The 71,324-nt window shown below is 45.8% G+C and overlaps 4 protein-coding genes and 1 long non-coding RNA gene across 5 annotated transcripts in view; 4 read left to right on the top strand and 1 right to left on the bottom strand.

Annotated features, from left to right (window-relative positions):
• LOC134018305 (uncharacterized) overlaps positions 1-2,712 on the bottom strand; it is a 3,095-nt gene extending 383 nt beyond the window's left edge. The window contains exons 1-3 of the long non-coding RNA XR_009929913.1: positions 2,431-2,712; positions 681-811; positions 1-504 (exon numbers count right to left, since the gene is read on the bottom strand). The exon at positions 1-504 is cut by the window's left edge and continues 383 nt beyond it. This is a non-coding gene — a long non-coding RNA (uncharacterized LOC134018305). The remainder of the gene's footprint in view (positions 505-680; positions 812-2,430) is intronic.
• An 18,367-nt stretch (positions 2,713-21,079) lies between these two features.
• Positions 21,080-23,308, top strand: foxl2l (forkhead box L2-like). The gene has a single exon (XM_062460338.1). The coding sequence runs from the start codon at positions 21,615-21,617 to the stop codon at positions 22,551-22,553; it is 939 nt and encodes a 312-aa protein (XP_062316322.1). The 5' UTR covers positions 21,080-21,614; the 3' UTR covers positions 22,554-23,308.
• A 236-nt stretch (positions 23,309-23,544) lies between these two features.
• On the top strand, positions 23,545-33,690 carry tmem201 (transmembrane protein 201). The gene is made up of 11 exons (XM_062460307.1): positions 23,545-23,774; positions 24,194-24,314; positions 24,435-24,635; positions 24,853-25,032; positions 25,211-25,608; positions 26,061-26,264; positions 30,378-30,601; positions 30,805-30,867; positions 31,128-31,409; positions 31,637-31,768; positions 31,956-33,690. The coding sequence occupies exons 1-11, from the start codon at positions 23,665-23,667 to the stop codon at positions 32,051-32,053; spliced, it is 2,013 nt and encodes a 670-aa protein (XP_062316291.1). The 5' UTR covers positions 23,545-23,664; the 3' UTR covers positions 32,054-33,690.
• Positions 33,691-38,033: 4,343 nt separating this feature from the next.
• pik3cd (phosphatidylinositol-4,5-bisphosphate 3-kinase, catalytic subunit delta) lies at positions 38,034-63,250 on the top strand. The gene is given in 24 exon segments (XM_062460293.1): positions 38,034-38,277; positions 38,795-38,961; positions 40,209-40,437; positions 41,280-41,512; positions 43,246-43,422; positions 44,234-44,389; positions 45,260-45,317; positions 45,320-45,348; positions 48,196-48,417; positions 50,377-50,473; positions 50,964-51,094; positions 51,650-51,700; positions 52,126-52,293; positions 53,163-53,284; positions 53,787-53,930; positions 54,356-54,455; positions 55,004-55,182; positions 55,906-56,015; positions 56,772-56,850; positions 57,147-57,314; positions 58,045-58,168; positions 58,796-58,941; positions 59,046-59,178; positions 60,069-63,250. Coding segments are annotated over 23 exon segments (3,135 nt in total). The 5' UTR covers positions 38,034-38,277; positions 38,795-38,820; the 3' UTR covers positions 60,207-63,250.
• A 675-nt stretch (positions 63,251-63,925) lies between these two features.
• The window catches only part of ctnnbip1 (catenin, beta interacting protein 1), a 25,281-nt gene continuing 17,882 nt past the window's right edge, over positions 63,926-71,324 (top strand). Inside the window, exon 1 of the mRNA XM_062460291.1 lies at positions 63,926-64,085. The gene's annotated coding sequence lies outside the window, so the exon portion shown is untranslated. The remainder of the gene's footprint in view (positions 64,086-71,324) is intronic.

Raw genomic sequence — 71,324 nt, 5'->3', positions numbered from 1 at the left:
GGTGTCACGTGATTTTCTCTGAGGGTGTCTTTGTGAGATTGTTTATCTGCGTACGGAGAAGTTGTTTCAAGGAAAAGATGATATTGATAATGGTGATGCTGGTGATGATGATGGAGACAATTATGACGATACAGATTATGCTAATGATGAAGGATAGTGATGGTGGTGATGATGGTGATGTTGAAGACAGTAACTATACAGATCGCCTTGACGATGAGAATGGAAGACAGTTACGTCAGTGACTTCTGGTTGCCGTGAGACCATGAATCCATCCCTCACATCTGGATAATGAGCCTGTTCCAGTCAACGCCTGGAGTAAACCTGGGTCCAGAGCCTGCCGTGACCTCTGACCTCTAAGCTGACCTGTAGGAGTAGTAACAGGGACAGGAACAATCGCCTCATTGGCAGACAACAGCGGCTTCGCCCCACAGGGTTACTTCATCACCGTCACTTCTGCCAAGCCTAGTTAATGTTTCACCACCCCTCCATTTTGTTTCCTTAGACCTGGGGGAGGGGGGGAGGGGGGGAGGAGAAAAGGAGTAGAGGCTTGGTTAATCACCAGGATGAAATGGAAGGTGATCGATTGAGCGGTAAGCAAACAGGGTGAACAATGCAGTAAAGCAGAAAGGGGCTTTGGGGACTGAGGGTGGAGGCAGGATAGCTACCGCCTAATCTGCTACCTGCGACAGGGCAATCCATCAAGGCTCATTACTGTCGGTGCCAAACCCAGAATAGGTATCCATTGGCTCTCTGTCCTTATCCATGGTGTCTTATAACAGCATTGTTTCTTGGCTGGATCACCTGGACCAAGCTGAAAGCAGGATGTCAAATTCACACGATAAAGCAAAGCAGAGCATCATTGATTACTGAGGGAAAAATATTCTGTTATAGCAGCACTGACTCCAAAATGCACACGATACAAAACATAATACAAAAAATACAGATGAGAGTCTTATAAAAACGGCAATTATGTACATTAGCGCAAGCAAAATGTGTTTATATTAAGTTAATTGTCCTTATGCTTAGTAAGTGCAAAACATGCTCAAGGTGTGCAACACCTACTGTTTACGTCCTAGCACCCTTTGTGAAGATTTGGGTTCATACAATTGATGTGCTATACAGTTGGCCTTTGCTGATCGGTGGTGTTTCCCAGGGTGTTAGGATAGGAGACAACTAGCAGTGCTATTTTATTTAATCTGAGTGATTTATGAGTGTAGTAAACATTATGCAGCCGGTGATTAAGATTAGTTAGTCGGTTAGTTGATTCGGTGACACGTGCCTTAGGCCTGCACAACAGATTCCTGGATATGTGCCCGCCCCGTAGTGGCTGTCGCTTTTTAAAAATCAGTCCTTAGTGGAGCATTGCATTGTTTTGTTTATTAACTTCACTGCAAGTTCTCGAGTACTGAGCAAAACACCTGCTACTTCACTGAAGTCTTCAGTGTCCGGTATGCGAGATAATTGACACATCACACATACACAGATTCCTAGCATTATAGTACCTATATAATAGCACAACTTGTAAGTATCACTAGCCTGCATAAAATATCTGCTAACTAGCGCGGTTAATTATTTACATTAACGCCTAGCTAGCTATCAGGAACTATAAAACAGGCCGGAACAACTTCACTTGTCAAGCTCAGCGGTGGAACGTTGAAATACAGTAGCTACTTAAAATCACAACACAAAAAACTTTTTTGTGAGAAAACTGCTAGAGTCAATTAAAATCTGACTGCGGGGTTGTTTAAGTCAGGTTAAGTTACATATACGTATTGGGGGGGAAAAAACGGAGCTAAACTGTCTGTCCAGCCTACTGTAGCTAGAATCACCACAGATTTCGCCACATCTCCGATGCTAGCCAGCTAACGTTAGCTGTTACTGGGGAGATCTAACGTTCTGCTTTAAATATTATCACAAAATAGAAAGTTCCAAACTTCACCAAACGTAAGGCTATGTAATGTGTCGTTCGTGAACGATTCGAATCATTAGTATGACTCGGGAGTAACGTAGTCTCAGAGAGTGATTCGTTCATTTTCTCGTGGTCGAGATAAAAATGTAAAATAAAATAAAAAACCTGTAATTATCTCTGGTAAACAACTCCTCTGTTTCCTCTTCTGAGCCTGTGCAGGTCACGTGAAAAATGATCCAAAGACTCGTACCGAAGACCCAGTCGGCAAAGGAACGAATCATTTCTATTTCCTCTAGCTACCAGTAGTGAGCCTATGTAGGTCACGTGAAAAATGATTTGAAAAATGACCAAGGCATGTTCAACCCAACCATGTTCAATGAGGCCCAACCGTCTTGAACACAACCGTGTTCAATCGCAATACCTCATATTCCAGCTCATCATGGATCCAGGACGTCTCCTGTTCCGTGTTACTATGGATACAGGACACCTCTGTAGCATTGTTGCCGTGGCACCCTGCCTACCTGGTCCTGGTGGAGCCTGTTCTCTGGGTAGTGGGGCTAGGTGTCACGGTGTCCAGCTGGTGGCGACCAAGCGGGCGCTGGCCAGGGCGCACGCTGCCGTGGGAAACTACAGGAGCCACAAGGAGGTGTTTCACGCCTGTTGGAGGAGCCACGAGAAGGTGTTCCTAGCTTGGTGAAGGAGCCGCGAGGAGGTGTTCCATGCCTGTTGGAGGAGCCACAAGGAGGTGTTCCACGCCTGGTGAAGGAGCCACGAGGAGGTGTTCCTAGCCTGGTGAAGGAGCCACAAGGAGGTGTTTCACACCTGTTGGAGGAGCCACAAGGAGGTGTTCCACGCCTGGTGAAGGAGCCACGAGGAGGTGTTCCTAGCCTGGTGAAGGAGCCACAAGGAGGTGTTTCACACCTGTTGGAGGAGCCACAAGGAGGTGTTCCACGCCTGTTGGAGGAGCCACAAGGAGGTGTTCCTAGCCTGGTGAAGGAGCCACAAGGAGGTGTTCCACGCCTGTTGGAGGAGCCACAAGGAGGTGTTTCACACCTGTTGGAGGAGCCACAAGGAGGTGTTCCACGCCTGTTGGAGGAGCCACGAGGAGGTGTTCCACGCCTGTTGGAGGAGCCACGAGGAGGTGTTCCTAGCCTGGTGAAGGAGCCGCGAGGAGGACAACGGAACGCTGAGAAAACGTCAACGCTTCCTCCGCATCGCGGCAGTCCTGGAAGGGAAAACGCTGCCTCCGCCGACAGCTGGAAGAAAACCGCAAAACCCTGAGAGACACAGAGTCGTCCACTGCAAGGAAGGATCACAAGATTAAGGTGAGCTTGATTCAATATATATATATTTATCACTTTAAGTGTCAGTAGTGTGACACCTTTCTCTGTGTAGCTTACCAGTAACAAGCTGTATCTCTTTCTCTGTCTCATGAAGGATTCAAAATCTTTGTGTCTATTCCAATATGTAATGATGGTATTCAATGACACAAATCTGTGTTCTAGAAAGAGTGGTCTGGAGTCGCAGAGGTCCGATAATATCAGCTTTAATGCAGCAGTTGGAAATCAACAAGTACAGAGCTCTGGGGTTGTCTAAGTTTCCCTACCCGCAACAGAGTTTGGCCTGGTTCACGAAGTCCAACTGGCTATCTTTCCCTGCCCCAGCATATAATATACAGTGTAATTAAAACACAAAGAGGAAAAAAGGGTTGAGCTTGTTCTCTCGTGCATCAGGGAGTTGTTCTTGCCGACGCGTCCCACCTGCTCGGGTGCCGTCTCCACCCGTTTTCAAGGTTGTTTCTGAAAATGAAGAGATAGAGACACAAAGAACAGCCTGCTTCCCACACCCAGTGTGAGACCCAATGTTTAAGCCTGAGCACACTTCTAAGTTCATAACTTTAATAAGCACAATGCATAACTTTAATAAGCACAATATATTCTTTACTCACTCTCTCCGTCCAGGTTCTTTCTCACCTCTTGGTTGACCTCGAGATGAACTTCGACCTCCAGATAGCTGACGTCAGAGACGAGGTCGCCGCGGTAACGGACCGGGCTGTTGCCCCGAGAGGCAGCGTGAAGCAGCTGAGGGTGAGCGTCTGCCGGGTTCAGACCAAGCTCTCCGTCGCCAATCGGCAGCAAGACAGGTACCGGGTCAGGTACCTCCAGGGCTCGCGAGGTCCTGGAGGGAAAATGGCGGCGCCTGATTTTATTCTCTTTTGGGCACTGAAGGCTCTTTCGCAGTTGACAGAGCTGATTAGTATAGCATGAATAATCTGAACAAGGAACGGTAATCTTAAATTGTCTTGATAACAAAAAAATTATTAAGCGTTTTTTTTCTCCTCAAACTGGAATTTTACCTTTTTTGCATCCATCTCTTTGTGCGTGACGAGTGCCGTAAAAAACAAGTCGATCTTTTTGTGAGAAAAAGTGACGGAGGCAGTGTAGCATTTTACTTTCCCTTACGACAAAAAATCTTATCTAGCGACAGGCGACAAATCTAGCGACTTTCCGTTACTTTGGTACGTCTGTTACAATCAAAGCAATCCAGTTTATATAATTGTACATTCTATAAATTCTATTAAATTATTAGTTTTTCATACTGACATCTACATGAATATGTATTAATTTAGCGGATGTTTTCTCCAAAACAATGTACAAAGATACACACAGTACATCAAAGTGCAGCAGATAGCCAGGATTAAAAGTGTCCAGTCCTAACAGTTTTCAGAACTTAACGCTAGAAGGAACAGTTCATGCATACAGAGTAACAACGACATCTCAAATACGACCTCCAACATCAACCAGAAACATCTTTCCTACCGATCCCCTAAAACAACTGTAAAACAAAACTAAAATTACAGTGAGGAACAGGTGCAGTGTACAGGGGCGTCACAAATCTGCATCGCCACAGCGATGAGTGGGGGGGAGGGGGGGGGCTACACTGAGTTAGGGGTCAGGGAGTGAATGTACAGCCCTCAGATACGTACCGATGTGTCACGACCATACATTCTCCCCGCTGCCTTTGTGCCATTCATCTCGCATAGGCAATGGCAAGTACATTACCATGTATTAGAGTGGGCGAGGTTGAGGGGTTAGCGGGCAATTGTTGAGGAGGTAAGGTCTGCATATTAAGAAAACACTGGAGGAGGACAAGGACCGCTGACAAGAGCCCTGAATGGGAATCAATTAATTTTCATTTACGTCCATTATCACCGAGCACGGATTAGCATGTGTGTGCCTCATACCAAACTGGCAAAGGCCCTATTGAGTTGAGTGAGAGGCTGAGAGAAAGCGACAGAGAGATAGAGAGTGAGGGAAGAGGGAGAGGACCACATTAAGGTAATGACGGGGGGCAGAGACAGAGACAATAAGAGGGAGAGGCAGGCCCGGCCTCTGGCCTCATTAGCACCATACAGCCCTGTGCCAGCTAGCGTCGCACAGCTAGCATTCAGAGGCTAATGATTAACTAGTTCTCCATCAGCCATGCTAAACACGGGGGCAGCTAACGGATCAGAGGGGAGCTGAGCACAGCCCACATGCATAAACAAAATAAAAATTGTGGAAATAAAAACTGACGTGTGTGGCTAACATGCCATGCCATAAATTGCCTTTCATCCAAAGCAATTTATAAGGGGGATTTGAACCTGCCACCTCTTGATCGGCCATCAAATGGCCTCTAACCACTGAGCTATATCCAACTGTAGAATATTAGTAAGCAATTGTTGTTCTATCTGTTCAGTATTGTAATAATGGTACACCCCAAAGAGCTGGGAAGTATTTGTAACAATAGAAAAGAAAGCTAAAGAACTAAACTGAGAAGTATTTTCCGTATGATACAAGATTTTCAGCAAAGTAAGGTGCTGTTTGGATTTTTTTTTTTTTACCTGAACGCTCTGTGTCTTCATGAGGGTTTACATTGGGTTAGCTTTATAATGTTCTTAAAAATTTGTTATTTCAAGCCATTAACCGTGAGCTAACCGTTTTATCTTACATTCAGTGTCCATCTTCGTCGCAACTTTTTTCCATTCAAAAGTTTCCACGATAAGTGTAGAGAACAGTCAAATTAAAACAGGATTAGACCAAAAGGTCGATGTGGAGGGGAGGGGGCTCCTTATGAGCCAGGATGCAGGACCTGGGTTCAACGCCCAGGACGTCGCCCAGACAGTGTGACACGGGGCGGAGGGTATGAGCGGAGAGAAGAGGAGGGAAAGAGAATGAAAGAGAGAGATGGGGAGCAGACAGAGTCACAGATGTGACATCAGGGAGACAAAGGAGGCGTCGGGGGTTAAAGTGTCCAGACATCCCATCTTGGCCAAAGCTGTCTCCCAGCTGTTTGGCTCACCTGTCTATTAAAGGGGCGTGTATTTCACTGCACACACAGAAGAACAGACAGCTTTATAGGGCCGACAAGAGAGGGGGGCTTTAAGAGCTTCGATTATTACTCTGGAGACAATAAATCACCGATCATCTGGACAAGCTTGTTAGTCCAAGAGACACAGAAACAGAGGTTGTGGGAAAGCTTGAGCCGTTGCTTGGATTGTTTACGCAGCACACTGTAGCCCCGTGTGTGAATACACACAATGAGAAGGCTAGTGGTTAAGAACAGGTTTCAGTCAGGCGGTTCCAGCATTTAGGCCTTAAGGACCACTTCCTGTGAGGCCTTCAGTGATGCGAGACCACACGGGGAGGGTGTTTCATTGAGCCAGAGACAGATAGGGGGCTGACCTCTTTTTTTTCCTGTACTCCAGCGACACCACCTTAAAACAAAGGCCGAGAGACAGAAAGAGGAGGCGGGGGAGGGGGGGGGATCAGATGGCTTAATTGTTCTCCCACAATTAGACCATCACTCAGGAGAACGCTGGAGCGGTCTGGCCAAAGTGGCGGAGGGAGGCGGCACGGGGAGAAAGGGATGAAAGGAGAGGACACTAAAACCCCTGCCGAGCCAGGAGGAGAGAGAGAGAGAGTGGAGAGAGAGAGAGAGTGGAGAGAGGGAGAGAGAGAGAGTGGAGAGAGAGGGCCTTGCTATTGAGGCTGAGGGAGGACAGAGAGCAGAGTTTACAATACTGTACAATGCTGTTCTTCACCATTAAGTGGGATGGAGGGCAGGCCAGGGGACAATGGGCCTGTGTCCCCTGGGAGAGGCTGCAGCTCCTGAGGTCTCCTCCCCCTCCTTGTCCCCCCTTCTCCTCCCCCCTCTCCTCTCCCCCTGTCTCCTCTCTTTCTCCTCTCCCCCTCTCCTCCCTATCTCCGCTCCCTCTTTCCCTCTCTCCCTCTTTCCTCACCCTCTCCTGTCTTCCCTCCCTCCGACAGCCCATATGCTTACGGCCGACTCACAGGACGTTGGCTCTGCTGATGACGCTTGCTCAGCATCTGGACACATGGGCTTCCCTCGTCACCTCGACGACCATGGAACACCAGGGGGTGGTGGGGGGAGGGGGGGGGGGTCTTGCTTGCTAACAGCGATGGTACTCTATGATTCAGTCCCCAGCTCTGGGAGATTAAGAGAAGGGATAAGTACTTAATGAAGATCTCTTACATTTTGATTGGAGTCAGAATAGAGTTACAAAGAATCATTCAGAATCATTGAAACATTTGATCCTGTTTAGCATATTATCACAGTTTTACCACTGTTACCTTAGACATTATAGCATTAACAGAACATTTGGTCCTTAAAATCTTTGGTATTTAACAAAGAAAGGCCCATAATCTGAATGTGATAGAAGTTTCAGTACACACTATGAATCTACATGGGCAAATCGGAGTAGCCGAATGTTTCATCCTGAATGAAGAAATAAGCAATGTTAACATTTTGCTGCATTACAGCCAGATGCCTTTGAGCACACATTGATAAGCTTGGAACTCCATAGCCTTCACACTGTTAGTGTGTGTGTGTTTTGGGGATTTTGTGTGTGTGTGGGAGTGTGTCAGTGTGTTAATAGGAGGGTGTGTCTCTGTATTTATGTGTGTGTTTGTGAGTGTGTGTGTGTGTGTGCAGCTCACAGTAACCGTGTATCCCGTCCCTTCTGGACGAGCGACAGAGATCTGTCAGAATGATGGACTGTGGAGCTGCTGCCTGCATTCCCAAACAAGCAAGCAGACCTGCCTTAACCACGGCACGCCCTTAACAAACAAACCCCCAAAAACAGAGAAGAAGAAAAAAGAAGGATGAACAGAAAAGCAGGCTGGAGGGTTGAAGCCCCTGCAGAAGAAGAAGAATCACCTCTTTAACAAGTGTTTATTCTGTTGCCGAGCTGCGAGGGCAATAACCTACCGTAGCTGATCCAGGAAGAAAGACCTGTGTCCCAGGGGTCAGGGGTCACTGCCTCAGGCTTTGTCTCCGGCAGGGCAAGCACACTCCAGCTTTTCTCCAGCTTTCAAAGAGCCTGTGCTTGGGGGTGGAAATATAGGTCCGGGAGGACACTGGGTTGGGACTGGGGCCTTTTACGGAGGCTCTGGAAGAAAGAAACGGTCCCAAAAGGTTAAATGAAGAGCGAAAGGACCCTTCTGTTCCTATTACCGAGGGGACAAATGCTCGGTGTGACCCGCGGAGGTCAGAGTTCAGCGGCGCCTTTGGCGGCGGCACACTCTGTGTCTTTGTGGTACAGATGAGATGAACCTCTGCAGTGTTTGTCTAAGTGACTCCCTCACCAATAGGAAGGGTATAAATATTTTGGAAGGGTGGGTGGAATGCTGCCACTTAACAGAATTAATTTATAGGCCTGGGCCCTGGCGGGTCAGAGTATTTAACTGGAGCCCAAACTCTGCCTCTGCTGATACGCAGAGGCAGAGTTTGGGGAACACGTTTTGTGATACTTTACCCTGTGAGGGAGAAAATAGGTCTGATGAGTTTCAATCTGGGTCGATAAACTTGCATAAAGTCTTGAGGAGAAAGGGAACCCTTTCCAGATTATATGAACCATTACTGCTATGAGGGAACCTTCTACAGTTTAATAAACAGTTACAGACAGGTGTAAAACTTTCAAACGTTTACTTTTAGTGTGATTAGCTCTGACTCCTCACTTCTCCATTACACCCCCCCCCCCCCCCAGTCCCCCCTTGCCCCCCCCTGTCCCCTGTCCCCCCTCTCTCCCTCCATCCTCTCAGGCTTGCCGGGGGCCTCTACCAATCCCGTGCCCATCGATGTCTCCGGCGGCACTTGTGGTGCTAAGACCCACTCACAACAAAGGCCAGGGTGGAGTGGTGTGGTGAGTGTCCCATGCCAGGACCCCGGCCGTGCATGGATTAAGCTGCCGGAACTACTTCCTCCCCCGCTGCCTGTATGGGCCGCCAGGGATTAACTCCCAGGATTAATCATCTACTTGTTAAGTTAACAACCAAGGTGCAATCATATTACTACCGCCATCCATCCTCTGTTTCCCACTCCTGTCCGCTCAGTTCTGCTACTCGCTGAGTTCCGGAAGCTGTTCCGGAATCCCCCGGGTCAGAGTGTTCTAGAATGTGTGAATGGTGACCATGGTGACTGTGGAAGGGATCTTGGGAAGGTCTTAGGTTGTATCTCGGTTAACTACGTGAAGGTTTGGACAACGTACTTATGTCACCACAGAATGCATGGAGCTGTTACCCATAGTAACAGAACCATCTTGGTTAGCTGAAAGCGGATGATAGCTGACTGTCTCTCCTTAAATTACAAACAAAATTTGCAATCTATTGTGAAAACAAGTTATTGACATAACTTGTGTAAATGTATTTAATCCAGAAGACTTCTACAAAACCATGACGGATTTACAATGCATTCAGTCTTGTATCTTTCTCCCATAGTGGCTAGCTTCCCCAAAATCTCAAATAATTATGGGTAGTGAGTTCAGTCGGCTGAACCTTGACATGTTCGACCTCTCTCCTGGTGAATGTGATTGAGGACGACAGGAAATGGAGGACCTCATAACGCTCGTGATGTTGGACGGCTTAAAGGTTTCAGCCTTGGTGACTTACTCTGTTTTTCACTGAATATGGAAAACACATTTTATCCCTACTCGTTAGCAAGTATTGGCACAATGAAAGAAAGTTGAAGAAGTTTGTTGAGTGGCCTGCTTAAGAAGGTTAAGATCTTAGGGCAAAGGTCACGCATGATTTCCTAACAGAGCTTGAGGTTCTTATTTTCTTTTCAGGTCGTTAGAATCCAAACATCACCTCAAAAACTCTCTCCAAGTAAACTACAAAATCACATCATAAAGTAGAAATCAAATCGTTACCCGATCCCCTTAACCGATAACAGACCAAAGCTCCAGATCTGGGTGGGTTACCAGCGAGAAAACAAAACCAGACGAGGAATCCACAAATGAACCCGGAGAACAATCCATCAAAGCTTTCTGGCCTTCGAGGTGCTCTGACACCCAGCAGGCTGGAACAAACCAGAGAGCTATGAAAGCCTTAAATCTCTTCCTCTGTGGAATCCATTTAGCATGCGTCTGCCCCAGAGCAGAGCTGGGGGGGGGGGGGGGGGTCTAACTGGGCACCGAGCGTGCTGCTGTAGGGGCTCTGGTGTTGGGGGGCGAGGGGTGGTGGGCAGGGGGGGGTGAGGGGCAGGAGAAGGCGAGGAGAAGGGTGGGCAACGAGGAGGGCGGGGAGAAGTGGGTCACGGGGGGATGAGGAGGAGTGGAGGGGGCGAGGAAGGCAGGGAGTGGGGGAGCGAGGAGAAAGGGGCAAAGAGTCCGGTCGGTCGGAGTGGTTGTAGAGGATTGTCCTCTCACTGGGGCGCCTTCTCCACGGGTGCCCCTCCGGCCCTCATGAGCCGGGCTAAGCCTGTTGGACACACATCAGGGTGGGAGAAGGGAGGGAGAAGGGCGCTCTCCGGGAGCGGGTCGGCCTCGCCAGAGCTTACAGGCCCTTAGAGGGACCAGGATGACCTTTAATCAGGGATCAGGAGCCCGGGGCCCGGGTCCTGCAGCTGGAGGTCCCAGGGGTCCTAGGGGAGCACAGGCCCCAACGCCAGGCTAAGATGAAGCGGTCAAGGCTGGCACGCGATGTGCGACCTTTAAAATGGAGGGAAAGGAGAGGGGAGGGGGAAAGAGGAGAGGAGAAAGGAGGGAAGGGGAACAGAGAGGAGAGGACTCTAGAATCCTGAGGCTGACTCTAGAATCCTGAGGCTGACTCTAGAATCCTGAGGCTGACACAAGCTCCCTCTCAGTCACAGCGGGAACCCTTGTGCAAGATGGCACGGCTCTCCTCTTTCAGCGCCCGGGGGCACCTCCTCTGAGAGGCTTACTGGTTCCTGCCTTCCCACCCACGCACTCCTCACACACACACACACACACACACACACACACTCCTCACACACACAAGCAGACATACACACACACACACAGACACGATCATCATCCCAGAGAATGTGGTCCTCCGCCCCCCCACTCAACCACCTCAACAGTGAGGATTAGCCCCCCCCTTCACCATCATTATTATCATATCTGATCCAACCTCCACCCCACACAGCCCCCCTCCACCTCTTCTCCTTCACTCTCTCCCCCTCTCCTCCCTCCCTCTCTCACTTCTCCCTCCCTTCTCCTTCACTCTCTCCCCCTCTTCTCCCTCCCACCCGCACCACCAGCAAGGCATGGCCCTCCATTCTTCCTGGGCTCTCAGGGAGGAGAGGAGGAGGATGGGGTGCCTGGGGCTTTTCACTGGGGGAACAATCTGCCAGGCGGAGGAAGAATGAGCGGGCACTCAATTAAGGGCTGCCCATTGAGCCGGTGGAGTGACACCCAGTGTGGGCCCCTCCAAAGGAATGGAGTCCCATGAATAGATTGTGGGCCTTCATGAAATATTAAAGAGAGGACGGATTTCCCACAATATTTGTACACCTCCCTTTGTGAGGATTTCTCCCTCCATTGAGCCTGAAACTGTTAACACATCCGCTCTGGAGGCCCGGGCCACAGAGCGCAGGCTAAAGAGCCCCACAGTCTGGGCATCAAACGCCAGGATCGCTGACCCCCTCCTACCCCTGCCCTCCCTCCTCTCTCTCTCTCTCTCTCTCTCTCTCTCTCTCTCTCTCTCTCTCTCTCTCTCTCTCTCTCTCTCTCTCTCTCTCTCTCTCTCTCTCGCCCTGTCCTTTTTCTCTTCTTTTTTCTCTTCCTCTCTCTCCTCTCTCCTTCCTGATTCTTTTTTCTCTCTATTTCTCTGTCTCTCTCTCCCCCTCTCCCTCCTCCTGGTCCTGGTCAGGGCTCACAGGGTGAGAGAAGGCCTGAGCTATTCATTGAGGGGATTACAGCGGTTTTAATGACCACCTGCCCTTTCTCCTTCACTGTATTGTGCGGGCCGAGCCGGCCAGCTATGGGTCCCTCCAGTCTTCAAGGTTCACCCCCCTCACCCCCACCCAATACTGACCCTTCTCCACCAGCCACTCCCCGAGGGGCAATGCCCGCCAGGAATGTTCTGCCACCCACAACCACGAAGCAAGAGAACACCTCTTTTAAATCACAACCTCACATGCCAGGAGCTAAATCTTAATATTTTAAGCTATGGATCAGCTTCTACTCTATAGCTTACTTAATCTACTTAATTTCTACAACATAGAAATTAAACTTAATTTGGTTTGGATTTATGTGAAACTCTTTGATGAAATCGACACGGCTAACAGTGGCTGACGCCACGGTAACCGGTTGTTACTTTTCACGTTAGCCCGTTTTCCTTCCGCGCGTCTGTGTCTTTCACGCGCTGATCTGCGCTGCACGTTTTCTGTCCTGCGTCCGTCTGACGGCAGGAAGTCCAGCGTCCGTCTGACGGCAGGAAGTCCAGCGTCCGTCTGACGGCAGGAAGTCCAGCGTCCGTCTGACGGCAGGAAGTCCTGCGTCCGTCTGACGGCAGGAAGTCCAGCGTCCGTCTGACGGCAGGAAGTCCTGCGTCCGTCTGACGGCAGGAAGTCCTGCGTCCGTCTGACGGCAGGAATTCCAGCGTCCGTCTGACGGCAGGAAGTCCTGCGTCCGTCTGACGGCAGGAAGTCCTGCGTCCGTCTGACGGCAGGAAGTCCTGCGTCCGTCTGACGGCAGGAAGTCCTGCGTCCGTCTGACGGCAGGAATTCCAGCGTCCGTCTGACGGCAGGAAGTCCTGCGTCCGTCTGACGGCAGGAAGTCCAGCGTCCGTCTGACGGCATGAAGTCCAGCGTCCGTCTGATGGCAGGAAGTCCGAGCCGGAAGCAGAACCGACTTCCTGTCGGACAGAGAAGAGAGGGCTTGCAGCCATCAAAAGCGAACAAGTGCTCTTTAACACAACTTCCTTTCTCCTTCGTCCCATTTTCCCTCTCTTTATCTCCCCCTGCCCCCCTCCATCCCTCCCCCCCTCTCTCTTATTCCACAGCTCCGTAGACTGGCGCTGTGTAAAGGCCTCAGTGGGTAAAGAGCTTTAAGAAGGCCATTAGCATCAGAATGGCTACATATTCCTGCAGTGAGTCAACATTAGTTCATGTCACAATCGAGAGGTTGAGGGTAGGCCAGCAACCATAGCCCCTCTCCAACTCTGACTACAGACGCTTAAAACTAAACTTAAAACTTATCTATTCTCCTTGGCTTTTAACATTCCTTTACCTTATTTTTTCTCCGTAAATGTATCGATTATTGTTGTTGCATGTCTTGACATATATTGTGCAGCACTTTGATCAACCTTGTTTTTTTAGAGTTTTTATTTTAAAAGTGCTATATTTACATTTAGCAGACGCTCTTATCCAGAGCGACTTACAGTAAGTACAAGGACATCCCCCCGAGGCAAGTAGGGTGAAGTGCCTTGCCCAAGGACACAACGTCATTATGCACTGCCGGGGAATCGAACCGTCAACCTTCTGATTACTAGCCCGATTCCCTAACTGCTCAGCCACCTGACTCCCTATATATATTGATTGATTGAAGCTGTGGCTCTTGGGTGGTGAGTGAGGACAGACTCTTAAATATCAAGGGTCAATGAAGTGAATTAAATTGAACACTCGTTGCCCCAGGTTACATGAGTGTGTTGGTTCCTCAGCTTAAGGCTGTATGGAGACTGAAAGGTTCTCTGTGTCAGAACGGAGATAGGGCCTCTGTTCTCAATGTTCTGAAGCATACGCAATCTCAATGTCTGGAGAAATAGATGTTTGATGCTCGATGGAGGCGTACTGAGTATGTGAAAGACGTGTTTCTTAATGTGTGAAGGCAGATTCTATCTCAGTGTAAGGACATAGATATGTTCAATGTTTTGAGCCAGACATATTCTCAATGTACTGTATTCAAGGAAGATACGATCTCGACGCATGGAGAGAAATATGTTTCTCTGTTCTCAATGTTCTAAGCCAAGACACGTTCTCAGTGCATGAAGGCAGATTGTCCAGGCTCCAGAGAGACAGTGAAGGTACAGTACGAAAGGTCCTCTCAGTTCACAGTGGAACAGCCGCTATATACGGAGAAGAGTTTTACAATGAGAAAGTTGGATCTGTTGTTACTGACTCATGCACATTTGGGAATCATGGAACCGTAACTCTTCAAGTCCCCATCACATCATGTGACTTCATGTGGAATTTGTAGTGGGAAAAGCAGTTTGTGTGTGAGTGTGAGAGAGAGACATAGAGAGAGAATGTGACTGTGTGTGTGGGTGCATGTTTGTTTGTGTGTGTGTGTGTGTGTGTGTGTGTGTGTGTGTGTGTGTGTGTGTGTGTGAGAGAGAGAGAGAGAGAGAGAGAGAGAGAGAGAGAGAGAGAGAGAGAGAGAGATGGAAGATGGAGATAAAGTACAGAACCAGAGGAGGGTGTGTACGCCGCTCCTCTGCCCCTTCCCCAGGACCCCCAGCTGGGGTCCACACGGCCCGCTGCCCCCTCGGCCTGCCCTCCATATGCTGGGTCTCTGGACCCAGGCTGCCGGCATAGGCCCAGCGCATGGAGGCCAGGCGGGAGTGGCAGGGGGTCCGGCCACCCCCCTAGCTTTGTACAGAGGGGGACGAGAGGGGGGCGGGACTCAGCAGGGGAGAAGAGGACTTTTCTAAAGAGCAGGCCAACTGGAGGCTCCTTTTCTCACAGGCTGCTCTCTATCCCTCCCTCTCTCTATCCATCCCTCCCTTCACATCTGAAAACCCTCTCTCTCTCTTCCTCTTTCTCTCATTCACCCTTTCCCTCCTTCCCTCCCTTCCTCTTTCTTCTCGGCCCTGGCAGATTGATACACTAGCTGAAATGTGATTTGTTTTTTGTTCTCCTGTTCTCTGTGAATTGACTTTCCTATGAAACTTCCCCCCTGTCCCTCCCTCCCCCCCCCCCTTCTCCCTCTCCATCCCTCCCCTCTTTCCTACTAACCTATTCTCCACCAAATTGAACCAGTACACGCTTCTCTGTTTTTCAATCATCTTGTCCACATCAAAGTCGCTGGTGAGAGGATGTTAAAAGAGGAAGGGGCCAGAGACCAGACAAATCCCTGTACCCCCCCCCCCCTCGACTCCCCCAACTCACACACACATACAATGCTGCTCATTTGAATGGGCCCATATATTGCCGATCAACGCGTCTCCGCGGCGTTTCTGATGAAGTGTTGTTTTTGTGTTCCGAAGTGCTGAATTCCAAAGCGCCCAGGGATACATTTTCCTTTTGTCTTTAACATCAAAGTTATTCCGGACGGAATGTTTGTGTCGGAATGAAGGAATCACACGGTTTGGGGGGGGGGAGTTCGGGGGTCACCAGGTCCAATGAGTGTTGTTTACCCAGTAGTCCTGGCCAATAACTGACTTCTAAACCATGCAATCACCATGGGAAGGAACTTGGAACGTTCTTCCAAGACTTGTGTTTTGCATGTGTGTGTTTGTTTGAGATGTCACCTACCAAGGGCCTGAGTGATAGTGAGGCTCCCTGTATAGATGCTCAACAGGACCAAGACCTGATGTGTTCTACTGACGCCACACTGGCTACAGTCAGTCAGTTACTGATGTGACAGTTTAATGTCATTTCACTTGCCATGTTGTGTAATATTTATATACCTTGTCTGTGTATTTCGATTCTAGATATTTCTAGCTTTATATATAACTTGTTGGCAAGTGAAATGACATATTGATCTGTTACTGAGGTGGACTAGTCTGAGTTTTCAAACTGCTCAGTTTCATGGGATAGCTCTGACTTGAATCCACAAACACGTGGATTTATGTGTTTTAATTCACTTCTAATTTTACGTTCAACGTGAAATGTGTTGCTTTATCTGATTGGAATTAGTGTTCTATGATAGAGAGTTGCACCCACAACGACAATGGCCGGGTTTCCCAGATTCGTTAAGAAGCTCTTAACGCTAAGAGCTTCTTAGGAGCGTTCTAAGAACGCTCCTAAGAAGCTCATATATATATATATATATATATATATATATATATATATATATATATATATATATATATATATATATATATATATATATATATACATACATATATGTACATACAATGTCAATATTCCACGGTGACTACAGTAAATAAATTGGATATTTAACAAATTACTCTGTGAAGGATCTGTTTAGAATCCTACGTTCATCTTTATGACTCAAATCAGTTCTGTGACATAATCTAACAAACATGGTTCTGGAATTTTGATCCGATTTAAGAACATTCTTTTTGCGTCACAAGTGGTCAGTATTTGGTTCTGCAGGCTATCAATGAATACAGATAATGACTTCAAGTGTAGAAACCTAAGGGTTTAATCTGAAATGACTTGATAGCAGTTTCATATTTACCGAGACACAGTAAATGGACGGCATGGGAAGTTTTACTTCTGTTTTACAACTGTGATGGTTTTCTTCGCTGTCGCACGCTGCAGTGTTCCTTTGCTGCCCTCTATAGTATTCTGTTATAACTATTCAATAACGGACGGACGATTTATTTACAACATAGCCTAATTATTTATCATTGAAAAATAAAATAGAAAAATGAAAAATGCTACCTTATCAATGTGTTGTTTGAAGCTGAGAGTTAATGTTGTTTTAGGTTATGGTAAGTGGGCAGTTTTGTGACCGTTGAAGTTAGACTTTAGGGAAACAAAATTAGTTGGTACTGTAACAATGCTATTTGTGAACTTCTGAAATAGTTTCCAAACAGAACTCTTTTTTAAGTTTTATACAGCTTAATTTAGAACCCTAGCTCTATAGGTTTCCTAGATCTCCGAACCTGTATGGCATTTCTACTTCTCCACGAGGGGGCGGAATAGTATAAACTGTAATCTTGATAGAGTAATTGTCATTTATTCAAACTTTTATATAGTGTAAAGTTGAAATGCCCTCATATTTGGTAGCTAAGTTGTTGGTATAACCGCTTGATCTGGAAGTTATGTGAACACAGATTTCATTAGCTAGGCTACTTTTACGTTTAGGTGGTTTAGAATGTATCTGCTTGTCAATAGTCACTGAACTTGAGTTGACCCCCTCCCGTCCATCATCGAGCGCATTGTGCTTCTCTGTTCTGTAGCATCGAGGAGAAAGAAAATCACTGAAGGAAGATGCATGTGACTTCGAGCCCTAGTGATAAAGCGCGTGAATGTCACTGCATGATCTACGCGTGTCAATGAAAATATTCCACGGAAACCTTTTCTTGGCAGGAATTGCTGACAAAAACTCCGGCGTCATTTTTTAAGATTGCGCCATTCAGTTCAGGCATCTGATTAAATACATTTACTGTCTTATAATATTAAAACAATCTTTAATTAGGCTACTGTAGCCTAATTAAAGAGATAGCCTAATATTGGCAACGCAGATCAAAAAGTGCATAGGCTACGGCATTTTAATAAGACTGTTAGTGGTCTACACGTAGGCTAGTCGAAATAAATATAACATGATAGCTCAAACAAACATTTACAGACTGGTTCTCAGCCGCAGGCTTGTTTGCGGCGGCGTCGGTAGCGGGATGCGGGGAAAGGTGAGTTCCAGAACAGCGGGCTGCGGGCCAGACTGGCATAGGACCGGCTCGAGCGCTGTCATGTGGAACCTCCACACGGATGCTTTGTGGGAAACGGTACGGGTCAGGTACTCAGTGAACTGAAAGGGGAACTTAGGTGTCTCATCACAAGAGACAAGGCCGCACCCCGCAAAGGAATCCAGCCAAGGAACAGTCACAGAAACGGCTCCCGGGCTCTGTTGAAACACAAGATCTCATTTAGCTGACTTAAGCTAAAACATTTCTGATCCGCAAGATTCCTTGTATGTACTTAGTTATATTTACATTGAAGATGATGATCTAGGACTTAAAGGCTGTGTGTGCCTGAGACGTTGCCCAATTCTCCACTCGCAGCGTCAGAACTGAACGTGCATGATTCTGGTATACAGCCTACTCGTTTATCAGTTCTCGATGGAAGAGTCTCTCTTGAACTGAGCGGTAAAGAAACAGGAAAGCCGTAGTTGTTCAGCTCTTGGATTAGAGGAGTTTGGGAGTGGTTCTTAAATTATTACTGTATGCCCAGGGGGAATCATAGTCGTCTCTGCTGCGGCTGTATTTCATATAAAACCCACAACACACAATCCATGTGCTTTCATCACGCGGCCCAGCTTGACAGCTGTCTCATTAAAGACACATTTCTCATCTTTAAGTTTGTACAACCCCCTGTGTCACTAATCCACCTTCTCATTTGGGGGTCCTATACTTTGATAACATGGTAAAATTACTAAATATAGGCTAATATATGTAATAAAATACTGTTTACTACTTTCATACTTGTATAACTACTTATATGTTTACTACTTTCATACTTATATCCAGGTTATAGCCTACTCGTAGGCCTATATATAGCACACTCATACTGGCGTATGTTAAACTTAGTTTTACATTCCAAAATTATTTATTTTAAATAATTAAATCAATTCAATAAGTAAATAAATACGCTGGTTATGAGGCACAATAGACGCGGTAAGGATGATAGGCCTTTTCTGGTATTGTTGATGCTAAACGTGTTAATGGATCAGTTGGTGTCCAAAGCGGTGACATTCTAAAGAAGATCCAAACAATGTCGGCAGCTGGACGTCAGTCATCTCACTCCCCAACTTCCGGGTTTTACATTACTGACTCTCCTCTCCAGGGCATCGACCTGTCCACGGTCTCCAACCTCCTTCACCGTCCAACCCAGGAGAAGGAGGACGGGAGAAAGGGAGGGGAAGGAGGAACTTATAAGTTGCCAGTTTACCTGAGGTGTTGAAAGCAACTGGGGTTTGGAAGGTTTTCTTGGAATGGCAGCGTATAGGGAATTTAAAGTTCCTTGTGGATAGTTGGAAGTTGGAAGCACTTGTGCTAAATTATTTTATACTGTACTTTCGATATGCACTATCTGTCGCTTTGGATAAAAGCTAAATTGGTCAACCGTCTGCTAAATGAACCTAATAAAATGTTAAAATGCTACGATTTTAGATTCTTCCAGACAGGACCTTCCCCTCAGCTAGCCTACTGAAAGATCTAGCTATGGGTACATTTATGTTTCCAAAGCATCATTCTTACAGCTGGGTTTGACAAACGACTGCAAGTCACGGGGGTCATGGAAACCTTTGAACAGACAAAGCCTTTGATGTTCATCTCTTTAAAGGTGGGGCTTGGAGGCCTTAATTGAGGTGGGAACGAGGGCGATCTTCCGATGGATGTCATCAGTAGAATGAGCTTATTCCACCCATCAAAATAGTGTAGCTCTATTGAGCAAAGCATAATTCTGTCATTCTGATTCTACCCTCAAGAAAACATTTATTATATTCCAGGCCATGAGAATTGTCAAAATTCACACGTAACTTTCGAATTGAAAATGAATGTATGAATGTGAAATATGAGTTGATTAAACTTCATATGATTGTACCGTTCTTTGTACTGAACCAGTGTTTGGTTTTGGCACTTGAACACATTTTTCTCTGGTCTCAGATGGCTTGGGCCGAACAGATTGGGTTTTACCGGGCGCCTTGTTTCGCTCGCATACCATCAGAAAGTCAATCTAGCTCTTGAGATTTCCTCAGCTCTGCACTGTATAACAGTAGGCCTATCTCCAAGAACGGTATGTAGAGATAGCAGACAGGCCGCATGTCAGTGTGCATTTGACTTCCGATAAAAAAAAAAAAGTATTTTCTGGCTTCTTTTGTCCTTTTACGAAGAGACAGTAGGCCTAAAGAATGGACCCAAACGCTCTTCAAGCCACGATGATTTTATCCCCATTCCTAAATACACAGGGAGCATGAAACAGTTCATCTTGATCCTAAAAGCCAATGCCTTCAATCCCATAACCCCCCGACACACACACACACACACACACACACACACACACACACACACACACACACACCACACCCTCTCCACAACAGACCAGCCTTCTGAGTTGGGTTTCCCTATCACTCAGTCCGGTAGACGTGGTGTCTCCTGGGAGCAGGTGATTGCTATCTGTCAGCTCATGTAGACAGGGCTGCTGTTCATTCCTCTGTGTGTGGGCGGATGCCAGCCGCTAAGCCTGGCCAGGGACACCAGGGTTTGACCTGGAACTACTGGGAAAAACGAAAATCCTCCTAAGGGAGCCTTATATTTCCGTGATATTTGTATGTAATATATACATACTTTAGTTATTGTAATATTTATGACATAAATGTCGCTATTATAATTATTTCTAAAACATACATAAGAAACCATATATTCCTTCCTTGAGGGTTTAGGTTGGTTAAGGTGCAGTTATGGATGTCTGTGATGTCTCTTACGCTGCTTGTGAAAAAGGGCTGTACAAATACTTTTTTTGATTTGATTTGATATATGTTATTGCATACACACAATATCAGTGATGACCACATCAGCCGTATCCATCCAGCTGTTTCCATGCCCCAGATGCAGAAATCACAGACCTCTTTTCTATCACACCCCTGAGGCAATCTGCCCTCTGTCGCTTCGCTACCAGACTCAGGCGGTCTTGGATGCATGTGACCTGGCCATAAATAAAATCAGATCATCACACTTTTTGTATGGTTGAACCATATTAGACAGTGTGGTTAGATTTTACAGAGGATTAAATTACCTGGAAATCGATAGAGTGTATGTGGTAAAATCAAGTGTATTTATGTCAGTTTGTGTGTGTTTGTGTTTAAATAATGTGCATGAATGCAAGTCATGGTGTAACTGGTAACGGTGGTCGAAAGACAATGTTGCGAGGCTGCAGGTCATTACTTGTTAATGAATCCCTTTCGTGATCATACTTTATCATCATTTGTCATGCTGTTGCAATACCTTTAGCTGCACTGGCTACGTGACAGAAGTAGGGTTTGTCCTACTCTTTCGCAAAATAGAGAAGACAGACACGCTTGGACTAATTTAGGGATTTATTTCCTTGTATGAATCTGAGGGAACGCCAACGGTGGATTATTATCTGTGAACACGACTCATTAACATAAAGCCTACCAATTAACGTACACCTGCAGCATGCAAACAGTAGGCCTAACATTTGAGGACGTTGAAAGTGGTATAAAGTTGTCTAGAGGAGTTCAGACCAAACAGTAGTCTAACAATTTAACTAGTTCAATTGTTTTACTCTGAAGTTAAAAGCGGGCGCGTTCGGTGCATTTCAAAGGTTTCATGTCCTTTTTTTTCATTCGTAGACACAACTCTGCCTTTTAAGTCTCAACCAAAACAAACGCTGCGCCAACTTGACCCCCCAATAAATCAGATGAACGTGGGAAACGCGGCCGTATCAAAGGGCGCGTGCCTCTCCGGTCCTCTCGCACCTGTGGGAGGGCCTATAACGAGCAGTAACCAACCGAGTGTCTTACCTGTGAATACAAATGTCATCCACAGTACCTCCTCATAAAACACTGCAGTTCATTCCAGCAGCTACGGCGAAACTCAAGATGGATATGCTGGGAGAAACGGGTGATTCCCCGGAAAAAACGACAAAATTGAACACGAGCTTAGATACGGTATCGCTCGAGGCCAAACGATGCACGGACTATAGTCCTCTGGCGGAGACGGATGAGACTGAAATCGGTAAGGGGGACCAGCCAGAGAAGCCCCCGTATTCTTACGTGGCCCTCATCGCCATGGCCATTAAAGAAAGCAAAGAGAAGAGGCTAACCTTGAGCGGAATTTATGAGTTCGTCGTCTCCACATTTCCCTACTACGAGAACAACAAGAAGGGTTGGAAGAACAGCATTCGACACAACCTCAGTCTCAACGAGTGCTTCGTCAAAGTTCCTAGAGAAGGACTTGGTGACAGGAAAGGTAACTTCTGGACTCTGGATCCTGCTTTTGAAGACATGTTTGAGAAGGGGAATTACAGGCGACGGAGAAGACTGAGGAGACCGTACCGGCTGTCTTCCTTGCCGTACCCCCCGAGAAACCCCCCCGTGGAGTACAGCGAGCCCTTATACCTGCATCAGGCGCACGTGTTTGTGCAACCTCCTTTTCTGAGTAACTCCTGGACGAGCCAGCCCCAAGCCAACCCCTTCGGCTTCTCATCTCCGCATGGCGCGAGCGGACACTCGCGCCCTATATCCCCACCTGGATATTCCAACAGCCCGGTGACCTACCACAATCACCGCTTCCATCACGCTGCTTACGGAGCGTACCACCGACACCCGTCCGTGCTGGTGCCCCACAACGGATGTCCCTACGGCGGTGTGACGCAGCCCTTGAGCCCCAGCGGTGGATCTGCTCCAACATCATACCCTCAGTACACCTATGCCATTCAACCAGACATGTCACTTGTTCACTCAATGGATTAGTTTGCTATGGAAGTTGTTCGTTCACGGACGCTAAACTTATTTTCGCCTGCCACTTCTTACTCTTTTAAAAGGAGGGCAGCGGTTTCATTTAAGGGTTTGGAGCTGTTAAAATGAATGTTCTGTTGCTGAAATATTCCAGTACTTTCGGAATGTTGCACTTTTGTATACTAAGTAGCCTATAAAGTAATGCAAAGGGAAATGGAGGCTCAGATAGGCTAAAAGCCTAAATATGTTCATGTTATTTATTTGTATTGTTCTGTAAGATTATCAATTACAAATTAGGATACACATCAAATATCTTTAAGTGCCTGCATTCTTCTGTTAATCTATCAAATTCATTTAGATACATTTTTGTTCAGTGAATGTTGAATTGATGTCAAACATCATGTATGTTTCAATACATGTTCTATTTGCATTTAAAACCGTATTGGTAATTTGCATAGGCCGGTGCCTATCACCTGCATGTGGATTATGGTTGCACATGAAATAGCCTAACCTTTTTTAGGCTATCAATCTTGAAACACCTAGTCGTGTGCAGAAGTTTAATGTAAACATGTAGGCTACTAAGAGTTGTAGCTTACTACAAACTTAATAAAATGTGAACTTTATAAAACATTCTCCCTTTCAGATCCACGTTCCAGTCTGATATGTTTGTCATTGCATGCGTGATTGATAACTTGGTTCATAAGGCCTATTTGTAAATTATTATAGATACACACAATGTATCAAATAAAATATCAAACTCTACAAACTGACTGATCTCGGAGATCATGAATTTCTTCCGCTAGGATTTCAAGAAATTGCTCAGAATTTAGGCCATGCTCCATATGGAACATGCGAATTTCGATACACTTAGTCTGGTAAAACGGGGAAGCCCAATTGAAACTCGGAATACTTTTTGGTGTTTGCGTCAAAGCATAACGAAAAGCTCCGCCCGGCCAGATGACCCTGTAAGAAAAAACGATTGTCTCCACATTTTCTACGTACTTCCGCTTCCTGTTAAGGCTCCAGGTTACCAAGAAAGGGGGTTTGCCGCGTGCGCGCGGTGGAAAAATAAGACTACAATTCTCTCATGTTTCTTAGCTAGTTTGTAAGTTAGTGCAGGGGGGAAATGTATACTTTTAACCAACTTCTTTTGGAGTATCCGCAATTAATGTACGGTGGAGTGGGAGCAACAGCTTTCGTTGCAGGAGGAACTCTGATTTACAAAATCGCGACCAGGTATGGCGCTAAAATGTCATGCGTGGCCTGTTTTGTTTGCATACTCAACCTGTCAATATTAGCCATCGACTAGTTATCTAGCTTGCGGTTGTTTCAGAATGATGGTATTCGTAGTAGTATACAATGTAGATCAGTTCTTATTGATTTTCTTGCTGACAGGGTTATAGCCTATCAACTATACTCTGTACAGTATAATTTCTTTGCATTTGCATGTGTGTAAACTGCTTAACTTAGAACGCTACAGTTAACGAATTGACGTACCTCGAAACGATGTAGACTAACACGTTTACTTCAGCTACGAAAGGATTATATAAACCTAGGATATTCTGGGAAATCACACTGAGTCGCTACGGACATTTGCCACCTCAAGTGAACAGTGAACAACTCCTATCTAATTATGCTGCTGTTGACAATTGCAGGAAGAAGCCCACCCATGTCAATGTCAACTGCTGGTTCTGTGACCAGGACACAGTTGTGCCGTATGGCAACAGGAACTGTTGGGATTGCCCAACCTGTGACCAGTACAATGGCTTTCAGGAGGTTAGTCAATCAATTTCAAAGCTAGTGTTATTGGCGGGTCAATTGCGTAACGACTGTCGTGACTGCCGCAAGAACGGTTTTGGTTCAAAAACATCCTTTCGGTATTTTGTGTTGTTACAGAACGGAGATTACAACAAGCCCATTCCGGCTCAGTACATGGAGCATTTAAACCACGGAGTGTCGGCTGGACTTCCCTCAGGATTGGCCGAGGCGCCCAAGACTTTACAATGGGTCAACTGTCAGATGCTGCTATGCAAGAAGTGCAACAACAACCAGTCTCTTAAAATCAAGCAGTTAGCCTCTTTCATCCCCCGGGAAGATGTATGTCGGACCTGTGACTGCTTGATTTTTTCAATGTTTTTATTTTAGTTGTGTAGTTGTAGTTTAGGTCATTAAAAATGTAAAATATTTTACAGAAACTTCATATTTGTTATGTTTCATTTAAGAGTGAGCGTTTTAGCTCAGTACTGGCAGATGAAAAAATATATAAAATGTCTTATCTGGATGTACTTATTTATAGATTTCCCCCCCTTCGTAGGAAAACTATGATGAGGAGATTGAGGTGTACAAGCACCATCTTGAGCAGACGTATAAACTGTGTCGTCCATGTCAGACGGCGGTGGAGTATTACATTAAACACCAGAACAGGCAGCTAAGGGGAGTGGTCTTCAACCACCAGCTACAGCGCAGCAGAGACTCAGACAAAGCATTTGTCAGGGTTGGTGTTTTTATTATCCTTCCTCCCTTCCCCCCCCCTACCTACCTTACTTCCCTAACTCTCTTACTCAAGAAGAAATACACTGTATTTTCATGGTGTTTACACCAAGATGCATTCTGGGATTAAAATTAACACAAATTCTCTTTCTCCCTTCCTCCCCCCCTCTCTTCCTACCCAGAACTCCTACTCCCTCTCCACCCCCGCGGGCGTGACTCTCCTCCGCATACTGGCCTTCCTGACCTGCGCCTTCCTGGTCGTAGCGACGGTGCACGGACCCGGAGACTCCCTCGCCCCGCCCTCCTCTCCTCAGACCCTCAGCGGGGGGGTGGTTCCCCCGAAACCATCCCCCTTGCCCTCCAACGCCTCCGCCCCCCAGAACGGGAGCGTGGAGGCGGTGGGGCAGGCGGTGGGGCAGGCAGTGGGGCAGGCGGTGCGAGCCCTTCTGGACCTCCTGCCCTCCGAGGCCCTGGTGCGGGCCGAGCGGGCCTGGCTGTACGGGAGGAGCCACCAGATGGCTGTGGCCTCCGTGGGTCTGTTGGCGTGCGTCAGTGGAGTCTTCCTAGCAGGGTCTGTAAGGTGAGTCACCGCCTCCTGCTACCTAGGGAGGTGAAGGTCGTGATTAACGTTCTAGGGGTCTTAACTTAACGATCGAAGTAACTTTCTTGTAAGCCAAGTGATTTAATGAATGTGAGGCAGATTAATGTGATTGAGATAAAGTTTAAGAAAAGGCATCAAAAGACATCATTAAAGTGCCCAGCTGTAATACACGAGAGAGTCCTGTAGTACAGTCTGTGTTGGGGGTCAGATGGCTGAACGGTTAGGGAGTCAGGCTATTAACCAGAAGGTTGCCGGTTCGATTCTCGGCCGTGCAAATGACGTGTCCTTGGGCAAGGCACTTCACCCTACTTGCCTTGGGGGGATGTCCCTGTACTTACTGTAAGTCTCTCTGGATAAGAGCGTCTGCTAAATGACTGAATGTAAATGTAATGTAAGTTTGCCCTCATCTCCTGTCCCTGGTCTCTTTCCAGGCTGAGGCGTATCGACGCACTGTCTTCCGTGCTGTGGTTCCTGGTGTGGTGCCTGTACCTGGCAGAGCAGCACCTGAGAGCCCATGGCTCTGGTTGGCTGGACGCGGCCCACCTCTGCGCCGCCTCCCTCTGCTGCCTGGTCGGCCTGGCTGCTGCCGTGCCAACCCGCAAGTCCACCGGCCCCAGACGAGCCAGAGGTCGAAGGTTAGAGTCTGACCAGTGACGGTTTAATGTGCTTTAGGAGCTGTTCGTGTAGAGGAGGTGCAGCGTGAGACTGGGTGTGTGTCTCTGAACGAGATGGCGTCTCTCTCTCTCTCCTTCCACTTCTCTATTCTTCCCTCCCTCCCCTCCTTTCTTCCTGATACTTCATTAACCAACTAACGGCAGCACAGTCAAGGTGTTAGTCTTGCGTTGTATCAATGTTAGTTTTTCGCAGTCGTTGCTACACTACAGGGCAAAAAAACAAACTGTAAAGAAGGCATGGATAAATGAAGTGTTGTTCAACTTAGCAGGTGTTCAACACTTTACTTTTACATAGTTACAACGCTAAACCTTAAGCTCAAACTGGGATTTTCTTGTTCTCAGTACATGGGGACTTTTACATATGTAGTTAAGTGGCCTGTTCCAGCCTATGCTCTGTGCTACGCCTGTTTCTCTGCAGCGCTAGTTTTACTGAATACATTGACCAAATGTATTGAAAGCGTTTTTCAGTAAGTCTCCTCCATTTCATCCAATGGATATTTTTTGTTTGTTAATTCCCACTTTTTTTTTTTGGTCTGCAAAAAAAAAGAGACCTCGCCTTAATTGACAGTTTAGAGGTAATTTTGTGGAGATATTCATAACCTAAAACTGGGGTTGAGACGAGTCCTTAAGCTGTTTTTCTTATTTTTTATGTTGGGCTCTGATTCTGAATGTTGTTGAAGTGTTTGTTTGTAGTTGTCTTGCTGAAGTACAGTTGCACAGTACAGTCGTGATAGCTTGGAGTTCCGCTAAGCTTCCTAACTAAAGCATCGTGTTTGTAGCACACTTATTCAACTGACTGCCTGTACCTACCTACGTCCCTGAGCATGCACTAATATTTTTGCCAGCTTATAGTCCTGATTAATTTGCATACTTTTGTATTTAAAGCTATAGTTGTTAGTGACGGGAAAAATAACAATAGTTTTACAGTAACCCCCTGATCAGACACTTGAAGACGTTATTGCGATTGTTTCTCGTTTCTAACTGGTTGAAGGGAAAAGCGTAAGTTTTAGTGGTACTATAGTTGCTACCACCAAGTCAGTACTTGCATGTTGTGCCTCTGTGATCTTGTATGTTAACTCTTACTAGCCACGTTGTGGTTCCAGCGCCAACACAGACATCTAGATATTGTAATCCAAATGAAGTTCCGTCTGCAACACCTCTTTGACAAAGACTGTTTTCGGTCTGCAAGATCTTTTCTTTGAGTGGGCCTTATTTAGCATATGTTGAGAATACACTGTGCCATATTAGTTTTTTGTTTCACTGAAGCCAAATTTACTACATTTTTTAATGTAGTATTTACTACAGTTTTGTTTGGTTAAGTAGAATGACTTGGTCATTTGTTTTCAATCTCCAGATATAGCCGGGGCCTATCTGCATGTCTTCACCGGTTATGGGTCTTCAGTTTGATAGAATTATTGCTGTTAACTGGAGACTTTTTCCTTTAGCATTATCATGAATTGAAATCATTAAGTGATACAATTACCAAATGCATCTATATTATTTTATCAGGCACTAATGTTATGCTTTCCATCCAGAATATTTGCGAGGAATTACCTAATCGTTATAGGTTTTGTGCTGTTGTATGTTGGGTGTTGTAGGTAGAAAAATGTGATTTAACTTTCTTATTATTATTACTGAGATTGTGATTGTAGTGCTATATTTAATTGTCTGACATTTTAATATGTATTTTACTCCGTTTTATATTTAGAAAACACTAAAAGATTCAGTACCCTGAAAGAATATTCAAAGCTTTGGGCAAGTTTACCCATTTTAGAAGCTCACACCAAACAATTAGTGGTACTAGAATATTAAGCGGAGGTGGGTGACTATTTCAGATTTTCTTCAAAATATGCAAGATAAGCTATCATCTCCTGCTCGTTTGGTTGTCCTAACGTGTTCGGTCCATTCTTAGAATTTTGGCACCATTCTAAACGAACAACCACATTCTGTTTTGGGTACTGCATCTTGGAAGTAACACAACACTGTTTCGGGCTTTGTATGTAAACACTCTTGTACCACTGATTGATCGCTGTATATCGAATGTAATAAACTGCTGTGAAATGAGAAGCCTTTCCTACCCATGACCTTGTTTGGTGTATTGTTTGGTTAAGGGAAGAAAACGAACATTAACTATGTTCACTTTATGAACCAGTTTAATCAACTGTGGTAAATTAGGTCTGTAGGTGAGTGATGCCTAAATTAAATTGGGTATTAGGTCTGTTTCAATGATCTTCACTGATCAGTGAGATTTGGCTCCCTTTTCTCAATGAGACATTTTTTTCTTTGTATTTTTTAATGCTGAAGTTATAATCTCCAATCCAAACCCTACCATCTTGAAATGAACTAACTCTCTGAAAAACCCCAAAATGTTAATACTGACAACGTGTCTTTAGAAAGACTACAAACCCCATAACACCACAAATATAAAAAGACTGCATTCATGCGGTTGGTTATGCCTTACCTACTCATACAAAGGCTTGTTGATGGTCTTTGTAACGTACAGCAGATGCTGTTGGAGGTTGTGTTAAGGGGCTACAGTTGCTGCAGTTGCAGCTGTGTCTGACATGACCCCAGTTTGTTCAGCAGCTGCTACGACCTCATGGGCTTCTACTGAGTCAAGGCCTCCCTTCTCTCAACCTGTCTTGATGGACAAATGGTCGACAACAGTGTTTCAACATCCAGTTGCACGTGTTTCGTGTCTGCTCTTGATGCGTGACTGTGTTCAGCCTCTGGTCTGCACCTCTCTGTCACCGACCGTCTCTGGAGGAGGGGAGCTCTCACTGAACTTTTTCTTTCTGGGTTCTCCTGGGAGTTTTTCATTGTCTTTTCCCATGAGGGTTTAGGGGCAGTTCAATGGGTGTATGTGAAGCCGTCTGTAACATTTCTTGTAAGAAAGAAAAAATTAATTTAAAAAAGTTTGATTTGAACAGCACGAGCCCAGTAATCTGGTGTAAACAAGATTTTCCTGATGAATCCATGAAGTCAGTCATGATAACTGTATTCATTGACCCCCAGATGACCTGTTGGGTTAGGGTTGTTGAACCTGACTGAGGGAACTCCGATGTCCAAAAGTTATAAATTGAACCCCAAGTCTAAACAGGATTATTTGGTTAAGCATGGCCTGATTAGCGTTCTCATTTGTCAAAAGTTTTCCTTTACACTTATGAAGTCTCTGTGGTTCTCGTGTGTTAAATCCACTCAGGTTGCAACCTTTCCAACAGGACTGCTGAGGTAACAATGTCATAATTTATGACAGTTGTTATAATTTAATTAGAATATTCATCATTTAGCAGATGCTTTTATCCAAAACGACATACAGTACGGGGGGATTCGAAGCTGAGACCTTTTGATGTGTAATTCTCTAACCACTTTACCTAAACCCTCCCTTGAATCAATACATTTTCACTTGGACGTCTTTGTTTTTCTACAAACCGGTTTTAAAGTCACATTCAGGGAGTAGGTATGCTGAGCAGATTTCTCTCCTGTTTTAATTACATCCTTCAGCCTTAAGCATGTCCTTATCTTATTAAATTATTAGTTATATGATGTAATTAAGTTTTAATTATAGGCAGAATGTGTCCTCCTAGTTTAGACATGAAGTGACATGCAATACTGCCAGTATGATGTGTTATAATGACAGTGCTACATGTGTTGACTATTTAATGGTATTACTTTAGCTTTTATCCAAAGCGATGTTACCAGGAAGATTTGAACCTTTACCTCCTTGATCGGCCATCAAATGCTCAACCACTGAGCTATACTTATCCCTTATGCCGTACATGATAAATTGACAGAACTATATGTGTTTAGCATACAAGGGGATTTGAACCAGCAACCTTTCGAGTTGGGTTAAAATGCACAATTATCCCCTATACCTATGTTATATTGATGGTGCCGGACATGTTATATTACAGAGCCAGACATGTTATATTGATGGTGCCGGACATGTTATATTACAGAGCCAGACATGTTATATTGATGGTGTCAGACATGTTGTATTACAGAGCCAGACATGTTATGTTACGGTGCCATACGAGTTCACCAGTGGAAGCCTGACATGTTCCTGTGTTCCAGGTACCTATCAGGCGGTTCCCCGGGCCATCTCTACGGCCTGGGCCCTTCCCCCTTCGTGTCCCCGGTGTCCCCTGCCTTCTTCGTCCCCACGCCGCCACCCAACCTCTCCCGGCTGATCATCCGGCAGCAGGGCTCCAGGGAGCGCAGGGCCTCGCCCTCGTCTCTCCCCGGACGGCTCAACCGGGCGCTGTTCCTCGGGACCATCCCCTCCCTCGCCAGGACTGGTGAGACCCCCCCCAGCATGTCTCCCCCAGTCTGTCTCCCCCTCAGCCTGGTCCCCCCCCCGGTCTGTCTGTTCCCCCCCCCCCCCCCCCCGGTCTGTCTGTTCCTCCCCCCCCCCCCCCCCCCCGGTCTGTCTGTTCTCCCCCCCCCCCCCCCCCAGTTTCTTAAACTGTTCTTATTGTGTGTGTGCTCGCTCCTGTTTCAGACTCAGGATACCTGTTCAGTGGCAGCAGGCCTCCGTCACAATGCAAAGACTCCCCGCCATCAGGTACCTAGCATGACTTCTCTCTTCAACTCACCACTGACCTTTTGACCTAAACAGCAGTGATCTCTCTAGTTACAGGAGTCATGCTAAGTTCACATAAGTTAACTTTTAGTCACTTTTTTATAACTACAAAGTAAATCACCAGTGTGCATGCACCCCAATCAACAAAGCTGTAAGTGACTCTTACTGGTTCAAGTTTCAGTGACAAAGTGCTCCTTTAACAAGTTATTCCTAACTCCTGTCGTCTGACCTCGTCCCTCCAGACTACTTCTCCCTGAAGTCTGGCAGCCGCCCATCATCCCCGGGCCCCTCCCCCGGCCCCTCCCCCGCGCCCTCATTGGCCAGCTCCGTCACATCCAGCTCTAGTTCCACCTGGAGGCGCCGCCCCCTCATCAGCCCCGCCCGTCTCAACATCAGCGGCCAGAAGCTCCGCCTCTTCTCTCACGACCCGGAGCCCCTGGCCCCGCCTGTCTTCCACACCCCGCCCACTTCCTTCCACAGTGGCGGTTTCTCGCCGGACGTGTCTCCTTTCCACAGTCAGAACGGTAAACGCAGATGGAGTTATTCTAAACTGGCTTTAATGGCTCGTGTGTGTGTTCCAGACCTGAGCAGTAGAACCAGGAACAAGACTTAAATGTGTGTGTGTTCCAGACCTGAGCAGTAGAACCAGGAACTAGACATAAACGTGTGTGTGTGTGTGTGTGTGTGTGTGTGTGTGTGTGTGTGTGTGTGTGTGTGTGTGTGTGTGTGTGTGTGTGTGTGTGTGTTCCAGACCTGAGCAGTCTCCTGAGGGAGGCCAGTGTGCTGGAGGAGCCCCACCAGAGGGGAAGCTCCTCCGGGTCGTCAGCCTGCCTGGTGGACACCACCACCGGGGCCGACCCCGACGGCACCACCACCTCCAAGGGTGAGCCCGCTCCCTTGTTTGTTTTATGTGTTAGTTTCCCTCTTTCTCTGAGAAATACAGACGTTGAGATGGAACAGTGAACTGTGTGGCTTCATGCCAACATGCTCTTTTTAAAAGGATTTGTAACATTCATCTTGACGTGTCGTCATATCTTCCCAGGTCATTAAGTCTGTGTTCTTCCTCCCAGGTTGGCTGAGTCGTGTGTTGTGGCCAGGACTCCTGGTGGTAAGCCTGGGTGTGAACCTGTTCTTCTCTTCCCTCTACCTGTACCGCAACTGGAGCTGAGCCCTCACCTACTGCCATCGCTGCCTGCTCAACTTCCACTGTCTTTTCACAAGGGGAACTGGGTTAGCCACCAGGGGGTCCTCAACCCTTGTGACACGCTGCAAGACAGGGGTCCTTCAGAGCCCCTGTTTTAGTCAGCTTACACTGTCTTTTCACACTGGCACTGAGTTAGCCACCCGTGGGCCTCTACCCCTGTAACAAGACAGGGGTCCTTCAAAGCTCTGTGTGTGAGAGGGGGATCATGTCACCTCTCTGGGTTGTGAATGTTTCCCCCTCAGCCAGGGCATAGGAGAGAGGCTGACATGAATTTTTAATCATTTCTGTTTGTTCATAATTAAGCAGAGATGGGAAAGGGATTCTTTTTGCCTTGTTGGAGGGGAAAAACATATGGAATAATTTAAGAGGGATTCTTTGGAAGAGTCGGGACTGTTGATCATATATAACTTTGGTGTCATTTCCCTCAAATGTGACCTGGCTTTGTAATGCCATATTTATGGTAGTTCTCGCTGATAATTTTCAATACCTGACTCCTTTAACTAAATAAGCATGTGTAATGTTAGTGTAAAAAAAGAAGACATTGTTTGCTTTGGGTTTCTGGTCTTTGTGTTGTCATGCTGTAAACTAGACAGAGATGTCATGTTCAAACTAAAACTGCATTAATTCTTTTTAAGATCAAAATCTCTGATTAACTGGACTTCTAGAACTACCATCTATAAAAAAAAAAACTGTGTCCCAGCCTTCCATTCAGTGGCAGTGTTTCAAGAAGAGCAAATAGTTTTTATTTCCAACAGTGGCAATATTGCAGTTTATTCAACTTCTATCACTACCAGTCAGTTTCGGATGGACTTGATCCACACAACCATAAATCCATGCATCCACCCTCTAATCCAGTAACCTCTCTGAATGGATTGGTGGAGGTGTGTTGACGTGGAAACATGATTTGAAGACATTGTGCGTGTACGACTGTAAACACTAGGCATTGTTTGTGCTGGCCTTCCTCTAGCGTGTCAGGTCATCACTTTGGTCTTAGGGGTAAAGGTATTGTACAGGTCTGTTATTTCAACAACCTATTGAACCTTTATTTCATGTCTGTGAGAGTGAGAGATGTGTTTGATGTGTTGAGATGAGAGTTTGTGTTCTGGACTTTGGACTCAAATTGTTCTCATCCGTGGCGTGAAACGTAAAACACAGGTGTTCATCTGTTACAAGACTTGTATATATTCTTTTTTTTGTTTTTTGTCTGAAAACAATTAGGGTTATTTATTAAAAGATTGTGTAATCAGTATGCTTTTTCACCCTTCTGGCTGAAGTGACAGGATTGAGTCAGTCCTTGTAATTAGGCTAACAATCAGCCTCATTCTGATTGGATAATGTTACTATTTGTATAGTATGGGCGGAAACACAAACATTGTACATTTTTGGTTGTTGTCCTCTTGGTTTGTGAAGAAGCACGATTGTCGGTTTAGAATCTTGCTCTGTAACTAACATGTTCTGTTCATTGAAAGAAACACTATCGAAAAAACACTAATTATCCACCAGTCACCAGTCACTTCATCACCTTCAGTATTTGAACCATGACAGTTTTGATGAATGCATACCATTTCTGTACTCAACTAAATCATTTTTCTACAAAGCCAGCTTCTGAGTCTTGTGATCGAAATACAGTTGTTCACCCTAACAAATTAATCTTGGAATATGGAAAAAGACTGGTACATGTGAATGCATGCCATGTAGGCCACTGTTGTTAAGCTGCACATAGTTTGAGTCAATTGATATCTACTGGAAGTTTACCAAATTGACTTGATGGCTTTTGAGGGCAATGTCGCCCCCATCTGGCATCAAGTGGAAGTCTAGAACACAATGAATATTCTATAGAACAAAGTGAACAGGATGTAAAGCCTATACAAAAAGGGAAACTGCGGTCGTTAGTCCTTAGAGTTTTTACACCACAGAAGTGTTTACAGAATATGGTCTTGTACACAAGAATGGAGTCTAAGGTGTTCATGTACAGCTGTTTGTGAGATGGGATGTAAATATAAAGGGCTTTACAAATAGTTACATTTGATTTACACTCTTGTAAAAGTAAGTGTTCTGCAACACTTTTTACATTTCATATAGAGAGTCATGACTATATGAAGTCATAGGCTGTGTCTACTACCGCGCACTTTACTAAGTACACTGCAATACAGTGCACTGCAATACAGTGCACTTACATCTGTAGTGCACTCCGTCGCTGAGTAGTGCTGTCTCAAATGGAACACTTAAGTTAACCACTTGGCGGGAAGTGACGGACGCAAATCTGATTGTGACACCTGCGAATCTAAGGCGAATCTGCTCGCGAGTCATTTCGTCCGCCATTATTTTAGAATTGAAATGAAAAGCTGCCGAAAGGGCTCCTCCTCTTCCGCTACGTAGCCAATATGGCGCCCGTTTAGGGCGAGTAGTGTCCATCGTTGTACACTGCATTTTTTTACCGTTTGCAGTGCGTCATCCGGGTACTTTCAGTGCACTGAATTCTGCTGGTTCTGTCAGTGTAAGCGCCCTAAGCACTGAAAGTCAGTGCTCGAAGTTCACAAGTGCGCGATAGTAGACACAGCCATAGATCTGTTTCTTAACTGTCGCAGTAGGTGACGATGTAGATTGAAGGCAGTTCGATTGCAGATCAAGAAGTTGCAGGTTCAAATCCCCCCTGTATGTAACACCAAGTCAAGAAGATGGTGTCTATGATGACCACAACTTTGCTGTTTACTAAAACTCCACACCGCACTGTTTCACCAGCGTTTGGAGGTGTTGCACATGTTATGCGCCACAGAAGTAGTTCCTTTTTTAACCCTTGTGTTATCTTCGGGTCATTCTGACCCATCAGCCGTGTGACCCACCGTCGTATTGCGACAAATTTACCCCATACAAAAACAAAGTGAAGCATTTTCTTTTAACCGTTGGGCTGTCGCAGACCCCCCACATTGCAAAGGTTAAAAGAAAATTATTTTTATTTGTTTTTGTATTGGGTAAAACTGGGTAAACACAACGATGGTTCGTTATGAACCTTTGGGTCATGTGACCCGAAGGCAGCACAAGGGTTAACGTGTCCGTTTAGACACTGCAGTTCTTTAAAAAGAAACAAGACATTACTTAGAACCATTTATTGCAGGAAATAAACCCAGTTGGTACGAAAAGCTCACAACCGTTATTGTGTGTTTACCGTTACATATAAGATGTGTTCATTTAGATGCTTTTTCATGCTGATATGAACCTGCGATCGGCAGGTTGAAATGTTCCACCACTGACCTACACCCATCCTCCCTGTGTAACACCTATTTTCAAATGTAGGGTTCCATGAGGGGTTCTACCGGGAACCTTGAGGTTCTTTTTATAATCTTCTTTTAGAGGGTTCTTCCTGTTTTGTTTTTGCATAACAGTACTTTTACATGTTATTCAGTTAGCAGATGTGTTTCACGGATAGTGATGGTCGCCAATAGTGACTAGATGGTACAGCCGAAGATCAAGGATCAGAAGTGCTGATCGCTCTGGATAAGAGTGTCTGCTAAATGTAAATGAAGTGCATCCCAGCCGTGTGTCACAGTCCAGACTCAGGGAGCGGTCTGGACTATATGTACTACATACTGGGATCAGATGGCTGAGCGGTTAGGGAGTTGGGCTATTAATCAGAAGGTTGTTGGTTCAATTCCTGGCTGTGCCAAATGATGTGTCCTTGGGCAAGGCACTTCACCCTACTTGCCTCTGGGGAATGTCCCTGTACTTATTGTAAGTCGCTCTGGATAAGAGTGTCTGCTAAATGACTAAATTTAAATGTACTAGCCACAGAGCAAAGTAACCACGTCACCATTAAATCAGCATTTATATAACGTATATTATGTAGTATTTAACTTCAGATCAAAATACCTGTTTCTTGATTGCAATAGTGGGTGTTTCGTGCGATCTACTTGTTTATCAGTAACTTTTCAGAGGAAGTGCCACAGACACTTATCTGAACTTCATCCCTCCTGAAAGATGCTGTTCTCATCCATGCAAAACTACTCTTTTCTTAAAACCACATTGGCATGCTACCAAATACACATTGGGCTGCGTTGGAAGTCTTGATATTATTTCACCAACTTCCTCCCTTTTTCCCCGCTCACCGACATACAGTATAGACTTTCCATAAGATCTGGCTAACAATGTTTAATCTAACAGCAACATTATATTATCCATGAGTGACAATCTTGAGTTTGAGATTCTGAAATCCATATCTTGGATGCATATTTCGGGATATGTACAGTACGTTCTGTAATCATACACAAAAGGTGACACAAGGACACACATTTTAAAATATGTCATGCTTCTTTATATATATGTTGGACTGGTTTCTAACTCTTTAATTAGAAGTGTGTCAGAGTATCTGAGCTGGGCTTGTGTTATCGTCGTCAGGGCTGAAGGAGCTGTGCTCAGTCTCTGAGGACTGGAGCAGGACCAGGGGTCGTAACACAGTTTCTCTTCTGTACACTTCACTTCCTGTTTTTTTTTTACACCAGATGTCTGCAGTGGGTTGTTATCGCTGATGTTTACTCTGGTGTAGAAAAAAAATATTTAAAAAATGAATGTGTTAACATTGTTTTGCAAAGGATACTTTTACTAAGGTCAAGCTTCGTTGCTGCTTTACTGGAGACTAAGGTAAGATTCTAAGCATTTTATGTACACATACATGAGTATTTAATGTAAAAAATGTAAAACGTTGTTTACTGTGGACAATCACAAGATTGTTGAACACCTTTTTGTGAAACAACTGAGTTTTATTTACTGCCAATCTTTGTGTCTTCTGAGATACTAGCAGATGTGTTTACTTGTGTTTGAGTGAATGACTTTTGTTTTGGTCATGAACCTAGTTTACTTTGTTTCAATCAATTTCCTCTTTCTGCAGTGCTACTATTGTGGGTCAAGTTCCACTTTTCTTGGGACTGGTGTTATATTATTTATAATGAGTATTTGCCTGTTTTATCATCAAGTATGCCCATGCAAGCCATGGTATGAATCTCATTTGACACATATCCAAAATATATTTACTATTTAGTTTATTTCTTTTTTTACATTTTTGTACAAGAAACGTTGCTCACAATTGAAAGTAAAATGCCTTTTTTTGCTTTTATGAATGGCCCTTGTTGCTTAAAGTTGTATTATCGTCATTATTATTGTAGTTAGTGGTGAATTTAGTCGTATATTGTATTCAGTTGTATTCAGCACTTAAATTGTCAGCTTCCTTTCAGCAAAATCAGGAACTAGCAGCTTATAGTAGTGGTTTGACAGAATGATTTACTGGAATCCCATCACATGGACAAACACGCCTACATTTTTCTGAATGAGAAAGATTCTACCAGAACACAGTTTAGCAGGTCACCTTCATCAAATCAAATTTGTATTTATTTAGCCCCTTTTAGAAGCAGTGTCATTCATGTCCCACTGGATGGTGGGTGTGATGCTGGGTGCATGTTGCTATATGGTGAATGATGAATGATCTCATCCATCAATTAGGGCCTACCCTTCCAGGAGGGAAACCATTCAAAAATAATTTGTTGACTGAAGTGTATTTGATGGAGGCAAGCGACTGCGAAAATGTAGAACAGTGGTAGGCTATAACTGCCATTTCGAAATAGGTAGTTTGATTTTTTTATTTGGAGGGCGTGGGGGGGTGGGACTGTATTCGTTACTTTTGTAAAACCGCAAGTAGAAGTCACTGAAATTCCCTGAGGGTTCGGCTAAGTGCCCACTTGTCATTCAATAATTTGATATCCGATTGCTTGTTTATTGATTTATTGATTTTGGATATCACACAGCTGTTAATAGCCTACATAGAAAAATGTAAGCATGTTAACCTCAAAAATGCCATATCCGCTAGAGTTAGACACACACACAAACACACATACAAATGTTTACGCTTAACCAAACTTTGTAGACGGTCCCTTGGCGTTGGCGGGGAGGGATGAAGGAAGCGCATAGTGTGCGAGCATCACCGGTTGAATGACAACGCACTTGTCTCGCTTTATGCTGAGTCCGAGAAATAGTATGGTTCAGTTTACTGGAGTGTAAGCGACTCGTCTCCGGTGAAGTAGCCTAATAGTAATATTACGATCAATCAACCGACTTTCGGTTCAACGTTGGAAAGCAAACATAACCATCGATGGTATACAGAGAAAGATGAGCAGCAATCTAAGCTTCTAGAACTGAGGCAAGTAGCTAATTATAAAGGAAATGGTTGGTATTTCCCTATTTAAATGTAATCATTTTAATTCAGGCATCGCTTTACCTGTCGGTCAGATTCCAGAAATGTATTTTGATCTGAACTTTGTAGCAGTCATTAACATACTGTAATTTAGTCGACATGGTGCATTGATGACAGATCAATTCGAATATTCTTTAACGGAATGAAACAGAACGTGCGGTGCTCATCAAGGTTCATAATCAATTTGCTGATGGGCAGGTTTATTTCACTGTGTTGTTTATCAGCTACCCTAATAATTAACAGTGCATAAATCAGTGATGTATGATCTGTAAATCGGTGATTAACCATTTGTAAGACCAAGCAACCCTGCTGTTCGTGCTGCCAAAAAGGCATGCATTCAAGTTGCATGCAAACTTGAACACAGAGAGCATTTGCACTGTTGCACATTATCTTCGTGCTGATCGCTAACCGGGGCATGCACTGTCTTTGTACTGTACGCTGTCTGCATGACCTGGCGGATCAGTAAGCTGCCGGTAAATGAGAGGCCGTCACCATGCCCCCGGGGGACTATGGGTTACGGGCGGAGTGGGAGAAGGAGGGGGACCCAGAGATCATGATAGACTTCCTGCTCCCCACCGGGATCCTCCTGACGTTCTCGGTGTCTCGCAACGACACCGTCAAGACCATAAAGAAAGTAAGTTTCACGGTTTTATCTATGTGACCGTTGGTCCCGCCGAACAGAATGTAGCGTATATATTCGGTTATATTTTCAGTAAAAAAATGTTTTAAAGTATGTGTATATATACACACATAGCCTATATATTACATAGCCTATATATATATTATAAATATAATATATAGCATAAAATTATACAATACATACACTAGGCTATATAAAAATAGTATATAGACTACTGTTATGTTACACACATGTTTTGTTAGAATTGTGTGCACATGTTCAGAATGTAGATATTGTATGATTATTATTGCTCAATATCTTAGATGGGCCCGATATGAAAACACAGGCTTTTTTATCAGTAGATAAAAAGACAATTTTGTGAATGTCTGCTCTGTATTCTGAAGCAGTGGTACCACAACGTTTATAGTTTATGGAGAGAGTCAGAAAGGTGGAACAGAGCCAACGCAGTGCAGTGTTGCAAGTCAGTAGCAGAAGAAGAAGAAATCTAGGTTCTTCGGACCTATCGACCGCTTAATGCTTTTTTTTCTATTCTGAGAAACGGAACTGTCTTTCTGACCTTCCCAAATAATCGTCAGAGCGTGGTGACAAACGTATTTTTTCTGTTGTAGCGGTGACGGAGTTGAAAAGGGAGAACGTGTTTTAGCTCTGAAAACCCAGGCCTTACAATTTGTTGCAGCAGATCTGTTATCAAAGTAATTCAGTACTGTAGGCCAGTTTCTATGCCAACACTCCCAACGCTGTCCATAGAACACGGCTAGCATAGCCACTTTAGACGTTTTGATTTAACTGTCTTAAATAATTATATAGTTCTGAGCTGTTACGAAATGAACAGAAATTGATTTCGTGAAATGAAATCCCTGATTTGAAAAAATGTACTTGAAATGTGTAAACACGGTGGGCTATTTCAGTCATGAATGTTAAATGTCCAACTGGTACTGAACCGCATTGATAGCCTACGGATTTCTGTACAATCATATAACACTATTCAGAAAGACAGAAGTGATAGCCTACTACATACAATATATATTCACATAGTATGTGTGTGCGGTGTGTTTTTGTGTGCATGTATATGTGTGTTTCTGTACTATGGCATGTGTGTTTTTGTCTGTGTGTGTTTGTGTACGTGCATGTGTTTGTGCGTATGTGTGTGATGGCATGCGTGTTATGTGTGTGATGGGGGGGTGTGTTTGTGCATGTGTGTGTGTGATTTGGTGTGTGTGTGCGTGTGTGTGTTCTCTCAGACCGTGTGGCGGAACGCCAGCAGCGAGCCTCTGTTCGGGGCGCTGGGCAATCCGGACGCGTACGTGTTCACCTGCATCAACTCCACGGCCGAGCGGGAGGAGCTGGAGGACGAGAGCCGCCGGCTGTGCGATGTTCGGCCCTTCATGTCCGTCCTGCGGCTGGTGGCGCGGGAGGGCGACCGCGTTGAGAAACTCACCAACACCCAGATCAGCCAGCTGATCGGCAAAGGTGTGGCCCCAACCCCTTCATAGGCAGCACATGGATTATAATTGGGGAGTGTGTGTGTGTTTGTGTGTGTGTGTGGGGGGGGGGGGGGGGCTGATGTGTGAGAAGCACTGCAAAAAAAAAGTGTGAGAAAGACGAGTGAGAGAGTTTGATGGCTGAGCGGTTAGGGAATCAGGCTATTAATCAGAAGGTTGCCGGTTCGATTCCTGGCCGTGCAAAGGATGTTGTGTCCTTGAGCAAGGCACTTCACCTTACTTGCCTCAGGGGGGAATGTCCTTGTACTTACTGTAAGTCGCTTTGGATAAGAGCGTCTGCTAAATGACTAAATGTTAATGTAAGTGTAAGATGTAGCCTGTTACAGAGCCACAGGAACTGTAAAGACCGCCCACTTTTCCTGTGGTGGGATGGGATTGGTTCTTGAGCTTTGAGTGACAGGCAACTGAAATGACAGTTCACCAGACACCATCAGGTCACTGTGAAGACACACAGTACTCTAGTCGCACACAACCAAGACGATACAAGGAGCCTAGCAGGGCATGTTGTGTAAAGTATCTTTTGCTTTTACTTGTTGAAAAAGGCAAATACACTCAAACTTGAACTTGAAACGATCATCTCAGAGTCTCAAATACACCTTCCGAATGCTCGAATGTTCATCCTAAACCTGATCCATGTGTCAAATCAAATAATTATTTAAATGTGTCGTCCTTTTATTATATATATATATAACATCTTTTTTTTTTTTTTTTTTTTTTTTTACAAACAAACATCACAGAGGGCTTCACAGATGCCCATAAACCAGCACCCTTAACCAAAACTAACCCCCAAGGCTGTGTGTTTCTCCCCAGGCCTCCAGGAGTTTGAGTCCCAGAAGAACCACGAGGTGAACGAGTACCGTGCCAGGATGCGCTCCTTCTGTGAAGAGAAGGCCATGGAGAGGCAGCGGTTGCCGTGGTACCAGTGGATGGAGTTCAGCTTCCCTTGTGACCTGGAACCCTGCGCTTCACTGCCCGGTTCCGGAAGCTTCAAGTCCAAAAACAGCAAGAAATTATTCGTCAACGTCAAGTTTGACGCTAGCGATGTGAGTGTTTTCACGTTTCACAATAGATTTCTTTTTGCGTCTTTTAGCAGAGGCTTATATCCAAAGCGACATTCAAACAGGTCATGCATTAAGTGTGCAGTTTTAATGATATTCCAGTGGTTAGTGCTTAGGAACGGTATGCAATCTGACACAGTTCAACAATAACGTCATTACAATATTACATAATTCCTCCTACCTGATTGGGGTCTTAGGGAAGCTGAGGAAACATGAACATATGTTATATATATATTTTTTTTGTCTGTGAGTCCTTCTGGGGAGGGATTTCAGTCTTGTAGTCTTGAGGCTATTCTGAACAACAGTGAGTGCAAGTCATAACTGCTGTAAGTTAGTTTGTTTTCCACCTTGCGTAGAAGGGTTCTGGAGGAGGGCTCGAGGTGAAAGTGAACTATTTCTGGAACTTCCCCTCCCACACCTCGTAGTTTACTTTTCACTTCAAAAGAGAAGTTTGTAGACACCTTCTGCAAACTGAAAACCAAAAAAAGTATCAAAACAAAGCCAGATCTAAAACCGGAGGAGAAGGAGCAGAAACTAGCATAACAAGTGACGTTTTTTTTGTCATTTAAATCCTATACAGTTAGTACAGTACGCAGTGAAACGAGACAGCCTTCCTCCAGGACCTCGGTGCTACCTAAACAACACAGGAACTACATGAGACCACACAGAACTTAAAAAGACCTACACATTTATAAGAATTTCAAGATAGAGTGCTCTTGCAAACGTGTGCAAAAGGACAATATCCACAGTAAGAGACAAACTGAAAAAGTAGTGCAACACTATACTTTGAATGTAAACATGAGTGTGTGAGCACTACTGTAACTAAGTTACAAGGCAGGTGTTCCTGACCTAATTCTGTTACCACCCACCAGTAACACACCAGGGACCAGTATACACAGCTAAGTAGTGAAGCATTTGATTGCAGATTGCGAGGCAGCAAGTTCAAATGTCCCCATGCACTGTACATTGCTTTGTGAGCAAAACATCTGCTGCTGTTATTACGAATAGCATTTTAATGGTATAATACGAATAACATTTTCAATGTGTTGTATAAATAACACCTCACGTTATAACATGAATAACATGTTGATACTGTTATTAATGTGTTGATATTGTTGTTAATGTATTGATACTGTTATTAATGTGTTGATATTGTTATTAATGTGTTGATACTGTTAATGTGTTGATACTGTTCTTAATGTGTTAATATTGTTCTTAATGTGTTGATACTGTTGTTAATGTGTTGATACTGTTATTAATGTGTTAATATTGTTCTTAATGTGTTGATACTGTTGTTAATGTGTTGATACTGTTATTAATGTGTTAATATTGTTCTTAATGTGTTGATACTGTTGTTAATGTGTTGATACTGTTGTTAATGTGTTGATATTGTTGTTAATGTGTTGATATTGTTGTTAATGTGTTGATACTGTTATTAATGTGTTAATATTGTTCTTAATGTGTTGATACTGTTGTTAATGTGTTGATACTGTTATTAATGTGTTAATATTGTTGTTAATGTGTTGATACTGTTGTTAATGTGTTGATACTGTTGTTAATGTGTTGATATTGTTGTTAATGTGTTGATATTGTTGTTAATGTGTTGATATTGTTGTTAATGTGTTGATATTGTTGTTAATGTGTTGATATTGTTGTTAATGTGTTGATATTGTTGTTAATGTGTTGATATTGTTGTTAATGTGGTCCCTGTTCCTCAGGAGAGCTTCATGCTCCAGCTGGACTCCCAGGACCTCCCTCTCAGCTTGATGCGGAACGCCCTGAAGAAGAAGGCCACCGTGTTTCGCTCAGTCAAGCAGGAGCCTGAGCACTACACCCTCCAGGTCAACGGGCGATGGGACTTCATCTACGGAAGACATCCCCTGTGCCAGTTTAAGGTGAGGGACTGAGGGACAAACTATATTTTATATATAGTAAAAAAAAAAAAAAACAACAAAAAACAATTGTAATGATAATGGGTCAAATGTGTACCGAAAGCGAATACGCATGTGTGCACCGGAGTTTTGTTTGTCTGTGAAATTATGGATGTTCTGTCGGGTGTAGCCTGCTGGATGTGTCAGTGTTTGGTGTTTGTGTCAGGGCTTTCCAGCTCTGGGTTCTGTTGTGAGTATAATGTCTGCGTTGGTTCCTGTTTGTGATGACTGCCCCTCGGAGCCTTTAGCCTGCTCGCTTGTTCTCAGTGTGGGGAGTCTCTCTCTGCCTCTCTCTTTCTCTCTCTCTCTCAGAGCTGGACTGTAGTGACTCAGTGGCAGGATAAAAGGAGGCTCAGTTGTTGATTCTGAAACTCTTTCTACCTGCAGCGATGAGTCATATCTCCCTCGCAGGACTCAGAAGAGAGCGGCCTCTACACATAATGAGATTTCAGCTGCATTAACTCTGGAGTAAATGAACAGCCGGCCAAGAGCCTGCGCTAGACTAGACTCTGTGTGTGTGTGTGTGTGTGTGTGTGTGAGAGAGATGTGTTGCTTAGGGTGAAACGGTTATATTTCTTCTCCCTAAGAGCTTTTTGGAGGGAGTTTTTCCCCTTGTCGTGTTCGTTTAGGTTCAGGCTGCTTCTAGGTACTGACCTGTGGGCATCTGTGAAGCCTTAATGTGACGTACAAAGAGCTATACTAAGAAGATGTGATTCGATTATCCTCCACCGAACCCTGTTTTTTTACCTCCTTCTCTCTCTCTTCTCCTCTATAGTACATTTTCTCGTGTCTGCGCGGCGGCCAGAACCCTCAGCTGACGATGGTGCATCACTCCACCATCGTTAAGTACCAGGACGAACAAGCCGGCGCCTGCAGCCAGATGACCAAGAGTCGATCGTCGTCCAAACCTCCACCTCTACCCCTGAAGAAGGTCAGTGACCAACCTGTTCATGCCATCGTCTTTTTGTCATTAACAGATGTTGCGTACACGCACACAGACACATAACACAGACATACACATAAACACACAACACACAGAAACACAAGTGGTTGCTGCTCAACTAGTGTTTTGGACTTTGGCTTCATCCACAGTGTGTACCTTTAACAATCAACAATGTTCACAGACTCGGTTTCCAAACTAAGTGTTTTATTCAGATTTTCATTATTAAAAATGCACACTGATGTGTGTTTCAGTTTACATATCGAGTTAGGGTAAAGTTATTTATAAAAAAAACATGTTTATCTTTTCGGTGGGAAAGAAACATTTGTTTTGAGGGTTTCCAACATTTGTATGTCTGGGGCCTGTCACACAGAAGCTGGTGGTGAGTGTTATTATAAGTCGGCAAGTACATTTACATTTAGTCATTTAGCAGACACTCTTATCCAGAGCGACATACAGTAAGTACAGGGACATTCCCCCAAGGCAAGTAAGGTTAAGTGCCTTGCCCAAGGACACAACATAATTTTTCACGGCCAGGAATCGAACCGGCAACCTTCTGATTAATAACCCGATTCCCTAACCGCTCAGCCATCTGACCCCAGCCAAGTAGCTGCACGATTTGAGTGCTCGCTACTGAGTTCAGCTAGCAGAGCAGGGTGACAGAAACCTTCCAAATGAATCATTCTGACCTGTTTGTGAAAGAAAATGTTCTGAATGACTTTCATTCTGTTTCTGTCTTTTGTCATTTTTCTCTCTTTCTTTTTCTCTTTCTTTCTCTCTTTCTTTCACACTCTGGACTGAATGTGGCTAATGGTCCCAGGGATAACCAGACACTGCTTGTTCCTTCTCTTGCCCCTACAGCAGAACACGTCTTCACTGTTCACCATAGAGGAGCCTTTACAGATTCATCTGCTGCGCGGCACAAAGTCAACGCAGAGGAAGGGATGAAGGTCAGTGTGGTTTCGCGTAGGTTTCTCTCACTGTTCAATGGGGCGCTGCAGTGAGTTGTTTACTAATATGTCAAATGCGGGTGTAGAATGGAGGTGTGTGTGTGTTTGTGTGGGGGGGGGGTGGAGTTACATGCAAACTATGGGGTCATGTGATCCTGACCACTCGTTTCCCGTAATTCATCAAGGCGGTTGGATGAAACTTGAAAACAGGAAGTGGGGAGGGCCTATCTGTTTTTCAGGGCTTACTGTGGAGCCTAGATTCTTAGAAAAGAGCCACACTCTTGGTGCTAGCGTTCTCTCTCTTTCTCTCTCTCTCTCTCTCTCTCTCTCTCTCTCTCTCTCTCTCTCTCTCTCTCTCTCTCTCTCTCTCTCTCTCTCTCTCTCTCTCTCTCTCTCTCTCTCTCTCTCTCTCTCTCTCTCTCTCTCTCTCTCTCTCTCTCTCTCTCTCTTTCTCTCTTTCTCTCTTTCTCTCTCTCTCTCTTTCTCTCTCTCTCTCTCTTTCTCTCTCTCTCTCTCTTTCTCTCTCTCTCTCTTTCTCTCTCTCTCTCTTTTTCTGTCTCTCTCTCTTCTCATTCTCTCTCTCTTTTTCTTTTCGAATGAAGAGATGGATGTTGTAACCACTGCAGATAGGGTTGATTGGTCTGACCTATCTTGAAACGACTTTCTTGAGCTTCTATTTTGATGCTGCCTCAAAGATGTCTAGCTCAGAGGAAGAGGGCAGCCTGGTGTCTAGCTCAGAGGAAGAGGGCAGCCTGGTGTCTAGCTCAGAGGAAGAGGCAGCCTGGTGTCTAGCTCAGAGGAAGAGGGCAGCCTGGTGTCTAGCTCAGAGGAAGAGGGCAGCCTGGTGGTTTGCGCAATCGGTCGCATTTGTTGTGTAGAATTGCTCCGCAGTTTGCAAAGTGTTTCTGTATGCCTCGCTGTACATGTGTTCATTTCTCAGATCACGGAACAAATATCTTTCCCTTGTGAAAGATTCCCAACGCTCTGGGAACCTAGTTTGGCCCCTTCAACAAGCACAGCTACCATAAAATTAATAACATGTAATTGAAATTCTTGGTCCTGTTTATCTGGACAGTGTCCTTACAGTCTAATATCCTAAGAAAGTCAATTACAATCCTAAATGATATGTGCCTTTAACCTAGTGTATGTGCCTATGTGCGGTGTCCGGGATGAATAATTAGCTAATTGGTGTAGGGTAGGGTGAGGGTATAGCTTAGTGGTTAGAGCTTTTGGCTGCAGAACAATAGGTCTCTGGGGAAAATTCCCCCCTTTGCTGTGTGTCGTAGAGTTCATTGCTGTTTGGGTTATTTAGCTCGCTGCACCTCCAACTGCTACCGCGGTTGCAGATCATGAGTCACTGTAAATTTGTCTTGTCACACAAATTACCAGTCATGTCTGGCTGTTGACAGCCCTGCCCAGCTTGTAAAGATATCCTTTACTCATGCACTGGACATGTATTCAGTCCAGTCTGGTGTGAATGACTGAGGACACTACCCAAAACATCCCACGCTACAGAACTGCCAGCAGAAACGTTGTTTTTGGTTGCCTTTGACAGTTTTTAGCTGTCAGGATGTTTAGACAGTATGGATCATTGTAGTTGTGCAGGCTTTGAATGTAGGGACTTTTGCATCATCCTTGTTTCCTTTGTTGGGTACAGTTGTCCCCCATTAGCAGATATCTTTTTGAATATTTGAAAATGTTTGAAAAACAAGAATGAGTAGAAAAGCTGACCTAGCATCCAGGTGACTTCTGAACTACATATTTGTCTGTCTCACTGATTGACTTGTCTGTCTGTCTCACTGATTGACTTGTCTGTCTGTCTCACTGATTGACTTGTCTGTCTGTCTCACTGATTGACTTGTCTGTCGGTCTCACTGATTGACTTGTCTGTCTGTCTCACTGATTGACTTGTCTGTCGGTCTCACTGATTGACTTGTCTGTCTGTCTCACTGATTGACTTGTCTGTCGGTCTCACTGATTGACTTGTCTGTCTGTCTCACTGATTGACTTGTCTGTCGGTCTCACTGATTGACTTGTCTGTCGGTCTCACTGATTGACTTGTCTGTCGGTCTCACTGATTGACTTGTCTGTCGGTCTCACTGATTGACTTGTCTGTCTGTCTCACTGATTGACTTGTCTGTCGGTCTCACTGATTGACCTGTCTGTCTGTTCGTCCACCTACCTACCTCCCCCCTCCGCACCTACCTACCTACCTACCTTCCTACCTACCAACCTTCCTACCGACCTTCTTACCGACCGACCGACCTACCTACCTACCTACCAACCTTCCTACCAACCTTCCTACCAACCTTCCTACCAACCTTCCTTCCTACCTACTTACCTACCTACCTACCTACCTACCTACCTTCCTCCCTTCCTACCTTTCTACCTACCTACCTTCCTACCTACCTACCTACCTTCCTACCTACCTACCTACCTACCTACCTACCTACCTACCTACCTACCTACCTACCTACATACCTACCTACCTACCTACCTTCTTCCCTTCCTACCTACCTACCTACCTACCTACCTACCTACCTACCAACCTTCCTACCAACCTTCCTACCTACCTACCTACCTACCTACATACTTACCTACCTACCTACCTACCTACTTACCTCCCTTCCTCCCTTCCTCCCTTTCTACCTTCCTACCTCCCTCCCTACCTTCCTTCCTTCCTTCCTTCCTACCTACCTACCTACCTACCTACCTACCTACCTACCTACCTACCTACCTACCTACCTACCTACCTCCCTCCCTTCCTTCCTTCCTACCTACCTACCTACCTACCTACCTCCCTCCCTCCCTCCCCATCCCCCCACCCCTCATCTCTCCTCTCCACAGCTGGTGGTGCAGGCAGGCCTGTATCACGGCAGCGAGCTGCTGTGCAAGGTAGCGACCAGCAGCGAGGTGACCGTCAGCTCTGAGCCAGTGTGGGACCAGAAGCTGCTGTTCGACATCACCGTGGCCGACCTGCCCCGCATGAGCCGCCTGTGCTTCGCTCTCTACGCCGTGGTGGAGAAGAACAAGAAACCCCGCGGCACCAAGAAGAAAAACAAGCGCGCTGTAAGTCAGCCACGCTCGTTTCGTGTAGCGTTTTTTTTGTTTTAGGATTATAACACTGTATTCATCTAGCGGACAGGACTTGGACCTGAGATCTCTTGATATGTATTCAAGTGCTTCAACCACTGAGCTAACCCCTGCCTTCCTTTTAAGTGCTGCTTTTAGCGCCCTCAGGCCAAGTAAGACAGTAGTAAGTCGTTTGCCCCGACTGCCTTTGAGACGCGTCTGTGTGTACGTTTGTGGGTGTGAACTTGTTATCAAGCACAAACATGCATGCTTCCTCTGTAGTAAGTTGTGTGTGTGTGTGTGTGTGTGTGTGTGTGTGTGTGTGTGTGTGTGTGTGGGTGTGTTGAGCCTGATTGTGCAAATGTGTTCGCATGTCTGTGGTTAACCTCTCCTGTGTTTCTTATCACTTCCATCACGCACATGGAAGGAAGAGAGAAAAGTACATTCATGGAATTTTCTTAACTTTTACGTTTTCAGGTCCTCTGTAGATCTGTATCGTAGTTGTCCTGTATGATCTGCAAACTTGAATTCAACGACATTTTTCTAAACCTACCTTTCTGATGCAACTTTAACAAGCAGTTAGTTTTGTAAGACTCATTTTGGGTGATTGGAGGGTTTCCCCTCTCTATGCTTTAATAATGGGATTCTTATGATAATTATAGTGTTCCCTGTGCCCACCCTGATAGCCCCTCAGGTGTTTCTAAAGGCAGCTGTCCCTGTGCCCACCCCGAAGCCCCTCAGGTGTTTCTAAAGGCAGCTGGCCCAACGGCTTCTGCTTTCAGACCTACTTCCTTCTTGTTCCTACGATTCACAGAACTCATCTCAGAAAGACACCAGGAAGGCAGAACTCATTTTTATTTACGTTTTATTCGGCCTACGCTTGTTTGCGTCTCCTCTTTAGTAGCTTTACCGTGAAGTATTCTGAGTGAGGTGATGGGACTGTACGGTTTAGAGCCGTATGTAGAATGTAGCCGTATGTAGTTCCCCCCCCCCGTTCCTCGTCTTTACCGAAACTTACTAGCCTAGCACATTAAAATAGCACACAACAGTACTGAGCTGTTTCATTTATAGAGGAGAGTTTCTCAACCAAGAGATATGCTTTGTTTTCACCATGGCACATGTTTCACAGATAATTTATGTAGTAAAAAAAAAAAAAGAAGTCTAGCATTGCTGGCAGAGAAATATTAGGCAGTAATGAAGTACCTGTATCTACTGTTACTGTCGATTTGAAGACCCTTAAACCTAAATGGCCACATGTCTGGGGAGTGATAGTTTCAGGTGCTGGACTGAGTCGCTTGTTGGTTCTAGAGATCAACAGTTACATATCTGTTCTCATTTCAAAACTGGAAGTGAGTTTAAGAGAACCAGTTGAAAGAAGTTCCTCTTTCCACAATATCCAACTTACATACATACTGGTTTCTGGTTTGTATCATTTTAATAAAATATTTTTTCAAGACAGTTGAAGAGAACTTCCTTCCCCAATAACTCAATCGAATACATTCGTATATAGACCCCCCCAGTCAGGAGAGGAGTGTGGGTGACCTCACAGCTAAGGATTTTGTGTTCTGTCTCTCTCTCTCTCTCTCTCTCTCTCTCTCTCTCTCTCTCTCTCTCTCTCTCTCTCTCTCTCTCTCTCTCTGTATCTCTCTCTCTCTCTGTATCTCTCTCTCTCTGTATCCGTCTCTCTTTCTCTCTCTCTCTGTATCTGTCTCTCTCTCTTTCTCTGTATCTCTCTCTGTCTCTCTCTCTCTCTGTATCTTTCTCTCTGTCTCTCTCTCTCTCTCTCTGTATCTCTCTCTGTCTCTCTGTCTCTCTCTCTGTATCTCTCTGTCTGTCTCTCTCTATCTCTCTCTCTTTCTCTCTGTCACACTCTCTCCGCCTCTCTCTTCCTCTCCTACATGACTCTCTACCCCTCTCTCTCTCTCTCTCTCTCCCTCCATCCTTCCCGCCCACCAGGATTGTCCCATAGCGTGGGTCAACACCATGGTGTTCGACTACAAGGACCAGCTGAAGACAGGGGAGTTCCTGCTGCCCATGTGGCCCTCCATCCCAGGTACAATGACAGGTTCATGTACCACACACTTTTATCCAAAGTGGCTATTAATAGGAGGGTGGGGGTAATTCAAACCTGCAACCTCTTGATCTGCAGTCAGCTACTCCCCCGCTGCGCTGCTTTGGTTAAAAAACGTCTGTTAGATGAATAAGAATTTATATGATTTATATTTACATAACTTTTAGAGCTCAACTACTCGCAACTCTCCCACACTGATGGGAAACCAGTTTGAGCCAGTTTGAGTAACGATTGTGACACACCACGCTGCAGATCTCACACCACCCTAATGCCCTCTCACAGTTGCTAGTGACGAGGCCGACGTCCATCTTTGTTGTTAATATTGCATGCTGTGTTTTCATGGCTTAAAATGGTCAGAATCTACAAGATGTTAACCTGGTTGAAATGACAGCTATGGTAAAGACAGAGATATCTGTCTGTATCTGTGTGTATGCTCATACATCCAGCCATCCTTTGATCTGTCCCATCTCAGACGATAAGACCGACGTGTTAAATCCCATGGGCACAGTGGAGAAGAACCCCAACATAGACAGCGCAGCCGGACTCCTGATCTCCTTCCCTAACGTCAGACCGTATCCCCTCTACTACCCCCCGCTAGACAAGGTGCTGCTCAACTCCCCTTCAATCTACTTTGAAACTCATACAGTTAAACACTTTCAAACTCATACAGTTAAACACTTTTAAATTCATACAGTTAAACACTTTCAAACTCATACAGTTAAATACTTTCAAATTCATATTGTTAAAAACACTTTTAAACTCATATAGTTAAAACACTTTTAAACTCATACAGTTAAATACTTTTAAACTCATATAGTTAAAACACTTTTAAACTCATAAAGTTAAAACACTTTTAAACTCATATAGTTAAAACACTTTTAAACTCATATAGTTAAAACACTTTTAAACTCATACAGTTAAATACTTTTAAATTCATACAGTTAAATACTTTTAAACTCATATAGTTAAAACACTTTTAAACTCATACAGTTAAATACTTTTAAATTCATATTGTTAAAAACACTTTTAAATTCATATAGTTAAAACACTTTTAAACTCATACAGTTAAATACTTTCAAACTCATACAGTTAAAAATTGTTTGTTTATTCTGTTTTAAAATATCATCCTAAATAAACCTTTTACATGTATTTTTTAAGTTGAGCGAACTGGAAACAAATGGAGGTAAAGTTGTCATCACCAAAGAGGAGGTAAGGGTTTTTTTGTTTGCCTTTATTGTCATTGCACATAACAACGAAGATCTATTTAGATCTACTTATATCTATAATTGAAATATCATGCTTGCATAATATACAGTGGTGTCTCTTATAGTGTTTTGTATGACGAATTAGGTGTATTATAAAGTACATTACAGTCATATTAAATAGTATGATATTTAGCTTATGTAATACTTTTATAATGAGTAAAGAATGTACAGTAATATATAGTAACATTATTGTGTTTATGTAACCAGTTAACAGTGCTGTGTTACCAGAATGCCAAAGGAAAATGTCCATTCTACGTACATCTAATGGACAATAAAGCTTTCTTATCTCAATATTAGTGTTATGATCATATTAGAATCGTCAGGCAGTCCAGTCCACACCCTGAGACGTCTGTTGTTTTCCTCCCCAAGTCGACGAAGCTGAAGGAGATAATGGACAACAAGAACTACACGGAGATCTTCGAGGACGAGAAGGAGCTGCTGTGGAAGGCGCGGGCAGAAGTGTGCGAGCGTTACCCAGAGAGCCTGTCCAAGCTGCTGCTCATCACCAAGTGGAACAAACACGAGGAAGTGGTGCAGGTACGGATGAGGGGGACGGATGGATAGGCAGGCCAGGCAGGCCAGACAGACACAGACAGACACAGACAGACAGACACAGACAGACACAGTTACACAGACAGACAGACACAGTTACACAGACAGACAGACACAGTTACACAGACAGACACAGACAGACATACAGACAGACAGACAGACAGACACAGTTAGACACAGACAGACAGACACAGTTACACAGACAGACAGACACAGTTACACAGACAGACAGACACACTTAGACACAGACAGACACAGTTAGACACAGACAGACAGACAGACAGACATAGTTAGACACAGACAGACACAGTTACACAGACAGACACAGTTACACAGACAGACACAGTTACACAGACAGACAGACAGACAGACAGACACAGTTACACAGACAGACAGACACACTTAGACACAGACAGACAGACAGACAGACACAGTTAGACACAGACAGACAGACACAGTTAGACACAGACAGACAGACAGACACAGACAGACAGACAGACACAGTTAGACACAGACAGACACAGTTAGACACAGACAGACAGACACAGTTAGACACAGACAGACAGACACAGTTAGACACAGACAGACAGACAGACAGACATACACAATTAGACACAGACAGACAGACATACACAGTTAGACACAGACAGACAGACACAGTTAGACACAGACAGACAGACACAGTTAGACACAGACAGACACAGACAGACACAGTTAGACACAGACAGACAGGCAGTCCAGACAGACAGTAATTCTGTCAGACAGGCAGTAATTCTGTCAGACCTAAAGTCAGTCAGTCAGATTGACCGATCGGCTGACCTATGTTGACGAGCGTGTTGTGTTGCTGTGTCCAGATGGTGGCGCTGCTGAGGAAGTGGGCGGAGCTTCCTGCCCTCCACGCTCTGGAGCTGCTGGACTACAGCTTCCCGGACCCCAACGTCCGCGCGTTCACCGTCAGGTGCCTGCGCAAGCTCCGGTGAGGCTATTACCACATCGCTGGCGTGTGGCGTGTCTTTAGCGTGTGGCGTGTCTTTGGCGTGTGGCGTGTCTTTGGCGTGTGGCGTGTCTTTGGCGTGTCTTTGGCGTGTAGCATGTCTTTGGCATGTGGCGTATCTTTAGCGTGTGGCGTGTCTTTAGCGTGTGGCGTGTCTTTAGCGTGTCTTTGGCGTGTCTTTAGCGTGTGGCGTGTCTTTGGCGTGTGGCGTGTCTTTGGCATGTGGCGTGTCTTTGGCGTGTGGCGTGTCTTTAGCGTGTGGCGTGTCTTTGGCGTGTGGCGTGTCTTTGGCGTGTGGCGTGTCTTTGGCGTGTGGCGTGTCTTTAGCGTGTGGCGTGTCTTTAGCATGTTGCGTGTCTTTGGCGTGTGGCGTGTGATGTTTTTGTCTGCTTTAACCAGCCATGCCACTGTAAGTTGAACCAGCTGAACTGTAACTGGGGTTACGCTCACTTGGAATCTCCCCTCCTCCTGCTTTCCCCCGCAGCGACGACGAGCTTCTGCAGTACCTGCTGCAGCTGGTGCAGGTGCTGAAGTACGAAGCCTACCTGGACTGCGACCTCACCACCTTCCTGTTGGAGAGAGCCCTGTCCAACAAGCGGATAGGTCACTTCCTGTTCTGGCACCTCAGGTTTGGTCAAATCTATATATGTCTATACTGAATGGATCCACATTCTTATACCTGTTTATTTACCCTTTTTTTTTTTTATAAACTGTCATGAAAGGTTTCAGTCTTTCTACATCTTACATCCGAGACCCAATCCCAAAACCCACAAACATATCATTTCCTCTGTGTGTGGTCTAGTAGTGCATATGGCTGTCAAAGTACACTGTGTTCTAGAACAGAAGTTATTAGCCTATTTCAGTCTGGCCCCTTCTCTGAAAGCAGAAAATACCCCCCCCCCCCCCCCCCTATGGGGTCAGTTTGAGCATCACTGTTCTGGTAAGTGTTGCAGGGGCTGGTCTGGGGTCAGTTTGAGCATCACTGTTCTGGTAAGTGTTGCAGGGGCTGGTCTGGGGTCAGTTTGAGCACCACTGTTGTGGTGTGTGTTGCAGGTCCGAGATGCACGTGGCTTCAGTGAGCCTGCGGTTTGGTCTGATCCTGGAGGCCTACTGCCGGGGCAACATCTACCACATCAAGACCCTGATGAAGCAGGTGAGCGCAACATCATACTCATCAACTTTTTATTATTTTATACTTCTATTCTATTTAAAAAAAATAACATAATTATTCATAAGTATGCAGTGGCATACCGACATCTCTGACGTTGATAACAAACCAAACCGTTTCAAAATCGGTTGAAAATTGAGCAAGTTATGGTCATTTAAAAAGTACATGTAGCATCAACACAATGTTATGGGTGAGCGAGTTGACTGTAGCAAGATGGCCGCCATGTGCGGACGTTCGACTCTGTTGTCCGGCAACGCGGACGAGACATCTAGTGTTTATATATATCTATAGTGGTGAGGGTATAGCTCAGTCATATATAAGTCAACTTATTAGCAAGCCGGCCCTTTTGTCCAAAGATATATATAATATTAGAAGTCTCAATAATAAGACTATATACTTGAAATGCTGTAACCAAATTGCCCTCGGGGATATCAAATAAGTCAAAAGTTGTCACTTCCTGTGGTATTCCCCCTGACCTTCCTGCCCCACTCCATCCCTCCCCCCGCCCTCCCCCCGCCCTCCCCCCTGTGCAGAACGAGGCGCTGGGGAAGATGAAGGCTCTGAACGACTTTGTGAAGTCGGGTTCTCAGAAGACTTCCCGCCAGCAGACCACGGAGGACATGAAGCTGTGCATCAAACAGGAAGCCTACCTGGAGGCCCTGTCTGACCTGCTGTCCCCTCTCAACCCCAGCATCATCCTGTCTGAGATCTGGTCAGAGGCCTCTCTCTCACACACACACATGCATACACACACATACACACACACACATTTACATTTACATTTAGTCATTTAGCAGACGCTCTTATCCAGAGCGACTTACAGTAAGTACAGGGACATTCTCCCCGAGGCAAGTAGGGTGAAGTGCCTTGCCCAAGGACACATCATTTTGCGCGGCTGGGAATCGAACTGGCAACCTTCAGATTACTAGCCCGACTCCCTCACCGCTCAGCCATCTGACTCCCTACACGCACACGCATGCATGCATACACACACACACGCACACGCATGCATGCATACACACACACATGCATACACACACACACACATGCATACACACACACATTCACAAACACCTACACACAAGTACATGCATGCACATACACACACTTGCACAGGAAAGCACTCGCAAATAAATGCACACACACGGAGGCACACACACAAATATATGCACACACACAAGCCACACACACCTGTTGTGATCAGCCTTTGTGATGTGCTTAGTGATGTAAAGGGGTCAGATGGCTGAGCGGTTAGGGAATCGGGCTAGTAATCAGAAGGTTACCGGTTTTGCACGGTCCGATTCTCGGCCGTGCAAAATTACGTTGTGTCCTTGGGCAAGGCACTTCACCCTACTTGCCTCGGGGGAATGTCCCTGTACTTACTGTAAGTCGCTCTGGATAAGAACGTCTGCTAAATGACTAAATGTAAATGTAGTGCGGACAGATGCAAGTTCATGGACTCCAAGATGAAGCCGCTGTGGTTGATGTACAAGAACCCCTGGCTGCAGGGTGAAACCCTGGGCATCATCTTCAAGAACGGAGATGGTAGGAAATCACACCATCATGACATCACATCACACCATCACATCACACCATGACATTACACCATCACATTACACCATCACATTACACCATAACATTACACCATCACATTACACCATCACATCACACCATCATGACATCACACCATCACATTACACCATCACATCACACCATCACGTTACACCATCATCACATTACACCATCATGACATCACACCATCACATTACACCATCACATCACACCATCATGACATCACACCATCACATTACACCATCACATCACACCATCACGTTACACCATCATCACATTACACCATCATGACATCACACCATCACATTACACCATCACATCACACCATCATGACATCACACCATCACATTACACCATCACATCACATTACACCATCATGACATCACACACTATCACACGATCATGACATTACACCATCACATTACACCATCACATTACACCATCATGACATCACACCATCACATTACACCATCACATCACACCATCACATTACACCATCATCACAACATCAACACATCCAACTGCATCTCTGCAAGTAGTTTAAGTGTCACAACAGATTAGCAGTGGCCCGCAGATCAATGCAGAGATCCAACCTGAACTCTCAGTGGAGATGCGTGACATCTTAAATACATGAGGTTCAAATAACTCTAGCTGGCTGCAGGCTGGACTGTGTTTACCCGATGATGATGATGATGATGATGATGATGATCGGATGTGTCTCTTCCTCAGATCTTCGTCAGGACATGTTGACCCTCCAGATGATCCAGGTCATGGAAATCCTTTGGAAGAAGGAGGGTCTGGACCTGAGGTAAACCAGGCTCTCTTTTTCTTCTGTTACCTCAGGCTGGACCTGAGGTACTCTGGGTTACTATTAGATTGACGACTGGATTCTGGTGTTTCGTTACCTCAGGCTGGACCTGAGGTAACGAAACACCAGAATCCAGTCGTCAATCTAATTCCACAACGTTCAGAAGTGCCAAAAAACCCACTCGGGTAACCGTAATCCTCGGCATGGCGCAGGACGGCCATTTTAGATCGAACTAGTCGTTTGTTTTGCAGGAGAGGGGGACCTGAGTGTTGTTTCCTCTCTCCCTCCTCCTGCAGGATGATCCCTTATGGCTGCCTCTCCACCGGGAACAAGACAGGCCTCATCGAGGTGGTGAAGAACTCCGACACCATCGCCAACATCCAGAGGAACAACAGCAACAGCGCCGCCACCGCCGCCCTCAACAAGGATGCCATCCTCAACTGGCTCAAGTCCAAGAACCCAGAGTAAGGCTGACCCACAGGTCAAAGGTCATCTGTGGGGTGAGGGGTGAGGGAGGTCCGTTGGGGGGGGTGAGGGGGGGGACATTACTATGAATCTTCCAGCAATGTTTTCCATTGATCCATCGTGGTGTTCAACTAAGTTCCCACACACCCGATGTCTATGAAATCTAAAAACCAATATGCATGGTGCATTGATTGCTCATTTAAGTGTCTTTTGAGAGTCATAGAAGAGTCATAGCAGAATCAGAGTCTTAACCCAAACAAATCCACAAGAAGTGCAGCCAGATGAAACCTGAAAATGTAATGATTAAACCTTGAACGGATGTCTTTTTGACATCCAGAATCAGAGACAGTTTGTCTGTACGGCACCAGGCCAGAGTGAGAGTGTCTGTAACACGTTAACATGAAGGGTGACAGGGATGACGCACAATGTGACTGGAGCGGCAATCATTTCTCCTTCTCATTATTGCCTCTGCAAATATTTCACAGAACAGGAAGGGAATCCTTACTCATGTCCCAGAGAGAGAGAGAGAGAGAGAGAGAGAGAGAGAGAGAGAGAGAGAGAGAGAGAGAGAGGGTGGGTGGGAGGGAGGGAGAGGGAGAGATGTGCACCGTGGTTTACAGTGTGTTTGTGTGAGTGTCTAAACATTAAATTGAAGTAAAGGTTAGGAAACAATCAGTGAACTTGAACTTGTCATGGAAAGTGATATGTGTCTCATGTACCTGTTAGCAGAGATAAGCTGGATCAGGCCATTGAAGAGTTCACCCTGTCCTGTGCTGGCTACTGTGTTGCTACGTACGTCTTGGGCATAGGAGACCGCCACAACGACAACATCATGATCAAGGAAAATGGACAGGTGAGATTCTGGCTGGAAATTGAAATGGACAACAAGTTTTGGTGACATTTTAAGCTTTAAAAGCATTTTTTTTTTGCTCTTTTTTTTTTTTTTTTGACTTTGCACCTCAATTCCTGTGATTTTTATTATTGCAAATGTTGATTATTTATTTTTTATTTATTTTTTACATTTTTAATCTTGCTATGCTGGAGGCAAAGGGGATGACCTGCCCCTCCATGTTTTACAGGTGTAGCTGCATTCTCTACCACAGGGTGGCACACTTTATTTCAGATAATCAATTACAGTCACAACATCTAATCAGACCATGTTTCGAAATAATAATGATGCCTTTGATTGCATTAGACATATATTATACATATATATTATATGTGACAGACATGAAGAAACAGTTAGGGAAATAAGTATTCTTACATACATCACAAGTACAGATAAAGGCACACATACTGTTACACACTCAGCCCAGATATATTGTGAAGAGCAATTTTAATACTTAAGATCTTTACTTTACAGTAATTGTCTGTGTGTGTAACCCTCTAACCCCCCCCCCCCCCCCCCCCAGTTCTCCCTGGCCGTTCTAGTGTGTGTAACCCTCTCACCTTTCCCCCCTGTCCCCTGTGCTGTTTCTAGCTGTTCCACATTGACTTTGGCCACTTCCTGGGGAACTTTAAGAGCAAATTCGGGATCAACAGGGAGCGTGTGCCTTTCATCCTGACGTACGACTTCGTCCACGTGATTCAAGAAGGCCGGACCAACAACAGCGAGAAGTTTGAGAGGTAAGAAACAAGGAATGTTAAAACACTTGTGAAGCCCTCTGTGATATAAAAGGACGACACAAATACATCTGATTTGACCTTTAACCTTTGCCCCCTTTCTCCAGGTTCAGGGCCTGCTGTGAGCAGGCCTATAAGATCCTGTGTCGGAACGGCACTCTGTTCGTCAACCTGTTTGCCATGATGAAGGCTGCAGGTCTGCCAGAGCTTAGCTGCTTCAAGGACATCCAGTATCTGAAGGTTCCTAATGCCGGCTTCTGATACTAGCGTTTATTTTAGATTCTGTTCAAATTGTTCGTTCCATTGCTGCATTTTGCAGATTATTGGGGGTGGTTTAGGTGCAGTTCTATGGGCGTATGTGAAGCCCTCTGTGACATTGCTTGTCAGAAGGGCTGTACAATCTGGTTTGTCTCTACAGATTCGTATATTTGTAAATATACGGCAGATGCCCTTTGTGAAACATAGGAATTAAAATACACCGCACAACAATTAAGGCTTAATTATCAGCTCCAGGGTATTGAGTTGTACTGAGTAAATGCTGTGCTTAAAGCCCACAATGTGGCTAAGCTAAATTGAGGATTCATATATGGTTTTACATCCAGATTATTATGTAATGGTTCTGTTTGGATAATGATGTGCATGGATAATTGGAGAGTTTCTTGAGATTGTAATCACCCTGTCATTTTCTCCCTCGCTCTTTGTCTCTCTCTTTCTTTGTCCCTTTATCTCCTTCTCTCTGTGTCTCTCCATCTGTGTATCTCGCTCTCCTCCCCTCTCTCTCCCCCTCCTTCCCTCTCCCTCTATCTCTCCCCCTCGTTCCTTCCCTCCCTCCTCTCTTCCACTCTCTCTCTCCCCCCCCCTCTCCTCTCCTTCCGTCTCTCTCTCCCCCTCCTTCCCTCCCCCTCTATCTCTCCCCCTCCTTCCTTCCCTCCCTCCTCCACTCCCTCTCTTCCCCTCCCTCCCTCTCTCCCCCTCCCTTCACTCCCTCTCTCTACCCCTCCTTCCCTCCCCCTCCCTCTTTCTCTTCCCCTCCTTCCCTCCCTCCCTCCCTCTCTCCCCTTCCCTCCCTCTCTCTTTGTCTCTCTCTCCCCCTCCCCAACCCCCCTCCCTCCCCCTCTCTCTCTCTTCAGGATTCTCTGGCTTTGGGGAAGTCTGAGGATGAAGCGCTGAAGAGTTTTAAAGTCAAGTTCAACGAGGCTTTGAGAGAGAGTTGGAAGACGAAGGTGAATTGGATGATGCACTCCTGGGCCAAAGAAAGTAGGCTTTGAGACCCCCCAATGTTTGGAGAAACTTGAAGACCAACCAGATCCCCTCAGTCCATCCTGGGAGTCTAAGGAGACAGCTGGGGGGGAAACAGACAAATAAACACAATGCACTGAGGCAGTGCCGGTCCTAATACATTTGGCGCCCTAGGCTAGGTTTGTCTCTTACCCGGGGCGCCCGCCACACGGACATATGACGTGCTGTGGTTAGCCCCCTCTGCTGTTAGTGCGTTTGAAAAAACTTTGAAACAATTGAAACAATTGAAACAATTGAAACAATTGTGCATACAATTGAAAATTGTATGCACTCTGGAAATTGCCGCTCCCCTCTTCATGCCGCCCTAGGCGGCTGCCTATGTCACCTGTAGGAAGGGCCGGCACTGCACTGAGGGCTCTGACTTTGAGGATAAATATAACTTACTATACGAAATACAAAGAAAAAGGATTCTGGAAATGTTTACACCGGACTTTGAAAACTTGTTTGATTTATGAACTGATGTCGAACTGCAAGTGTTGATGAAGAACATTTTTTCAAGGAAGAGCTTTCCAAAGATGAGGAAAGATGCAGTTATTTTGCCTTTATTTCAAAACATAAAGATATTACCTTCACGGAAACCACTTTCTACAGACGAATCTTCTAATCATCAATGCACTTGGAAAAGGGATTGAAGTTGCCTGATATAAATTGTACTATTAGCATCCTAAACTATGAACTGATACCGACATTTACACTGTTATTGCCATATGTAATGACACAGTGCTTTAGCACGTGGTTAATATCAAAGCTCTCATAAGTAAATTACTTTATCTGTGGTGTGTTCATATAGACAGTATGGTTTACATTTACAACGGTTCAATGATTTCTTCAGCAGTTATTTTGGGGGGATTTTGCTCAACTATTTTGCTGAATTTTAGATTGCTGGACTGATAGATTTGCAATGTTTTTTTGCTTTACAAACATCTGCAAATTTGAGCTTTGTGTGAGTACTTCATCGAGATTTGACCTTCCTGATGTGGATATCGGCCTTACTGTGTTTAAAGTGTTGTGTTTGAAACACTGTGGAAAAGCTTGTCCAGGTATATAAATGACTAAAGCCCTCAAGACAACATTCAAGACCCACTTCATCTTACATCCATCTTCTTGAGAAAGCCAGAAAGATAAACCTTAATAAGTCAGCAAAACCTTAAAGTATTTGAACCATAAGTGCCGATTAATGGACGCTGTCAAATCAGGGATGCCAGGTTGATTTCTCCCAAATTGGCCACATAACTCTTGATGGACCCAGACCCTGAGCTTACAATAAGTGCCAAGACTCTGACTTGATCCAGACTCTGACTTGATCCAGACTCTGACTTGATCCAGACTCTGACTTGATCCAGACTCTGACTTGTTCAAACACCAGATTAGACCCAGAACCAGACCCAGAGACGGGCCTCTGTTCCCATGACCCAGACAACAAAATCAGCAACAATGGAACTGAATCTCTGGGATGTGTAATAAGCCATAACTTGGTTATAGCCTAGTTATAACAGCTTAAAACAATATGTTTCAGTTTTCTTCTCCATATCTACCATCTACCTGCTGAATACTGTGAACCATTCAAGGTACTCCAGGTAACACTTTATCTAGAGAGTCCCTTGTAAACCTACTTTAGATGCTCATACCATCAACAAACTATTGACACAATGGCCTCAACTCTGATGATATTGAACAACTGGTTTGGGTTTATGGTAATTGGGGGTAATCAATGGTAATTTTCCATTTGTTGATAGTTTATTGAGTATATATTGAGCTTTTATAGATCACTTACAAATTGACTCTCAGATTTTGCGTTACCGAGTTACTCTGTTTAAATCTAGCTCAGCTGAATAAATCTATGAAATAAAATACCTCTTCAGAGATGTAAATACAGGGAAAGAGATTTCAATCACACATATTGGCTTTGTTTCTTCGGATTTTCTGATATTTAAGCGATATATTGTAAAGGATCCACTGTGCCTATGCATTGTTACTTTTTTGTTTGAGTAAGTGACTGTGACTGTGAGAGGAAAGCTTATTTACAACCATCATACATGTAATGTATTGTAATTCGACTGTATTGTTCCAGTAGCTTAATGCACTCGTCATAAAGATCTCATCTCATAGGTCATGATGTTGTCACAATATCCATCAAGGATAACTTTAAGGATGTGTGTGTGTCTGTGTGTGTAAGAACTTCTAAACATTGTTTTTGTTGTATTTTATACTTAAAGTCTTCTCTATTTTGTTTGCTGTGTGAATTTCAACCTTGATGGAGAACAATGGGATCATTCTTTTATGAAACACTCGGAATAGCTTGAACTTGAAGATCATTCATACTGTTATTTTACAGTGCTACTGGACTGGTGCAATTCATTTTAAAGTTCACATACAACAGTTAATGTAGTTTTAAAAGCAGTTTTAGAATCAAATGCTTTTTCTACAACTGTTGTTCTAAGCATGTGGCATGCTGAATCTTGTGAGACAGTTTAGGAAACACAAACATTCTGGAACTGCGTTAAAACTGTCTTAGTTGTTTGTAAAGAACCCAGCTTGTAAAAGTCTAGTGATGTTTCTTTGGTTTTTATGTTTTTGTAAGATTGTGTTTGATCCGTTTTCTGTGCTATGAATTACGAAGTCAGTTCACTTCACCTGCCACTGTATCAACTAGCTTCAGTATCATGTCAACTACATTTACCATAAATCACCAGCTTGAAGCATTTGACAGGGTAACTGCATTGGATTGACTTTCAAATACTCCGCTCTGCTGTTTATTGTGGCTGTGTGTACAATCCCACTAATGATCTGTATGCACCCCTTATCAGTGCAGTTGTACAATCTGTGTTACCCTATATCTATCCATCCACCTATTCAGAGTTAACACTCTTTAACTGAGAGAAACTGGAGTTAGGGGTTCTGTGGCCAACAGTTTTTCCTGCCCTGTTTTGAACTTTGAGTGTGTTCATTCTTTGTTTTACCTGTACATTCCTCAGTAGAAGCCGTTTTGTGTGATAAAAGAGAGACAATACTGTTTTCGTCCATGTGTGTTTTGATTGGTCGAATCTGTTCCATTGCCAGTTCCCTACACCGGCAGGTATAAATAATTTACACTAAAGACAATGTTGTACACATTAGATATGAGTAAGTGACAGATGAGCATCTTTCGCCAACCGACAGCACTCCTAGTGCTCAAATACGGGGACGTGTGTAGAGCATTTACAGTAACTGCAGATCAAGAGATCGCCGGTTCGAATCTTCCTGTACTGTCGCTCTGAATTAAAGCGTCTGTTAAATTAATACAACAAGGACCTTCTTGCAAACGGTATTATATGACCGGAATAAAGTAAACTGTATTTTATGACCGGCTATACTGACAGACATCCAAGACAGACATACACAATTCATTATTTCTCAGCTGTTTTCCTTGTTTGGCAAATATATTAAAAATAATAATAATTTAAACGCAGCACCTTGAAGGGGAAAAAGAAATCATATTTTTAAAATATATATTTATATTTATTGATCACATAATGTAATCAGCTACGTAGACCTAAGCCTATATGATAAGCATAAAGTTGGGATTCTGCATTACTTATTAGTACGCACAAGATTTGGCATTATGTATATTGAACTATGGGCGTAAATCTCATTTTTTAAATTTAATATGGAGTCGAATGTCCCAGCTTTCAAGTATTGTGCCCGGCTTCCATAGGTCTGAACCAACTGCAGGAGGCTCGCTGCGTGAGTCACGGCTCCTACACGCAGCGCGAGCGGCTGGAGGGATGTGACCCCGGAAGAGGACGGCTTCTTACAACAACACACCATTCAAATAAAACACACAAGAAAGAAAAACTGGACCAGGAGGGGTAAGCGTTACAGTCTTTTCTCTGAAGATAAAAAATCGTGCTTGGAGTTTAAGGTTACGTTTGAGGGAGATATTGGAAATTATTCGCTGTATACTTGCATTCGGGGATAGCGGTACCTGGATGGGATTGCACCCGCAGGAACTTCATTCAAGGCTTTTGTCTCGAGCTGGCTAGCTATAATACTTTGCCAAATAAACGATAGAAAAGACTCCATTAAAACAGCAAATGCAAAGTTTTATATAGTGAGTTTCGAATAGTCGTTACATTTCCAATCGTGTCACTCAGTTTTGCACGACGTGGATATTGCGGAGATACACGAGCTCGTCGGTTTAGCAACCGATTAGCTATCCTGGGAGACAGGAAACGGCGTGAATGATTGCTAGCTGGCTAACTAGCTAGCTGGTTACAATGTAACACTTTGTATGCTCCAACAGTAGCAAAATTGTTACAATCACATCATCCGCCCCTGGGTCTAAACTGTACACACGATGTCATAAAAGCGCAGTCAAATAGTCATCATAGAAGGAAAAACTATAGAGTTCTCAGTGATTTCTACTCCCATGTTTCCTAGCTTATTGTTTGCACAGTGATGGTGAACGTTTCCCCCACTTCTGCATCCAGTTGCTGGCTAATTCAACAATCGCATTGAATGTAGGCTACCTGTATGATAGACTTTTATGATGCCGTGGAGAATAAACGTGTTTTCTTTAATGAATTCGCGTTCTATTAAACGTAAGAATTCTAATAATAACCTGACTTAAACAATCAGACAAGATTTTGTGATACTAGTCAGTATCGATACTGTGTCAAGCCCATTTAGGCAGCTAAATCATACAGTATATTAGTAGCCTTTGTCCCATTTGGTGACCCTTCTTCTCCACGTAACGGCCAACTTTCACTGGTCCAAAGTTTTTAGTTTTCCCCAATGTGTATGCTATTTCAGGCTATGTTGAACCCCCTCACCCCCCTTTTCCTCAAACCACAATGACTTGAGTGTTCAGTTTTATAATCATCGCATCGACTTCGGCGTTCCGTGTGCTATTTTTGCGTTCCCCCCGCATGTGCTTGCATTGTGCGCTGTGGGACTAGCCGCGCTGTATAGGGTCTTATTTCGCGACCAACCGCCAGATAGCTGACAGCACATTCAGCTGTGAAGGCTGGCACTTTTCCCGCAGTCGGGGCCTTGACGAGCGGGGCAGACATTGGGTGTGAGTGTCTGGCAGGAGCCGGACTGGCCACAGGCTGTAGAGCCTCCTAGTAACTCGCGGACTTATGGGTTGAGGGTTATGAACCATATGCCAAGTCTGCCTGACTCTGCACATTCCCCTGAGTGGCTGGGGGTTTGGAACCGGACTTGTGGCCAATACCTCCCCCTCTCTGTCTCTCTCTCTCTCTCTCTCTCTCTCTCTCTGTAAACCCTTTGCCTGGGGCAGGTGCTATCTCTGCTCTCCCTCTCCCACACCCCCTGGCCCTAAGGAGATCTCCTTGGCAGTGAATATGAAGAGAGGGCAGGCTTATCTCTCAACCTCCTGCCCTGGCTGCTTTTAATACATACAGATCCTTCCTGGCCATCAAACAGGGATTACGCTTCACGCCCTCGGGTGTGTCTGAGTCCAGTCACACGGCGACGTAGGTGCGACACTGCGGAACGTTCTATCGTGATGACTCTCACCTGCAGAAACGACTTCATGGGAATTGTCTTGTGGACAGTGTGGTGCATTCAGACTTCAGCTCCCTTCATGGTTGCTCCTTACTGCACACGCACACATACAGTCTCATTACCATAGTCTATGTCATGTCCCTCATGCTGTTGGTAGACAAGATGACTGTCTGAGGAGGATAATTAGCTTAGAATGTTGAGTAGTGTGTGTAGCCTGTGATGTGTCTGTACCAACAATGGTGAGGACGGGGGTGTAGAAAATACACAACCAACGACAGCCCCCCCCCCCCCCCCCCCCAATCACACACACATGCACAAGTCTTTGTCTCGCTCAGTATTGTCTGTTTCCCTCCCTTGGGACCAGCTTACTGCAGCATCTACTGTTTGAATGTCCCTGTTTGGTGCTGTGTGGTGTTTGGGACTGTGTAGATCTGTGTGGCTATGTGGTGTTAGATAGAGGGATGTGTGGGGGCTATGAGGGGCTGTATAGGACCATGTAAGGTTACGTAAGACCATGTGGAACCTGCGACAAGGCAAGTCTCAGACTAGAGACAAGTTCAGTGTAGATATTTCTGTTTTGTTATTAACTCTTCAATATTTAGTTGTTAAGACACTGCAAACCAGGGAAACTCTGGCCCTGTCTTGCCGTGTTTACACAGACGGGCTCTGTCACTGTTGACACTGCGTTAGAGTCAGACTGGCATGACGAGGCTGGTTCGAGCCGTGGACAGCTTGGTGCTGTTGGCACAGGGGGCCAGGGGGCACCCAGGCAGGACCCCAGACACAGGGGGGCACCCAGGCAGGACCCCAGACACAGGGGGGCACCCAGGCAGGACCCCAGACACAGGGGGATACCCAGGCAGGACCCCAGACACAGGGGGGCACCCAGGCAGGACCCCAGACACAGGGGGGTACCCAGGCAGGACCCCAGACACAGGGGGGGATACCCAGGCAGGACCCCAGACACAGGGGGATACCCAGGCAGGACCCCAGACACAGGGGGATACCCAGGCAGGACCCCAGACACAGGGGGATACCCAGGCAGGACCCCAGACACAGGGGGGTACCCAGGCAGGACCCCAGACACAGGGGGGGATACCCAGGCAGGACCCCAGACACAGGGGGATACCCAGGCAGGACCCCAGACACAGGGGGGGATACCCAGGCAGGACCCCAGACACAGGGGGGTACCCAGGCAGGACCCCAGACACAGGGGGGTACCCAGGCAGGACCCCAGACACAGGGGGATACCCAGGCAGGACCCCAGACACAGGGGGATACCCAGGAAGGACCCCAGACACAGGGGGATACCCAGGCAGGACCCCAGACACAGGGGGATACCCAGGAAGGACCCCAGACACAGGGGGGTACCCAGGCAGGACCCCAGACACAGGGGGGTACCCAGGCAGGACCCCAGACACAGGGGGGTACCCAGGCAGGACCCCAGACACAGGGGGGTACCCAGGCAGGACCCCAGACACAGGGGGGTACCCAGGCAGGACCCCAGACACAGGGGGGTACCCAGGCAGGACCCCAGACACAGGGGGGTACCCAGGCAGGACCCCAGACACAGGGGGATACCCAGGCAGGACCCCAGACACAGGGGGGTACCCAGGCAGGACCCCAGACACAGGGGGGTACCCAGGCAGGACCCCAGACACAGGGGGATACCCAGGCAGGACCCCAGACACAGGGGGATACCCAGGCAGGACCCCAGACACAGGGGGATACCCAGGCAGGACCCCAGACACAGGGGGATACCCAGGCAGGACCCCAGACACAGGGGGATACCCAGGCAGGACCCCAGACACAGGGGGATACCCAGGCAGGACCCCAGACACAGGGGGGCACCCAGGCAGGACCCCAGACACAGGGGGATACCCAGGCAGGACCCCAGACACAGGGGGGTACCCAGGCAGGACCCCAGACACAGGGGGGCACCCAGGCAGGACCCCAGACACAGGGGGATACCCAGGCAGGACCCCAGACACAGGGGGGTACCCAGGCAGGACCCCAGACACAGGGGGATACCCAGGCAGGACCCCAGACACAGGGGGGTACCCAGGCAGGACCCCAGACACAGGGGGATACCCAGGCAGGACCCCAGACACAGGGGGATACCCAGGCAGGACCCCAGACACAGGGGGATACCCAGGCAGGACCCCAGACACAGGGGGATACCCAGGCAGGACCCCAGACACAGAGGGGCACCCAGGCAGGACCCCAGACACAGGGGGATACCCAGGCAGGACCCCAGACACAGGGGGGTACCCAGGCAGGACCCCAGACACAGGGGGATACCCAGGCAGGACCCCAGACACAGGGGGATACCCAGGCAGGACCCCAGACACATACCCAGGCAGGACCCCAGACACAGGCACACAGTCTCCACAGGGGGATACCCAGGCAGGACCCCAGACACAGGGGGGGATACCCAGGCAGGACCCCAGACACAGGGGGGTACCCAGGCAGGACCCCAGACACAGGGGGGGATACCCAGGCAGGACCCCAGACACAGGGGGATACCCAGGCAGGACCCCAGACACAGGGGGATACCCAGGCAGGACCCCAGACACAGGGGGATACCCAGGCAGGACCCCAGACACATACCCAGGCAGGACCCCAGACACAGGCACACAGTCTCCACAGGGGGATACCCAGGCAGGACCCCAGACACAGGCACACAGTCTCCAGAGAGAATTCTTTGAGTTCATGCCTGACGTGATGGCAACAAGGCATGACCTACTTATCAATCATATTTCCACCATCCAGCTCATCGGCATTGTCTCCAAAATACTGCCTGCATTGTTGGTGCCACTGTAAATGTGAGGAGGTAGGCTGGGACACTAGCTGACAGCCAGGGGCTACTGTAGCTCCAGGCCCAGCTGGATGGGGGACAGAGAGGCTGGAGAGAGAGGCTGGAGAGAGAGGCTGGAGAGAGAGGCTGGAGAGAGAGGCTGGAGAGAGAGGCTGGAGAGAGAGGCTGGAGAGAGAGGCTGGAGAGGGAGACTGGAGAGGGAGACTGGAGAGAGGGGCTGGGGACAGAGGCTGGAGAGAGGGGCTGGGGACAGAGGCTGGAGAGAGGGGCTGGAAAGAGAGGCTCGAGAGAGAGGCAGGAGAGAGAGGCAGGAGAGAGAGGCAGGAGAGAGAGGCTGGAGCTCACGAAGAATCCAGCGTCAGCACAGTGTGACAACATCCTGTGAGACTGAGCCCTGTCACACAGAGGCCTCCTGGCCTCTCTTCAGGTTTCTGTACATTATTACGTCTCTTTTCACTTCCTACAGCTTTACTTGCTGTATTCCATGAAAAAAGGCTACCTAGCTCACGCTGCGCTAACACCTTAGCGTCAACTTCAACATGGATTATAAGTAAACAGCGTCACCATGTAGTTGCATAGCTGTTGCCATGGGACCACTCCAGTGTTAGCAGAGGTACTGCTGGATAGTTATGTAATGAATGAAAATTTAGGGTAGAATTTGGTGTCCACTGTTGAGCATAGATCATGAAAGCATGAGTGAGGGAGGGGCTTGTGCCAGTGGTCCATCCCGGATCAGATACTCACAGACTAGAATTTACATGGATTAACATGGAGTTACATGACTGTTTCCATGGAACCACAGGTACTGCTAAATAATCACAGTGATCTGTTGAGCCAAGAGAGACCTCTTCATGGATGTAAGACAGAGAGTTCTTGTTTTTCTGACGAAAGGTCAAACTGGCTAGAAAACTCTTCCTCACAGACGAGCCTGGCTGCTGTTTAACAGACACACGTTCTGGTCAAGGTGGGCTGCCAGTAAGACTGTCTGGTCAAGGTGGGCTGCCAGTAAGACTGTCTGGTTCCTTCCATCCAGGCTGCAGGCACTACCAGAGCTGTCTCAGAGGAAGGGGCTTGTGTACACGCTGGGGGTCTCTGCTAATGAGTTTAGCCTTATACCCCTTCGTCCCAGCTGGGGCTCCACTCTGTGTGTGTGTGTGTCCTCGTGTGTGTGTGTGTGAGGTTGTGTGACAGGGTGACAGGAGGGACATGTGTGGCTGTCCGTGTGTCATCAGGGGTGGGTGAGTGGTGGTGGCCTGTGTCCTTTGTGACCTCATCAGGCACGAGGGCCAATCAAAGGGCAGGCTGTAATCCCTGGCAGGGAGCGTTTATTGCATTCCGTGTCCCAGGGTGCAGTGTAAGAGGAGCAGGCCCCGTCCAGACTGAGTTAGGGGAGCAAGGGCTTGGTTTCTCACACGCACACATTCACTCTCTTTCTCTATTTCTTTCTATGTCTCTCTCTCTCTCTCTGTCTCTCTCTCTGTCTCTCTCTCTATGTCTCTCTCTATGTCTCTCTCTCTATGTCTCTCTCTCTCTCTCTATGTCTCTCTCTCTGTCTCTCTCTCTATGTCTCTCTCTGTCTGTCTCTCTCGCTCTGTCTCTCTCTCTCGCTCTGTCTCTCTTCTTTGCTGCCCTTCCTCTCTCTGTGTCTTCTCTCTCTCTACCCCCTGTCTCTCTCTCTCCACTCCTTCCCCTCTTCCCTCCCCTCCCGTGTGTGTATATCAGACTGGTAAATGCAGAAGCCGTGTATGAACCTGTGTTGGCAGGTGTGGGTCCTGCTCTCCTCAGAGTGTCTTAGACAGATGCCACATCTCTTGTGCCAACGTGTCACCCATGCAGGACGTGAAAGCGAGTCGTTCTTCTAACATGCACACTTTGCGTGCCCAGAGTGTTGGGTTTTTGTGAGAAAGAAATTACATATAATCTGATCTCAGTACACAAAGTGTACACAAAGTGTACTGAGTGTTCGTTTCAAACTGTTCTGAGACGACCCCCCCCAACCGACTATCCTTTAAATATTCTGTTATCCAGCTGTGTTCAGCCCTGCCCACGACCGTGGTGGTGTGTTGTTGTCGTATCTCTGATAGGAAGCGGAGCTGAGTTTCCTCCGATAGGAAGTGGAGCTGAGTTTCCTCTGATAGGAAGTGGAGCTGAGTTTCCTCTGATAAGAAGTGGAGCTGAGTTTCCTCTGATAAGAAGTGGAGCTGAGTTTCCGCTGATAGGAAGTGGAGCTGAGTTTCCTCTGATAGGAAGTGGAGCTGAGTTTCCTCTGATAGGAGGTGGAGCTGAGTTTCCTCTGATAGGAAGCGGAGCTGAGTTTCCTCTGATAGGAAGTGGAGCTGAGTTTCCTCTGATAGGAAGTGGAGCTGAGTTTCTTCTGAGCTGTAAGAGGCTCAGACAGCCCTGAGGCGTGTGTCCTGCGAGCTGCGACTTTGCGACGCTAACGAGACCGGCAGGGGGGGTACTGCACGGGGGGATTATTGCAGAGGAGCGTTTGATTAGCCGGGCCGGATGAGCCTGAGACTTGAACTTCTGTCTGGGTCTGAGCATCATCCGTCTGAGGATAAGTGTTCGGCCAGCTCTCCTTCACACCCCACACCTCCAGACCTGAACTGCTCCTCACCCTGACCACTTCACACCCCACACCTCCAGACCTGAACTGCTCCTCACCCTGACCACTTCACACCCCACACCTCCAGACCTGAACTGCTCCTCACCCTGACCACTTCACACCCCACACCTCCAGACCTGAACTGCTCCTCAC

The sequence above is a fragment of the Osmerus eperlanus genome, chromosome 4, assembly GCF_963692335.1.
Source record: "Osmerus eperlanus chromosome 4, fOsmEpe2.1, whole genome shotgun sequence".
NCBI lineage: Eukaryota > Metazoa > Chordata > Actinopteri > Osmeriformes > Osmeridae > Osmerus > Osmerus eperlanus.
The sequence above is the reverse complement of the archived record's forward strand: the minus strand, read 5'-3'. Positions and strand labels throughout refer to the sequence as shown.

Bases quoted from the DNA above. Each gene is read 5' to 3' on its own strand.
- tmem201 (XM_062460307.1), top strand. From the start codon at position 23,665: ATGTATACTTTTAACCAACTTCTTTTGGAGTATCCGCAATTAATGTAC. The intron at 24,636-24,852 runs GTATGTCGGACC...CCCCCTTCGTAG, and splicing joins CTTTCATCCCCCGGGAAGAT to GAAAACTATGATGAGGAGAT. The intron at 26,265-30,377 runs GTTAGAGTCTGA...CCTGTGTTCCAG, and splicing joins AGACGAGCCAGAGGTCGAAG to GTACCTATCAGGCGGTTCCC.
- foxl2l (XM_062460338.1), top strand. From the start codon at position 21,615: ATGTCATCCACAGTACCTCCTCATAAAACACTGCAGTTCATTCCAGCA.